Source organism: Eumetopias jubatus, unplaced genomic scaffold, assembly GCF_037043125.1.
Source record: "Eumetopias jubatus isolate StellerSeaLion01/CBP00866 unplaced genomic scaffold, mEumJub1_p1.0 scaffold_17, whole genome shotgun sequence".
NCBI classification, from domain to species: Eukaryota; Metazoa; Chordata; class Mammalia; order Carnivora; family Otariidae; genus Eumetopias; species Eumetopias jubatus.
In genome coordinates, this window is record NW_028274823.1 from 23,120,922 (window position 1) to 23,193,010 (window position 72,089).

Consider the following 72,089-nt stretch of genomic DNA (forward strand, 5'->3'; position numbering starts at 1 on the left):
TCTTTTTCAAGATTATTTTGTGTATTTTAAATCTTTTTGTACTTTCATAAAAAATTAGTATTAGATTGCATTTTTTTTCTCTTTTTAAATACTGCTCATATTTTGACAGGGCTTGTGTTGAATCTAGAGATAAATTTTGGCAGAACTGACATTTTAACAATACTAAATCTTCCAGTCTATGACTATGGCACGTATCTCCATTTATTTAGTTCTTTTCAAATTTACCAAAGCAATATTTTCTTTTTTGTGGTCTGTGGTTCAAGCACACATTTTGCTATATTTATATCTTAAGTATTTCATGTTTTGATATTATTATAAATGATATTGTTTTTCAATGTTATTGTTAAGTATTTATTACTAATATATATAAACAAAATTCATTAGTGATTATAAAACTTGCATCAGGTGACTCTGCTATTTTATGTCTTAATTTAGTAGGGTGTTTTGGGGTTTCTTTTGGTAAATTCCTTGGCAGATAATCATTGAATTAAGGCAAATGAGAGTTAGATAGATTCTTCCTCTCTAATCGTATGCTTTTAGTTTATTCTTCTGAATCATTGGTAACTAGGACTTCCAATACAATACTGAGTAGAAGTGATGAGAGTATAACCTTGTATTATTAATAATATTAAGCAAATAATATTCATTCTTTGATCTTTAAAGAATGATTTTTGCGGTGGACATTTATTAAATGTCTTTTATCAATTTTAGGAAGGTCTTTTCTATTTTTTTTTATTATGTTAAGTTCATCACCATACATTACAACTATAAAATACTCATGAAAGAAGTTGAAGAAGACACAAAGAAATGAAAAAACGTTCCATGCTCATGGATTGGAAGAACAAACATTGTGAAGATGTCAATGCTACCTAGAGCAATCTACACATTCAATGCAATCCCCATCAAAATACCATCCACTTTTTTCAAAGAAATGGAACAAATAATCCTAAAATATGTATGGAACCAGAAGAGACCCCGAATAGCCAGAGGAATGTTGAAAAAGAAAAACAAAGCTGACGGCATCACAATTCCGGACTTCCAGCTCTATTACAAAGCTGTCATCATCAAGACAGTATGGTACTGGCACAAAAACAGACACATCGATCAATGGAACAGAATAGAGAGTACATCATTAGTTTTTGATGTAGTGTTCCATGATATATTGTTTGCATATAACACCCAGTGCTCCATTCAATATGTGCCCCCTTTAATACCCATCACCAGGCTAACCCATCCCCCCACGCCCCTCCCCTCTAGAAACCTTAGTTTGTTTTTCAGAGTCCATAGTCTCTCATTGTTCATCTACCCCTCCGATTTTCCCCCACTTCATTTTACCCTTCCTACTATCTTCTTTTTTATAACATATAATGTATTATTTGTTTCAGAGGTACAGGTCTGTGATTCAACAGTCTTACACAATTCACAGCGCTCACCATAGCACACACGCTCCCCAATGTCCATCACCCAGCCACCCCATCCCTCCCACCCCTACCACTCCAGCAACCCTCAGTTTGTTTCCTGAGATTAAGAATTCCTCATAACAGTGAGGTCATATGATACATGTCTTTCTCTGATTGACTTATTTCACTCAGCATAATACCCTCCAATTCCATCAATGTCGTTGCAAAAGGCAAGATCTCATTCCTTTTGATGGCTGCATAATATTCCATTCTATATATTTACCACATCTTCTTTATCCATTCATCTGTTGATGGACATCTTGGCTCTTTCCATAGTTTAGCTATTGTGGACATTGCTGCTATAAACATTGAGGTGCACATACCCCTTCAGATCCCTACATTTGTATCTTTGGGGTAAATACCCAGTAGTGCAATTGCTGGATCATAGGGTAGCTCTATTTTCAACTTTTTGAGGAACCTCCATACTGTTTTCCAGAGTGACTGCACCAGCTTGCATTCCCACCAACAGTGTAGGAGTTTTCCCCATTCTCCGCATCCCCACCAACATCTGTCGTTTCCTGACTAGTTAATTTTAGCCATTCTGACTGGTGTGAGGTGGTATCTCACTGAGGCTTTGATTTGGATTTCCCTGATACTGAGGGATGTTGAGCACTTTTTCATGTGTCTGTGGCCATTTGGATGTCTTCTTTGGAAAAATGTCTGTTCATGTCTTCTGCCAATTTCTTTATTGGACCATTTGTTCTTCGGGTGTGGAGTTTAATAAGTTCTTTATAGATTTTTGGATACTAGCCCTTTATCTGATATGTCATTTGCAAATATCTTCTCCCATTCAGTCGGTTGTCTTTTGGTTTTGTGGACTGTTTCTTTTGCTGTGCAAAAACTTTTTATTTTGATGAAGTCCCAATAGTTCATTTCTGCACTTGTTTCCCTCGCCTTTGGCGTTGTTTCTAGGAAGAAGTTGCTGGGGCTAAGGTCGAAGAGGTTGTTGCCTGTGTTCTCCTTTCGCATTTTGATGGGATCCTGTCTCACATTTAGGTCTTTCAACCGTTTGGAGTCTATTTTTGTGTGTGGTGTAAGGAAATGGTCCAGTTTCATTCTTCTGCATGTGGCTGTCCAATTTTCCCAACACCATTTGTTGAAGAGACTCTTTTTTTCCATTGGACATTCTTTCCTGCTTTGTTGAAGATTAGCTGACCATAGAGTTGAGGGTCCATTTCTGGGCTCTCTATTCTGTTCCACTGATCTATGTGTCTGTTTTTGTGCCAGTACCCTACTGTCTTGATGATGACAGCTTTGTAATAGAGCCGGAAGTCCAGAATTGTGATGTCACCAGCTTTGCTCTTCTTTTTCAACATTCCTCTAGCTATTCGGGGTCTTTTCTTGTTCCATACAAATTTTCGAAGAATTTGTTCCATTTCTTTGAAAAAAGTTGATTGTATTTTGTTAGAGATTGCATTAAATGTGTAGATTGCTCTAGGTAGCATTGACATCTTCACACTATTTGTTCTTCCAATCTATGAGCATGGAACATTTTTCCATTTCTTTGTGTCTTCCTCAATTTCTTTCATGAGTATTTTTTGTTTTCTGAGTACAGATTCTTTGCCTCTTTGGTTAGATTTATTCCTAGGTATCTTATGGTTTGAGGTGCAATTGGAAATGGGATTGACTCCTTAATTTCCCTTTCTTCTGTCTTATTGTTGGTGTATAGAAATGCCACTGATTTCTGTGCATTGATTTTATATCCTGCCACTTTAGTGAATTCCCGTATGAGTTCTAGCAGTTTTGGGGTGGAGTCTTTTGGGTTTTCCACATAAAGTATCATATCATCTGCAAAGAGTGAGAGTTTGACTTCTTCTTTGCTGATTCCGATGCCTTTTTTATTGTTGTTGTTGTCTGATTGCTGTGGCTAGGACTACTAATACTATGTTGATTAGCACTGGTGATAGTGGATGTCCCTGCCATGTATCTGATCTTAGGGGGAAAGCTCTCAGTTTTTCCCCATTACAATGATATTCGCTGTAGGTTTTTCATAGATGGCTTTTATGACATTAAGGTATGTATCTCTATCCCTATACTCTGAAGAATTTGATCAAGAAAGGATGCTGTACTTTGTCAAATGCTTTTTCTGCATCTATTGAAAGGATCATATGGTTCTTGTTCTTTCTTTTATTAATGTATTATATAATATTGATTAATTTGTGGATGTTGAACCAACTTTGCAGCCCAGGAATAAATCCCACTTGGTCGTGGTGAATAATCCTTTTAATGTACTCTTGGATCCTATTGGCTAGTATTTTGGTGAGAATTTTTGCATCCATGTTCATCAGGGATATTGGTCTGTAATTCTCCTTTTTGATGGGGTCTTTGTCTGGTTTTGGGATCAAGGTAATGCTGGCCTCATAAAACGAGTTTGGAACTTTTCCATCCATTTCTATTTTTTGGAACAGTTTCAGAAGAATAGGTATTAATTCTTCTTTAAATGCTTGGTAGACTTCCCCTGGGAAGCCATCTAGCCCTTGACTCTTGTTTGTTGGGAGATTTTTGATTACTGATTCAATTTCCTTAGTGGTTATAGGTCTGTTCAGGTTTTCTATTTCTTCCTGATTCAGTTTTGGTAGTTTATACATCTCTAGGAATGCATCCATTTCTTCCAAATTATCTAATTTGCAGGCATAGAGTTGTTCATAATATGTTCTAATAATTGTTTGTATTTCTTTGGTGTTGGTTGTGATCTCTCCTCTTTCATTCATGATTTTATGTATTTGATTATATATATCATTTCTCTTTTCTTTTTGTTAAGTCTAGCCAGGGGTGTATCAGTCTTATTAATTCTTTCAAAGAATCAGCTCCTAGTTTCATTGATCTGTTCTATTTCATTGATTTCTGCTCTGATCTTTATTATTTATCTTCTCCTGCTGGGTTTAGGATTTATTTGCTGTTTTTTCTCTAGCTCCTTTAGGTGTAGGGTCAGGTTCTGTATTTGAGACCTTTCTTGTTTCTTGAGAAAGGCTTGTATTGCTATATACTTTCCTCTTAGAACAGCATTTGCTGCCTCCTAAAGATTTTGAACAGTTGTGTTTTCATTTTCATTGGTTTCCATGAAGTTTTTTAATTCTTCTTTAATTTCCTGGTTGACCCATTCATTCCTTAGTAGGATGCTCTTTAGCCTCCATGTATTTGAGTTCTTTTTGACTTTCCTCTTGTGATTGAGTTCTAGTTTCAAAGCATTGTGTTCTGAAAATATGCAGGGAATAATCCCAATTTTTGGTACCAGTTGAGACCTGATTTGTGACCTAGGTTGTATTCTGTTCTGGAGAATGTTCCCTGGGCACTAGAGAAGAATGTGTATTCTGTTGCTTTGGGATGGAATGTTCAGAATACATCTGTGAAGTCCATTTAGTTCAGTGTGTCATTTAAAGTCTTTATTTCCTTGATGATCTTTTGCTTAGATGACCTGTCCATTTCAGTGAGGGAGGTATTAAAGTCTCCTACTATTATTGTATAGCTGTCAATGTGTTTCTGTGCTTTTGTTATTAATTGCCTTATATAATTGGCTGCTCCCATGTTAGGGGCACAGGTATTTACAATTGTTAGATCTTCCTGTTGAATAGACCTTTTAAGTATGCTATAGTGTCCTTCCTCATCTCTTATTATAGTCTTTGATTTAAAATCTAATTTGTCTGATATAAGGATTGCCACCCCAGCTTTCTTTTGGTGTCCATTCGCATGGTAAATGTTTTTCCACCCCCTCACTTTCAATTTGGAGGTGTCTTTGGGTCTAAAATGAGTCTCTTGCAGACAGCATATTGATGGGTCTTGTTTTTTTATCCATTCTGATACACTGTGTCTTTTGATTGGGGCATTTAGCCCATTTACGTTCAGGGTAACTATTGAAAGATAGGAATTTAGTGCCATTGTATTGCCTGTAAGGTGACGGTTACTGTATATTGTCTGTTTTCTTTTCTGGTCTGTGTTACTTTTAGGCTCTCTCTTTGCTTAGAGGACCCCTTTCAATATTTCTTGTAGGGCTGATTTTGTGTTTGCAAATTCCTTTAGTTTTTGTTTGTCCTGGAAGATTTTTATCTCTCCTTCTATTTTCAATGACAGCCTAGCTGGATATAGTATTCTTGGCTGCATATTTTTCTCATTTAGTGATCTGAATATATCATGCCAGTCCTTTCTGGCCTGCCAGGTTTCTGTGGATAGGTTTGCTGCCAATCTAATGTTTCTACCATTGTAGGTTACAGATCTCTTGTCCCGAGCTGCTTTCAGGTTTTTCACTTTGTCTCTGAGACTCGTAAGTTTTACTATTAGATGTCAGGGTGTTGACCTCTTTTTATTGATTTTAAGTGGGGTTCTCTGTGCCTCCTGGATTTTCATGCCTGTTTCCCTCCCCATATTAGGGAAGTTCTCTGCTATAATTTGCTCCAATATACCTTCTGCCCCTCTCTCTCTTTCTTCTTCTTCTGGGATCCCAATTATTCTAATATTGTTTCTTCTTATGGTATCGTTTATCTCTCAAATTCTGCCCTCATGATCCTGTAGTTGTTTCTCTCTCTTTTTCTCAGCCTCTTTATTTTCCATCATTTGGTCTTCTATATCACTAATTCTCTCTTCTGCCTCATTTATCCTAGCAGTTCGAGCCTCCATTTTTGATTGCCCCTCATTAATAGCCTTTTTTGATTTCAACTTGGTTAGATTTAAGTTTTTATTTCTCCAGAAAGGGTTTCTCTAATATCTTCCATGCTTTTTTCAAGCCCAGCTAGTACCTTTATAATCGTCATTCTCAACTCTATTTCTCACATCTTACTAATGTCCATATTGATTAGGCACCTGGCACTCAGTACTGCCTCTTGTTCTTTTTTTTGAGGTGATTTTTTCCATCGTGTCATTTTGTCCAGAGGAGAATAGATGAATGAGAGAACAAAATGCTAACAGGGTAACAACAACCCCAGAAAAATATACACTAAACAAATCAGAAGAGACCTGAAACTGGGGGAAAAGAAAGGGAAAGAAAGAAAAAAGAAAAAGATAAAAAAAAAAGAATATGATCAAATATGTTCAGGCTGGTGAATAGATCAGTGCCACCCACTAGATTTTGGGCGTATTTTGGTCTGTTAGAAGAAAGTGCCTCCCAAATTTTTTAAAGAAAGAAAAGCTTACTTATATACAAAAATAAGGGTAAATACAATGAAGGGATGGAATATGACTGTAAAGATGAAAATTATAAAAGATTTTATAAAATGAAGTGATAAGGTAAGAAGCTTATTGAAAAAAGAAAGAAGAGAAATTAAAAAAAAAGGGAGAGAATGTGATCAGGCAGGAGACTAGAACAAAGCCATACACTATAGATTTGGGGTATATTTTGGTCTGTTAGAATAAACTGTAACCCAAAATTTTAAAGAGAGTACAACATATATACATATATATATGTATATATGCCAAAAATAAGGTTAACTACTATGAAGGGATAGAATATGACTCTAAAAATGAAAAGTAAAAAAGAAAAAAAGTGATTGATAAGATGTCGGTTGAAAAAGGGAAAAAGAAAAATTCAAGAAAAAAAAGAAAAAGAAAATTAAAAAAAGTAACTTTGAAAGACTCTAGAATCATGGGGAAAAAAGCCATGAATTCTATGTTCAGTATTCCCCTAGCGCTAGGGTCCTGCCGTTCTCATTGATCAGTAAACTTGGTCTTGGCTGGCTGTGCTTGCTGATCTTCTGGGGGCGGGACCTGTTGCCGTGGTTCCCAAAGGTCTTTGCCGGAGGGGGAATTGCCCCGCCCTTGCCAGTCCGGGCTAAGTAATCTGTTGGGGTTTGCTCTCGGGAGCTTTTGATCCCTGCAAGCTTTCCGTACAGCTCTGGAGAGTGCAAATGGCGGCCTCCCAATCTCCGTCCTGGAGGAGTCAAGAACTCGGGGCCCCACTCCTCAGTGCGCCCCCAGAGAAAAGCAGGCAGTCACTCCTGTCTCCCCGGTCTCCGGCCGCACTCTGTGCTCACCTGGCCTGTGACCGAGCGTTTCTGTCTCTGGCACCCAACCCCGTGTGGAGTCTCCAAACCCAGCAGATCCCTGCGGTGCACTCTCACGCCCTCCTCCCAGGGGAGGAAGGGGATTCTCCCTGGATCTGCTGCTTGTTGGGTCCCTGCTGGAAGAGCAGTGGCCGACTTTGTCCTGGATCACAGTTTACGGCAACCCCGAGCTGAGAGCACACTCCTCGGTTCCGTCTCTGCAGCCGGCTTCCCCGCTCCGATACCTGGGAGCTCTGCTGCACTCAGGCACCCCTGGTCTTTCTGTGACCCTGAGGGTCCTGAGACCACACTGTCCCAGCAAGGGTTCCACCCCCCGCTTAGCCACTGGAGCAATGTCCCTCAGCGGAGCAGACTTCTAAAAGTTCTGATTTTGTGCTCCGCGGCTCTATCACTTGCCAGAAGCAGCCTCAGAGGCCCCCTCCCCCACCATCTATCCTCCCGAATATCGCCTCGGATTCACTTCTCTGCGCGTCCTACCTTCCAGTAAGTGGTCGCTTTTCTGTTCAGAGAATTGTTGCTATTCTTTTCTTTGATCTCCTGTTGAGTTCGTAGGTGTTCAGAATGGTTTGATCCCTATCTAGCTGAATTCCTGGGACCAGATGAAATTCAGGTCTCCTCCTCCTCTGCCACCATCTTTCTCCTCCCCAGGTCTTTTCTATTCTTTATTTGTGTAATGAATGTGTTGACTTCTGTCAAATACTCTTTCAGGGTATATTGATATAATCCTATCATTTGTCCCCTTCATTTTATTTAATATGGCCAATAGAATTAAAAGTTCAGTTGTTAAAACAGCCTTGCTCCTTGGTATAATTCCTCTTCCGATGTTATATATTATTAATTATATAATTGGAGTTGTTCTTCTAATATTATCTTAAAGATTTTTTTTTGTCTCAATTCACAAAAAAAAAGTGGTTGGTAATATTTTTTGTGATGTCTTTATCTGGTTTTGCTTTCAGGTTTAACTTATTCTCACAAAATGTGTTGGGGTAGTTTTCCTTGTAATCCCTGTTCTGAAAGAGTTAATGGAGAATTCAGAATATTTCTCCCTTATATGTTTGATAGAATTTGCCTGTGAGGCCACCTTTACCAAAAGTTGGGTTTTTTGGAAAGTTAATGTGTTATTAATTCAATTCATTTACTATCTATTGTATTTACTATTTGGATTTTGTCTTCATCTCCTAGTTTCAGTCATTTGTGTCTTTTAGAAATTTTTATCTTTAAGTTATCAAATTTATCAGTATACCTTTCTTCATAATATTCATGTATTCTCCCATTTAAACAACTGCTTTAATGAGGTATACTTCATGTACTATACAATTCATCCCTATATAATGTACAATTCATTGTGGGTTTGGGGATGTTGTTTGTATTTTTTTTTTTTACTTTATTTGCAGAGCTCATCAACAAGGATAATAATTAGTTTTAGAACATTTTCTCAGCTTAGAAAGAAACCCACCACCCATTAGCAGTCACTCAGCATTTCTTCCCACCAACCCCAGCCCTAGGCAACCACTAACATAAGTTCTGTCTGTGTATTTGCCTATTCTGGATGTGTCATATAAATGGAATCATGCAATATGTGATATTTTGTGACTGACTTCTTTCACTTAACCATAATATTTATAAGGATTATCCATGTGGTAGCATGTATTAGAACTTCATTTTTTATTGCCTAACAAATATTCCATTGTATAAATATATCACTTCTTTTATCCATCATTCAGTTGATAGACATTTGGGTTGTTAAATAATATTTTTCCTATTATAAATAATGGCTCTATCAACATTAGTATACGAGTTTTTGTGTGAATGCATTGTTTTATCATGCAGCAACTTTACATTTAAACTTTGGAGTAACAGCCAAACCATTTTACAAAATGGCCATGACATTTTACATTCCTACCAGTAATATATGAGAGTTCAAGTTTCTCCACATCCTTACTGATGCTTGTTTTTATCTGTCTTTTTTATTGTAAGCATCCTAGTAGATGTGATGTATTATCTCATTGTGGCTAATGATATTGAACATCTTTTCATTTGCTTATTAGATAATTTTATAATTTTTAGACATGTGTATTCAAATATTTGGCCCATTTGTAATTGAGTTAATTGTCTTTTTATTGAATTGTAATAGCTCCGTATGTATCTTAGATACATGTCCCTTAGCATATATAAGATTTTCAAATAGTTTATCCCATCCTATGTGGTGTTTGCTCACTTTCTTGATGATAGGTTATGAAGTACAGAAGATTCCAATTTTGTTTAAGTCAAATATATATGTATTTGTCTTCTTTTGTTGCATGTGCTTTTGCTGTCATAACTAAGGAACCATTGCCTAATCCAAGTCATGAAGATTTATGCTTGTGTTCTCTTCCAAGAGTTTTATGGTATTAAATCTTACATTTGGGTATTTGATCCATTTTCAGTTAATGTTGGAGAAAGGGTCAAATTCAGTTTTCCTATGAGGATACCCAGCGGTCCCAGCACCATGTACTGTCCCAGCACCATGTACTGAAGTCTCCAACTACTAATGTAAAGACTATTCTTTCTCCCATTGAATGGTCTTGGCACACTTGTGATGCCTGAGTTTATTTCTAAACTATCCATTTTATTCCAAAAACCTATCTTCTCATTGTGTTTTTTGTCAGTCTAGATAAATGTCTACAAATTTATTCAAACATTTCAAAGAACCGACTTCTTAAAACTTTTTTCTTTTATTTTTCTTCATGAATTTCCAGTTGATAGTTTACTATTTCCTGAGTTTTGCCTGCTTTACTCTTCTTTCTTAAGTGTATAAATGTGGAAAGTCATTTATTTCGGTTATTTCTCCTTTTTTGATGAGGGTATTTATAGCTATGATTTCCTATCGAGGCATTGCTTTTGCTCCATTCCCTATGTTTTGGTACATTGTCTTTTTTTTAAGTTTGTCTCAGTATTTTCTAATTTCCCTGTAATTTTGCTTCTGATGATTTCATTATTTAGTATGGTGTTTAATATCCACATATTTACAAATTTTGCAAATTCCTATGTTGTTTCTAATTTCACTCCATTCCGTTTAAAGAACATATTCTACATGATTGTAATTCTTTTAAATATTTCGAGACATGTTTTATTGGTTAGCAAATGGTGTCAAGGAGAATGTTCCGTGTGCATTTGAAGACCAATTTATATTTTGCTGTACTTATTTAGAAAATTCTATGGATGTCTATTAGCCCTTGTTGGACTATACTATTGTCCAAAGCTCTCATTTCCTTGTTGCTCTTCTAATTAGTTTTTCTACCCATTTTTGAAAGGGGGTACTGCAGTCTCCAACGACGATTATCAAATTGTCTATTTCTCTCCTTCTTGTCGTTTTTACTCTTCCTCTTTGTTTAGACTTCTGCTTTTTACTTCCTCAAATTCCGTGCTCTGTCATTAGGTGTGTATATATTTATAGTGCTATATCTTCCTGATGGGTTTATTTATTTTTTAAATTGTGGTAAAAAACACTTAAACGAAATTTATCCTCTTGAAGATTTTAAGTGAACAATATTATTAGTTATAGACACAGTGTTATACAGCAGCTCTCTAGAACTGATTCATCTCGAACATTGAAATCTCATGCCCCTTAATTAGCTCCATCTCCTGTCCCCTGACACCCAGTCTCCCTGGCAACTACCATTCCCTTCTCTGTTTCTATGAGTTTGATTATTTTGGGTGCCTCATATAGGCTAGTCATGAAGTATTTGTCCTTCTATGACTGGATTATCACATTTTGCGTAATGTCATCAACATTTATCCAAGTTGTCATATGTTGCAGGATTTTTTCTTTTTTAAGACTGAATACTATGCCATTGTATGTATATACCATCCTTTTAAAATCAATTCTTCTTTCCATAAACAATTATGTTGTTTCAGCATCTTGATTTTACTGTGAATCGTGTGGTCAAGATAGGAATGCAGTTATCTCCTCAAGATTCTGATTTCAAATTTTTTGGATAAACACCTAGAAGTGGGATTGCTGGTTCATATGACAGTTCTATTTTTAATTTTTGGAGAAATGTCCGCACTGTTTTCCATAGTGGTTGCACCATTTTGCATTCCCATAAACAATATACAAGGGTTCCAATTTCTTTACATCATCACCAACACTTGATATCTTTTGTTTTGGTGATGACAGCCATCCAAAACGTGTGCGGAGATATCTCACTGGGCTTTAATTTGTATTTATTACCCTGATGATTCATGACATCAAGCACCTTTTCATACATGTTGGATATCAGTATGTCTTCTTTAGAGAAATGTCTACTAAAGTCCTTAGGCCACTTTTCATTATATTATTACTTTTTTATTCTGATTAGTGAATTGTAGGTGTTACTTACATACTTTAGGTATTAACCCTTCATCAGATATATGATTTGCAAATATCTTTGCCCACTCTATAGATGTTCTTTTCACTTTATTGATTGTCTCCTTTCCTGAGCAGAAGGCTTTTAGTTTGGTGCAATCCCATTTGTCTATTTCTGCTTTTGTTCCCTGTGATTTTGGTGAAATCAGGAAATATTCATGAAATCATTGGCAAGACCAAAGTCATGAGGCTTTTCCCCCGTATTTTCTTCCAGGAGTTTTATGGTCTTAAGTATTATGTTTGAGTCTTTAATGAATTTTGAATTGGTTTTTGTTTATGATGTAAGACAAGGGTCCAATTTCATTTTTTTGGCATGTGGATACTCAGTTTTCCCAACATCATTTGTTGAAGACACTCTCCTATCCCCATTATGTATTCTTGACATTTTTGTGAAAGATTTGCTGACCACATATGCATGGCGTTATTTCTGGGTTCTCTATTTTGTTTCATTGGTCTGTATGTCTATCTTTATGCCAGTACCATACTGTGTTTTAATTAGTGCAGCTTTGTAATATATTTTGAAATCAGGATGTGTTATACCTCCACCTTTGCTCTTTCTCAAGATTGTTTGACTTTTAGGGGTGTTATTTGGTTAAATTTGCATTTTAGAATTGTTTTTTCTACTTCTATAAAAATTCCATTGGATTTGGTGGGGATTGTATTGAATCAGTAGACTGTTTTGAGTGGTATAGACATTTTGACAATATGAAGTCTTCTAATATATGAACATGGGATTTCTTTCCTTTTTTTTAATCTTACTTAATTTCTTTCATCAGTGTTTGGAGCTTTCGGTATATAAGTATTTTACATCCTTAGTTAGGTTTATACCTAAGTATTTGATCCTTTTTGATGCTGTTATAAATTGAATTGTTTTCCTAATTCCCTTTTAAAATATTTAATTATCAGTGTATAGAAAAAACAGTTTTAGTATTTTGATTCTATATCCTGCAATTTTACTGTATTATCTATTAGTCCTAACAGTTTTTTGGTGGAATCTGTAGGGTTTTCTATATGAGATCAAGTCATCTGCAAGCAAAGACAATTTAATTCTTTCTTTCAGATTTTTTTTTTTTTTTTTTTTTTTTTTTTTTTTTTTTTTACTTCTCTTTCTTGGCTAAATTGCTCTAGCTAGGACTTACAGTATTATGTTGAAGAGAAGGGGCGAGAGTGGACATTTTTGTTTTGTTCCTGATCTTAGTGGAAAAACTTAGTTTTTCATTGTTGAAAATGATGTTAGCTGTGGTCTTTTCCTATTCAGCCTTTATCATGTTGAGGTAATTTCCCACTATTCCTAGTTTGTTGAGAGTGTTTATGATTAAAAGGTGTTGGATTTTGTCAAATGCTTTTTCTGCATTTACCAAGATAATCATGTGGTTTTTTTTATCCTTATTCTTTTAATGTGGTGTATCACATTGATTGATTTTTCATTTGCTGATCCTCCTTGCATCCCAGGGATAAACCCCAGTTGGTCGTGGTGTATGATCTTTTTAATGTGCTATTGAATTTGGTTTGCTAATATTTTGTTGAGTATTTTTACATCTATAGTCATCCAGGATGTTGGCCCATAATTTTCTTTTCTTGTACTGTCTGGCTTTGGTTTTGGGGTAATGCTTGCCTCATAAAATGAGTTTTGAAGTGCTCCCTCCTTTTAAATTTTTTGGAAGACTGTCAGAAGGATTGCCTTTAATCTTCTTTAATTGTGCAGTAGAATTTGCCAGTGAAGCCATCTGGTCCTGGGCTTTACTTTGCTGGGAGATTTTGATTACTGATTCAATCTCCTTACCAGTTATATGTCTGTATATTTATAAGATTTTATCCAACTCTTTTACTTATCCAGTTCATTGCTGTATAATTGTTCATAGTCTCTTATGATCATTTTATTTCTGTGGCATCATTGTAATATCACCTCTTTCAATTTTTTATTTTTTAAAATTTGGATTCTCACATTTTCTTAGTTGTTCTAATGATTTGTTCATCTTGTCTTTAAAAAAAACAGTTTCATTGAGTTTTTCTGTTTTTCTACTCTCTATTTCTGATATAATCCTTATTATTCCATTCATTCTGCTAACTGTAGGCTTAGTTCTTTTTCTCATCCCTTGCGGTGTAAAATTATATGTTGTGGGGTTTTTTTAGATCTTTCTATAAGCATTTATCATTTAAACTTCTCTCTTAGTATGGCTTTTGCTTCATCCCATATATTTTAGTCTGTGTGTTTTCATTTTCATCTGTTTCAAGATATTTTCTGATTTCTTTTTTTATTTTTCCTTTGACTTATTAGTTGTTCAAAAGTATGTTAATTTCCACATATTTGTGCATTTTCTAGTTTTCCTTCTGCTATTGATGTTTAGATTCCTTCCATTATGGTAAAAAAAATATACTCAGTATGATTTCAGTCTTTTAAATTTGTTAATACTTGTTTTCTGACCTAACATGTGGTCTGCCATTCAGAATGTTCCATGTGCACTTGAAAAGAATGGCTTATTTTACTGTGGTTGGGTTGTATATTCTGTATATGTCTGTAAAGTCTATTTGCTCTATACTGGTGCTGACGTCTTCTGTGTCTTTATTTATTTTCTGTCTTGTTATTTAATTCATTATTGAAAGTGGGGTATTATAGTCTTCTACTAGTGTACTGTTGTCTATTTCTCTCTTCAGTTCTGTTGACATTTGATTTATATATTTAGGAATCTTGATATCAGGTCTATATCCATTTATAATTGTTATATCTTCCTGGTAGATTGACACAACTATCATTATGTAATGCCCTTTTTTCTTGTAACATCATTGACTTAATATTTATTTTGTCTAGCACTGGGTAGGGTATGTGCTATGGTGAGTGCTGTGAATTGTGCAAGACTGTTGAATCACAGATCTGTACTTCTGAAACAAATAATGCAACATATGTTAAGAAAAAAGAAAAAGAAGAAGATAGCAGGAGGGGAAGAATGAAGGGGAGTAAGTCGGAGGGGGAGACGAACCATGAGAGACGATGGACTCAGAAAACAAACTGAGGGTTCTAGAGGGGAGGAGGGTGGGGGAATGGGTTAGCCTGGTGATGGGTATTAAAGAGGGCACATTCTGTGTGGAGTACTGGGTGTTATGCACAAACAATGAATCATGGAACACTACATCAAGAACTAATGATGTAATGTATGGTGATTAACATAACAATAAAAAATTTAAAAAAATATTTATTTTGTCTGGTATATATATAAATATTAAGTCTATATTATATAGAGAGAGCTATATAGCTATATATAGAGAGAGAGCCATCTTCATCTCTTTTGGTTACTATTTACAGGGAATATTTTCCCCCATCCCCTTATTCTCAGCACATGTGTGTCCTTAAATCTAAAGTGAGTCATTTGTTGGCAGCATATAGTTGGCTCTTGTTTTAATATATATTTATTAAATATATATTTAGCGGGCGTCTGGGTGGTTCAGTCGGTTAAGCGAATGCCTTCGGCTCAGGTCATGATCCTGGAGTCCCGGGATCGAGTCCCGCATCGGGCTCCCTGCTCAGCAGGGAGTCTGCTTCGCCCTCTGACCCTCCTCCCTCTCGTGCTCTCTGTCTCTCATTCTCTCTCTCTCAAATAAATAAATAAAATAAATAAAATCTTTAAAAATAAATAAATATATATATATATATTTAGATACCCTATGTCTTTGGGGGAGGTTAATCCATTTATACATAAAGTAATTACTGGTAGGGAAGTATTTACTGTATAGCCTTTTGTTAATTGTTTTATGATTGGCTTGTAGTTCTTTTGTCCCTCTTTTCCTCCCTTGCTATCTTCCTTTGTGTTTCGTGTGTTGTATTCATATGCTTTGATTTCTTCTTCTTTTCCTTTTGTGTAACTTCTATAGGTTATAGAATATAGAATATAAGTATATTCCTTGTGGTTACCATGGGCGTACATAGCACATCTTATAAGTCTATTTTAAGCTGATTACAACTTATTTCAAGCTCATACAAAAACTCTACACTTTTATTTCTCCTCAATTTGTTATTGATATCAGAATTTATACACTTGATATTATTGATACCACAATTTGCATCTATTTATACTGTGCATCTGTTAAATTTTATTAGTTATATTTATTTTACTAACTTTCTCTTTTAGGTTTTATGCTACAATTAAGTGAGTTACCTACCACCATTACACTAATACAGTATTCATTTGTCTATATATTTAACTTTACCAACAAGTTTTATATTTTCTATGCTAACCTATTACTGGGCTGTCGTGTGTTTTGCCTCCTTTCATTTCAACTTGAAGAAATCCCTTTAACCTTTCTTTCAAGTCAGGTCTAGTGATGAACTCCTCCTTTTATTTGTCTGGAAGGGTCTTTATCTCTCCTCCATCTTTGATGACAGTTTTGCTGGGTATAGTATTCGTGGCTTGTTTTTGTTTTTCTTTCAGCACTTTGAATATATCACTCCACTCCCTTCTAGACTGCAAGGGTTTTGGCTAAAAACGTCACTGATAATCTGAGGATTCCCTCAAATGTGACAATTCTCTTCTCAAGCTGCTTCAAAATTATCTCTTATTTTTGACAATTTGATAATAATAAGTCTCAGTGTTGATTTCTTTATGTTCATCTAATTTGAGATGTCAAATTTTTTCTCTCCCCAGAGATAAGTTGAGATCTAAGGTTTTTCACCTGTTTGCCTTTCACAAAGCTGGAAGAAACTATAACAACTACTTGCATGCTATATCACATTTTCATCTTTGTTCTCACTGGCCACCAGGAAGCAAGAGTATACTGGTCATGTTAATGCTCTGAGATAGGCAAGATGGAAGTCTTTAAACCACCCTGCAGAAATATTGGGGCATTGTAAGCAGGGTCAAACTCCTTCCTTCCTCATGGAGAAGCTGGGAGCTGGGGTATATCACGATTCATAGGTTACAGTTGTTGTGGAATGGATCTACAGGTTTCACACAACTATTCCAGAAGTGGAATAATTCCACTTATCCTACAAATGACTATAGGATCTGTAATATCTCACTTTTCTTTTTATTTCTACTTTTCATTTTGATATTCGTAATTTCTGTGTTCTTTCTTTTTGCTTCATTGGTCTAGCATATGGATTACTAATATTCTTTTCAAAAATCCAGATATTGATTTTATTGAATTTTCTCTATTTTGTAGATACTACTGGATTTCTGGGTAGGTAAACACTTAAGGTTTGATATAAAAAAGTCTCGAGTTCCAAACCTAATTTTCAGCTTATTAGCTGTGTAAAATTGAAACCAATTATTTACTTTCATTGTGTCTGTTTCTTTATCTTTGGAAGCAGATTAGAATGCTATATATATATATCTCATTTGGCTGTAGTAAAATCACTAACTATAAAACCCTGGTATAATGTCTGCCATTACATGGGGTTTAGTTTATTTTCTCTTTATATCATCAGTTGTTATATCTTTGAAGATCTGTGGAAAGGACATTGTGAAGGAGATGGACCCCACTTCAAAGAATTTTAGAGGACCTGGAGGTAAAGGTGCCTAGAAAGGCAGACCCAGGTATGACTTCAAGTACAAAACATTGAATTTTTCAGACTGTGAAGGGATTTATTTTGCATATGAGAAATCTGCTACAGCTTTGAAAGAATGACAAAATAGTTCCTCAGAATTGGGGGCATTTGGAATTTCTAAGATCCTTAAGCATGGGGCTCATTTAGAGTTCCTGTTTTCTGAAAGAAGCACTCAGGTGTCTGGCTGTTATTTCAAGGCTCATATTGCTGTGGTGTTTGTTGTTGTTGTTGTTGTTGTTTTTAGTTTTATATTGCTCTGCCAAGCTATACTGCCTGAGAGTATGTCCAGCCTGTGAAGCTGGGAATTAAAATCCTAACTTATATTTTCAGAAACTAGGGAAGCATTTTTCCTCAGGAGCACATGTCAGTTATATGTAAGAAGAAATAAACCTCATGAAAACATGGGAATGATGTGAATACTATGGATGAAAGTCACAGACAGATAAATTTATGGGACAGGGTAATGTTTTAAGGAGGCTTCTTAGAGAAAGCCCTTTGTGTCCACTAGTGGCCAATGTCAACAATATAACTTCTTTTTTTTTAACTTTTTTATTGTTATGTTAATCACCATACATTACATCATTAGTTTTTGATGCAGTGTTCCATGATTCATTGTTTGTTCATAACACCCAGTGCTCCATGCAGAACGTGCCCTCCTCAAAACCCATCACCAGGCTAACCCATCCCCCTACCCTCCTCCCCTCTAGAACCCTCAGTTTGTTTTTCAGAATCCATTGTCTCTCATGGTTCATCTCCCCCTCTGACTTACTCCCCTTCATTCTTCCCCTCCTGTTATCTTCTTCTTTTTATTTTTTCTTAAAATATGTTGCGTTATTTGTTTCAGAAGTACAGAACTGTGATTCAACAGTCTTCCACAATTCACAGCGCTCACCATAGCACATACCCTCCCCAAAGTCTATCACCCAGCCACCCCATCCCTCCCACCCCCAACCACTCCAGTAACACTCAGTTTGTTTCCTGAGATTAAGAATTCCTCATATCAGTGAGGTCATATGATACATGTCTTTCTCTGATTGACTTATTTCACTCAGCATAACACCCTCCAGTTCCATCCACGTCGTTGCAAATGGCAAGATCTCATTCCTTTTGATGGCTGCATAATATTCCATTGTGTATATATATCACCTCTTCTTTATCCATTCATCTGTCCATGGACATCTTGGCTCTTTCCACAGTTTGGCTATAGTGGACATTGCTGCTATAAACATTGGGGTACCCGTACCCCTTCGGGTCCCTACATTTGTATCTTTGTGGTAAATACCCAGTAGTGCAATTGCTGGATCGAATGGTAGCTCTAATTTCAACTGTTTGAGGAACCTCCATACTGTTTTCCAGAGGGGTTGCACCAGCTTGCATTCCCACCAACAATGTAGGAGGGTTCCCCTTTCTCCACATCCCCGCCAACATCTGTCGTTCCCTGAGTTGTTAATTTTAGGCACTCTGACGGGTGTGAGGTGGTATCTCATTGAGGTTTTGATGTGGATTTCCCTGATGCCAAGGGATGTTGAGCACTTTTTCATGTGTCTGTTGGCCATTTGGATGTCTTCTTTGGAAAAATGTCTGTTCATGTCTTCTGCCCATTTCTTGATTGGATTATTTGTTCTTTGGGTGTTGAGTTTGGTAAGTTCTTTATAGATTTTGGATAGTAGCTCTTTATCTGATATGTCATTTGCAAATATTTTCTCCCATTCTGTCGGTTGTCTTTTGGTTTTGTGGACTATTTCTTTTGCTGTGCAAAAGCTTTTTATCTTGATGAAATCCCAATAGTTCATTTTTGCCCTGGCTTCCCATGCCTTTGGCGAGGTTTCTAGGAAGAAGTTGCTGCGGCTAAGGTCGAAAAGGTTGCTACCTGTGTTCTCCTTTAGGATTTTGATGGACTCCTGTCTCACGTTTAGGTCTTTCAACTATTTGGAGTCTATTTTTGTGTGTGGTGTAAGGAAATGGTCCAGTTTCATTCTTCTGCATGTGGCTGTCCAATTTTCCCAACACCATTTGTTGAAGAGACTCTCTTTTTTCCATTGGACATTCTTTCCTGCTTTGTCAAAGATAAGTTGACCATAGAGTTGAGGGTCCATTTCTGGGCTCTCTATTCTGTTCCATTGATATATCTGTCTGTTTTTGTGCCAGTACCCTACTGTCTTGATGATGACAGCTTTGTAATAGAGCTGGAAGTCGGGAATTGTGATGCCGCCAGCTTTGCTTTTCTTTTTCAATATTCCTCTGGCTATTCGGGGTCTCTTCTGGTTCCATACAAATTTTAGGATTATTTGTTCCATTTCTTTGAAAAAAGTGGATGGTATTTTGATGGGGATTGCATTGAATGTGTAGATTGCTCTAGGTAGCATTGACATCTTCACACTGTTGGTTCTCCCAATCCATGAGCATGGAACGTTTTTCCATTTCTTTGTGTCTTCTTCAATTTCTTTCATGAGTATTTTATAGTTTTCTGAGTACAGATCCTTTGCCTCTTTGGCTAAATTTATTCCTAGATATCTAATGGTTTTGGGTGCAAATGTAAATGGGATCGACTCCTTGATTTGTCTCTCTTCTGTCTTGTTGTTGGTGTATAGGAATGCCACTGATTTCTGTGTATTGATTTTATATCCTGCTACTTTACTGAATTCCTGTATGAGTTCTAGCAGTTTTGGGGTGGAGTCTTTTGGGTTTCCACATACAGTATCATATCATCTGCAAAGAGTGAGAGTTTGACTTCCTCTTTGCCGATTTGGATGCCTTTGATTTCTTTTTGTTGTCTGATTGCTATGGCTAGGACTTCTAATACTATGTTGAATAGCAGTGGTGAGAGTGGACATCCCTGCCGCGTTCCTGGCCTTAGGGGAAAAGCTCTCAGCCTTTCCCCATTGAGAATGATATTCGCTGTAGGTTTTTCATAGATGGCTTTTATGATATTGAGGGTGTACCCTCTAACCCTATACTCTGCAGAGTTTTGATCAAGAAAGGATGCTGTACTTTGTCAAATGCTTTTTCTGCATCTATTGAGAAGATCATATGATTCTTGTTCTTTCTTTTGTTAATGTATTGTATCACGTTGATTGATTTGCGAATGTTGAACCAGCCTTGCAGCCCCGGGATAAATCCCACTTGGTCGTGGTGAATAATCCTTTTAATGTACTGTTGGATCCTATTGGCTAGTATTTTGGTGAGAATTTTTGCATCCATGTTCATCAAGGATATTGGTCTGTAATTCTCCTTTTTGATGGGGTCTTTGTCTGGTTTTGGGATCAAGGTAATGCTGGCCTCATAAAATGAGTTCGGAAATCTTCCTTCCATTTCTATTTTTTGGAACAGTTTCAGGAGAATAGGTATTAATTCTTCTTTAAATGTCTGATAGAATTCCCCTGGGAAGCCATCTGGCCGTGGGCTTTTGTTTCTTGGGAGATTTTTGATGACTGTTTCAATTTCCTTAGTGGTTATAGGTCTGTTCAGGTTTTCTATTTCTTCCTGGTTCATATATGGTAGTTGATATATCTCTAGGAATGCACCCGTTTCTTCCAGGTTATCTAATTTGCTGGAATAGAGTTGCTCATAATATGTTCTTATAATTGTTTGTATTTCATTGGTGTTGGTTGTGATCTCTCCTCTTTCATTCATGATTTTGTTGATTTGGGTAATTTCTCTTTTCTTTTTGATCAGTCTGGCCAGGGGTTTATCAATCTTGTTAATTCTTTCAAAGAACCAGCTCCTAGTTTCGTTGATCTGTTCTACTGTTCTTTTGGTTTCTAGTTCATTGATATCTGCTCTGATCTTTGTTATTTCTCTTCTCCTGCTGGGTTTAGGCTTTATTTGCTGTTCTTTCTCCAGCTCCTTTAGGTGTAGGGTTAGGTTGTGTATTTGAGACCTTTCTTGTTTCTTGAGAAAGGCTTGTATTGCTATATACTTTCCTCTCAGGACTGCCTTTGTTGTATCCCAAAGATTTTGAACAGTTGTGTTTTCATTTTCATTGGTTTCCATGAAGTTTTTTAATTCTTCTTTAATTTCCTGGTTGACCCATTCATTCTTTAGTAGGATGCTCTTTAGCCTGCATGTATTTGAGTTCTTTCCGACTTTCCTCTTGTGATTGAGTTCTAGTTTCAAAGCATTGTGGTCTGAAAATATGCAGGGAATGATCCCAATCTTTCGGTACCGGTTGAGACCTGATTTGTGACCTAGGATGTGATCAATTCTGGAGAATGTTCCATGGGCACTAGAGAAGAATGTGTATTCCGTTGCTTTGGGATGGAATGTTCTGTATATGTCTGTGAAGTCCATTTGGTCCAGTGTGTCATTTAAAGTCTTTATTTCCTTGTTGATCTTTTGCTTAGATGATCTGTCCATTTCAGTCAGGGGGGTGTTAAAGTCCCCCACTATCATTGTATTGTTGTCAATGTGTTTCTTTGCTTTTGTTATTAATTGCCTTATATAATTGGCTGCTCCCATGTTAGGGGCATAGATATCTACAATTGTTAGATCTTCTTGTTGGATAGACCCTTTAAGTAGGATATAGTGTCCTTCCTGATCTCTTATTACATTCTTTGTTTTGAAATCTAGTTTGTCTGAAAGAAGGATTGCCACCCCAGCTTTCTTTTGGTGTCCATTAGCATGGTAAATGGTTTTCCACCCCCTCACTTTCAATCTTGGGGTGTCTTTGGGTCTAAAATGAGTCTCTTGCAGATAGCATATTGATGGGTCTTGTTTTTTAATCCAATCTGATAGCCTGTGTCTTTTGATTGGGGCATTGAGCCCATTTACATTCAGGGTAACTATCGAAAGGTATGAATTTAGTGCCATTGTTTTGCCTGTAAGGTGACTGTTAACTGTATGTTGTCTGTGTTCCTTTCTGATCTTTGCTGTTTTTAGGCTCTCTCTTTGCTTAGAGGACCCTTTTCAATATTTCTTGGAGGGCTGGTTTCGTGTTTGCAATTTCCTTTAGTTTTTGTTTGTTCTGGAAGCTTTTGATCTCTCCTTCTATTTTCAATGACAGCCTAGCTGGATATAGTATTCTTGGCTGCATATTTTTCTCGTTTAGTGCTCTGAAGATATCTTGCCAGTCCTTTCTTGCCTGCCAGGTCTCTGTGGATAGGTCAGTTACCAATCTAATGTTTCTACCATTGTAGGTTACAGATCTCTTCTCCCGAGCTGCTTTCAGGATTTTCTCTTTGTCTCTGAGACTCGTAAGTTTTACTATTAGATGTCGGGGTGTTGACCAATTATTATTGATTTTGAGAGGGGTTCTCTGTGCCTCCTGGATTTTGATACCTGTTTCCTTCCTCACATTAGGGAAGTTCTCTGCTATTATTTGCTCCAATATACCTTCTGCCCCTCTCTCTCTCTCTTCTTCTTCTGGGATCCCAATTATTCTAATGTTGTTTCGTCTTATCGTATCACTTATCTCTAGAATTCTGCCCTTGTGATCCTGTAGTTGTTTCTCTCTCTTTTTCTCAGCCTCTTTATTTTCCATCATTTGGTCTTCTATATCACTGATTCTCTCTTCTGCCTCATTTATCCTAGCATTTAGTGCCCCCATTTTTGATTGTACCTCATCAATAGCCTTTTTGATTTCGACTTGGTTAGATTTTAGTTCTTTTATTTCTCCAGAAAGGGTTTCTCTAATAACTTCCATGCTTTTTTCAAGCCCAGCTAGTATCTTTAAAGTCATGATTCTGAACTCTAGGTCCGACATCGTACTAATGTCCGTATTGAGTAGGTCCCTGGCTGAGGGTAGTACCTCTTGTTCTTTTTGCTGAGGTGATTTTTTTCGTCTTGTCATTTTGTCCAGAGGAAAATAGATGAATGAGAGAACAAAATGCTAACAGGTTTACAACGTCCCCAGCAAATATACTGTATACAAATCAGAAAAGACCTGATACCAGGGGAAAAGAAAGGGAAAGAAAGAAAAAAGAAAGAGAAAAGAAAAAAAAAGAAAAAAAGATAAAAACAAAAACAGAACAATACAAAAAAAACAGAATATGATCAAATATGATCAGGCTGGTGCATAGATCAGTGCCACACACTAGGTTTTGGGCGTATTTTGGTCTGTTAGAAAAAAGTGCCTCCTAAAATTTTAAAGGAGGAAAGACATATATGTACAAAATAAGGGTTGATACAATGAAGGGATGGAAGATGACTGTAAAGATGAAAATTATAAAAGATTTTATAAAAGGACTTGATAAGATAAGAAGTTGTTTGAAGAAAGAAAGAAGATTTAAGAAAAAAAAAAAGGAAAAAGGGAGAGAATGTGATCAGGCAGGAGACTAGAACAAAGCCATACACTAGTGATTTAGGGTATATTTTGATTTTAGAAGAAACTGTATCTCAAAATTTTAAAGAGAGAACAACTTATATATATATGCCAAAAATAAGGGTAACTACTATGAAGGGATAAAATATGACTCTAAAAATGAAAAATAAAAAATGTTTTTTTTTTTAAAAAAAGGGATTGATAAGATGTTGGTTGAAAAAGGGAAAAAGAAAAATAAAATAAAAAAGAAAACAGTCAACAAAAATTAACTTTGATGAACTAATGAATCATGGTAAAAAAAAGCCATGAATTCTATGTGCAGTATTCCCCTAGCGCTGGAGTTCTCCCGTTCTCCTTGATCGGTAAATTTGGTCTTGGCTTGCTGGCTGTTCGTGCTGATCTTCTGGGGGAGGGGCCTGTTGCTGTGGTTCCCAAATGTCTTTACCGGAGGCTGAATTGCCCCGCCCTTTTCGGTCCGGGCTAAGGAAGCTGCTCCGGTTTGCTCTCAGGAGCTTTTATTCCCTGCAAGCTCTCGGTACAGCTTCGGAGGACCAGGACAAAAATGGTGGCCTCCCAATCTCCACCTGGAGGAGCTGAGAACTCGGGGCCCCGCTCCTCAGTGCGCCCCAGAGAAAAGCTGACACTCCCGTCTCCCTGGTCTCCTGCCGCACTCCGTGCTCACCGAGCCTGTGACCGACCGTTGCTATCTCTGGCACCCGACGCCGTGTGGAGTCTCCAAACCCAGCAGATCCCTGCGGTGCGCTCCCGCGCCGCTCCTCCCGGGGGAGGAAGGGGAGTCTCCCCGGCTCTGCCGCTTGTGGGGTCCTTGCTGGAGGAGCAGTGGCCCGACTGGGCCGCGGATCACAGTTTATGGCCACCCCGCACCTCGGCTCTGTCTCTGCAGCCGGCTTCCCCGCTCTGATACCTAGGAGCTCTGCCGCACTCAGGCACCCCCGGTCTTTCTATCACCCCGAGGGTCCTGAGACCACACTGTCCCGGGAGGATTCCACCCCCTGCTTAGCCACTGCAGCGACATCCCTCAGCAGAGCCAACTTCTAACAGTTCCGATTTTGTGCTCCGCGGCTCTAGCACTTGCCAGAAGCGGCCGACGGAGGCCCCCTCCCCCGCCATCTATCCTCCCGAATATCGCCTCAGATTCACTTCTCCGCACGTCCTACCTTCCAGTAAGTGGTCTCTTCTCTGTTCAGAGAGTTGTTGCTACTCTCCTCTTCGATCTCCTGTTGAGTTCGTAGTGTTCAGAATGGTTTGATTCCTATTCAGCTGAATTCCTGAGACCAGACGAAATCCAGGTCTCCTATTCCTCCGCCATCTTGCTCCGCCCCTTAACAATATATCTTCTTGAAAGAGAGATCTGACTATCTAGATGTTCTCGATTTTGACTCTTAAACTTCAAGTTATTAAATATGCCAGACGATATAGCTGCGGGAGCAGATAAGAGTCTTATCTCTTATTTCATGCCCACATAGGAAAGAATAAGGAGGTCTGATGGAAAAATAAAGGAGTCCAAATTTTTTGGTTCAAAACAGTGGAACCCAACTTTTTTTAAGTCCAGCACCCAACAAATAGATTCTGATAAAGAGTTGCTTCAAGTTTGTTTGGGGAATCACCTTTACCAATGCTCAGCTCATGTGTTTTGAAATGAATTGGCCTTAGTCAGATGTCCAGGGTTGGGTCCTAAATCATGTGAACTGGGCTTTGCCAAACCAGGATATAAACTGGAATTACTAGGGTGCTTCCAAAAACTAGTGCCTGGATCTCACTCCCAGATATGCTGACCTAATTTCTCTAGAGTAGTAAACCTACTTAAGTATTTCAATCTCCTAAGAGATTCTACTGTAAGTCCATCCAGATCTTAGAGGTTCTGCTACAAGATTATCAATGGATATAATCTCACTGGCCAGAGTGATTTGTTCACAGATAGGAATTCAACCTAACAAAAACCAAGATGAGATCCTGGTCCTACACAACTGTCAGGGCCTAGGGAGGAGAAAGTTCTCTCTTTTCACCCGGACCTCATGATAAAATAATGTAACCCATGGAGCTTCTGTGGCTATCTTGTAACTACGAAGATGGTGTCATTTGAGAATAAAGCCAAAACAAAGGAGAGTGGCACTGTACTGAGAGAGAGAGAGAGAGAGAGAGAGAGGGAAGGATCCCGGTGACACTGTTCAAGTCATACCTGAAATCAGCCCTGTCTCTGGACTTTACAATTCTGGGAGTTAACCACATTCTTTTTTTGGCTTAAGAGACCTTGAGCTGGATTTCCTAATACTTGGATCAGAAAGTGTCCTAAGTAATACAGTGGCGTGGAAATTGGGCCAAAGTTAATTTTCAAGCTTAATTTACAAATAATAATAAAAAAAATAGAGTCATTTAAACTAAGAGGTTTTAATTCAATGTTTTTAATTTAGAAATGAAAAAACTAAGGTACATAGTGGCTGGTTATTATAGTTCAAGCTATATTTCAAATGTAAGGTTACTAGAACACTAGTGCATTGTCCACCACCCTATACTACTTTCATATTTGATTTCTTGAGATCCAACAATATACTTATCTCTATGTGTTCTTTAATGAAGTAGAGGAAGAATAAATAAATGAACCTATGCCTCAGCACCAAGTCTTTGAATCAACATTTGCTAAAAATCTTCTATATGAAAGAAAATTGCAAGATTTGGGGAAAAATATATGACGCATGGTTCCTGTCTTCAACAAGTGACATTCAACCTCAGAAACAAAAGAGACATTAATTGGACATAAGTAAAATACTGTCCAGCTTACAGAAAAGAAGATTTATGCAATATATAGCATTAGCAATCAGGCATCTGGACTTAATGTCAAACACATTAAGTAAGCCTCAATCATGCCACTTCCACCTACTAATTTTTGGCCTTATACAAGCTACATACCCTATTTTAAAGCCTCCATTTTGTGGTCTTAAAACTGGAACCATGTATACCTTCCCAAAGTAAAGATTAAGGGAAATATTATAGCATGAGTGCTCAGCACAATACTTGATAAGTAATGCTCAATAAAATAATACTGTTTTCCTTATGCACATAAAAATACATATGAAAATGTATGTCTCAAATATCATTATAACACTGTGGTATGCAAAATAGATCTCAAAATAGCAGATGCATGTTATTCAGAAGGTACAATAGGCAGATGGTTGAATGTGGTCAGCACATTTTTTTGTTTGGCCCATACAGTATTTTTTTTAATATTTTATTTATTTATTTGACAGAGAGACAGCGAGAGAGGAAACACAAGCAGGGGGAGTGAGAGAGAGAGAAGCAGGCTCCCTACTGAGCAGGGAGCCTGATGCGGGGCTCGATCCCAGGACCCCGGGATCACGACCCAAGCTGAAGGCAGACTCCTAACTGACTGAGCCACCCAGGTGCCCCTGGCCTATACAGTATTTTTAAAACTTTCTAATTATTTGCCAATATTTAAAAATAAGATTATTTCACATAAATATCTGGATTATTGTCTTCTCTTGGAAAATCAAACGATCTGAATATACTATGCCTAAACTTTTCCCTAGCAGCAATCAGCTGGAGCAGGTCAGTAAGTGCCCATTTTTATGAACATAAACTTTCTTATTTGCCAAATTCCGTACCTTGTCTCCTTACTCATTTACAGTATCTGCCTGGTCTTTGCAGGCATTTAAATTAGGGAATGCTAATGAATGTGTACCAAAATATCATCAGTTCCATGATCTGTTAAATAGGGTTTACACACACACACACACACATAGAATTATATACACACACAAAGAATTACTCAGCTAAAATGGTTGGAATTAGAAATGCTTTAAACTGTAACTTCCCCTTCCTGCAGTATCTCAATTGACTAAGTCTCCAAGAAATGCTTAAAGAAACCTATCTTTTAAATTAATTTAAGCCAGTTTTTCCAAGTGTATTTCCCCAAAGAAGGTTTGTTAAGAGTGCTAAGAAAAGGTGTTAGTGTAACACAGTTGCTGTCCACTGGTACAGATGTAAACATACCTGTGGGTTCATGTCCTATATTTCTAATATTCAAATACACTCTCCAGAGCAGGGACTCAGAATGGAATTAATAAATAATCTAAAATTGAAAAAATACAACAAAAATTTAAAAATAAATTTTAATTTTAAAAATAGTAATCTAAGAATAAGAAAATATTGGCTATCAAGTGGGTGTATATAATTATGTGAGTTGTATGTTGGACTTTCAGGAAAAGTGAGAGTGTGCAAAATTAACATGCCTAAATTATTGACCCCATTCCTTGAACTGAAGGTCTCCATGGTAATAACACAGCATTATATCATCTTAATTTTGAGCAAGTGTCAGCTTTGTATGTTTCCCCTTTTCCCCCATATTTTACATTATGTTGATCACAGTCTTCGAGAAGAGCATTAAGTTCTGTTTTATAATCAAAAGGATTGGAGGATGTGAGGACTAATTATTTGCTTTTCTTCTCTGACCTGAACTCAGGATGATCAGTAAGCTTCCACTTTACATCTTTTGTCTATTTGATCTTATTGTTCTCTCTTCCCTTTGAGGGATGTTACTCAGAGAAGCATGGTTTTGCTCTGCACCACTGGCTTTCCTTGGGAAGATTTGAAATATTAATAAATGTCAATAATAAATTAAGATATTCATTACATATAGTAGGCAATTTGTAACATGCAGATTAGAATAAAGACAATGAAAATGAAATCAACCAGCAATGGTGCTAGGTTATATTTTAACTTTCTATGACCAACATGATCTTAATGTTCATTTCCCTAATGTTCATTCAGACAGCTTTCTTCCTGACTATAAGGCCCTACCCTCCCTTTGTTTAGTGCATGTACTTTAGAAAACTTGCAATTGTAAATTCTTTCTATCCCCCTCTGAGATGTAAATCTTCTCCCAGTCCCTTGCTAGTTTCATCACCCAGGAATGTCTTTCTCCAAGACCAGGGAACCATTCTTCTAAATGGAAAAAATAGGGTAGAAGCCTACCTCCCAGTTACACTGGGAGTAATAAGAGCCATAGACCAATATCTTCCATAATATCCTCCAGTACTTTCTTCTCCCCAGGGGTTAAAAAACCCTCCTGCCTTCTGTTTCATCTTCCTTATGTTTTAACCAAGTTGAGTTCAGTCTCTCTCACCTGTGGTGACAGTTTTAATTGAAGTCTTCCTTTGCCTGTTTAATTCTGTACAATTCTTTGACAGCTCTTTATTTGCTGCCCTCCCCCCAAAGTACAGTTTAATAAAGTCTTTACATTGTCCTGTATCCCATATAATATGTATTTTAACCACAGGGTCATAAGAAGTTCATTCAAACACTATTTAATATTAATCAAAGAAAACTACTCAAATATCTATCAACAATAGAAAATTGCATTGTCATGTATTTATAACATAGTATAATATACGCAAAAAGAGTAAACTTCAACTGCATGCAGAAGTATGGATGAATCCCACAAACATAATGTTGAACAAAATAAAGAAGATATGAAAGAGTAGATATTCTAAGATATTATTGATACAAATTCAAAAAAAGACAAAACTAGTTTATGTTAACATAACTAATGTTTGACACTCCCTTGGGATTGGTAAAGACTGGGAGAGATCATGTGGTGGGATTCTGGAGTGGGGGTAATGATCTGAGTTTTGATCTATAGTGTTTAACTGTACCCTTCTGGTAATATGCAAGTTTTCCTAAATAATTGTTCAAAAAACTACATATGTCAGGGCACCTGGGTGGCTCAGTCATGAAGCATCTGGCTTCGGCTCAAGTCATGATCCCAGGGTCCTGGGATGGAGCCCCTCATCAGGCTCCCCACTCAGTGGGAGGTCTGCTTCTCCCTCTCCCACTCCCCCTGCTTGTGTTCCCTCTCTCGCTGTGTCTCTCTCTCTGTCAAATAAATAAATAAAATCTTTAAGAAATAAAAAAATAAAAAACTACATATGTCACACATCATAAAATCTACAATACCATGATACTGTATCATACCAACTCCATCATTCATTTATATCAGAGCCTTTTGAGGACAACCACCTGCAGATGATGGAGACACTGCTTTCTTTTTTTTTTTTTAGTTTCAGGGTGTCTATTATTCTACTTCATAACATGTTAGTAAGTTATTTTATAAGATAAGGTATCACATAATTTAAAACTTTTTAAAGGTCACCAAAAAGATTTCCTAGGTAAACGGCAACCTGGGGGTAAAAAGTCCCATGGATAATAAGTTGTAGACAAAGAGTAATCTTAGTAAATGTAAAAACATTCTATGGACCAATAAGGAAAACAAATCATCAAAATGTCAAAATAAGAAAGTTATAAAAGAAGAAATACAAGTGGACAAAAATATAAAAAAAAAAGTCACCTAACCAGTAAACAAGCAACAGATTAAAATGATACCATTTTCACCTACCAAATTGATAAAGATTTAAAAATTTATTAATACTTGCTGTTGACAAGGTACAGAAAAAGAAGTGCTCTCAACCACTGTTGGTTGGAGTATAAACTAGTTCAACATTTTTACATATTTGAATGATTATGATCTTCTATGATCTTGATAATTTTTATTTTTCAATTATACCTCAATAAAACTGAAAAAAGTGAGGGAACGTTTGGGAGCAAAAAAAAAACATGCACTACACTGACAGGCTGTTTTCTTCAAAAACAAGTTAATTGTTCATTAATTTCTTCTCTTGCTCCTCTCTTCCTACCCTCTCTGCTCAGTCTCCACTATCGCATTTATCAAGTAATACTGAACAGTACTTCCTTCTGTAGGTTATTTGTTCACTGGTAACATTTAATTGAGAAGTCCTTAAGTATATCTGTATATATACATACATTTACATACACTACATATGTGTGTGAATATATATATATATATATATATATGGCTATGCTTATTTTAAATAGGATCCCAGCCTGCACTTGGAAGCAAATAACTCCCATTTGGATGATCATCTTCACATTTCTTTGTCATAAGAGAATGAATTTCTAATTCAAATCCATTAATAAAATTAAAATTTCTATTTTCAAATATAACCAAGCAGTTATCACCCTCCCTCAGTCTAATTTTAAACCTAGTGTTCTAGATTTATTGAAGTCCAAGGATAATTGATGCCCATCTTATGTTTTTATTTACTTTTAGTCAGCTCAAGGAAAAATATATTATGTTTATTCCAAGAAGTCATTCCATTTAGTAAGGGAGATTCTATCCATGTAATTAGAAGTATTGAGTTAACAATGATTTATAAATATGGGTTGCTATTTGCTATAGACCAAATGTTTGTGTTTCCCCAATATTTGTATGTTGAGATCTAACCTCAATGTGATGGCATGTGGAAATGGGGCATCTGGAAGTGATTAGGTCATGCGTGGGGAGCCCTCCTGAATGGGATTAGTCGCCTCATAAAGGGTCTCCAGAAAACTCTCTTGCCTATTCAGCAATGTGAGGACACAGCAAGAAGACAGGTATCTGTGAATCAGAAATCAAGTCCTGGGGCACCTGGGTGGCTCAATCATTAAGTGTCTGCCTTTGACTCAGGTCGTGATCCTGGGGTCCTGGGATGGAGCCCCACATTGGGCTCCAGGCTCTGCGGGAAGCCTGCTTCTCCCTCTCCCACTCCCCCTGCTTGTGTTCCCTCTCTGGCTGTGTCCCTCTCTGTCAAATAAATAAATAAAATCTTAAAAGAAGAAGAAGAAGAAGAAATAATCAAGTCCTCACTAGACACCGAATCCCCTGGCACTTTGATCTTGAATTTCCCAACCTTGAGAATTGTGAGAAATAAATTTCTGTTATTTGTTAAGCCCCACCCAGTCTATGCTATTTTGTTATGGCAGCCTGAATGGACTAAGACACTATTACATGAGAAACAAGTGGGCTTTGGGGATCTGTTTCAATATGAGTTATTATGGCATGCACTGTCAAATGTAAATGCAAGAATCACAATAATTTTTCCCCTTGAGATTAATTCCTATTTCTCATGTGAAATTGTTTCTCTCAAAAGACAACATACTGATGGGGCGCCTGGGTGGCTCAGTGTGTTAAGCATCCGACTTGATTTTGGCTCAAGTCATGATCCCAGGGTTGTGAGGTACAGCTGGGTGTTGGGCTCCATGCTCAGCAGGGAGTCTGCTTCAGATTCTCTCTCCCTCTTTCTTTTCCCCTCCCCCACCCAGGTAAACACACGTGCATGCACTTTTTTTCTCTCTCTCTACTAAAAAATAAATCTTAAAAAAAAGACAACATACTGATGATTTGTTGCTCTGGATCTGAAAAATTATTTTCTGCAACATGCAGTTGTCACCTCTGATGACTAAGAGATATGTCCTTGAGGTGGTCCTTCAAACTGAGGATTGTGTTCTTACTTTTAATAATTTTCAAGTAAATTCACCCACCTGGAAGGGGGAGTGCCTCCCTCCCTGTCCCAAGGGATTGAGACAGAATTCTGATTTAAGATAGCATTTAAGACAGCATTTTGATTTAAGGCCTGTGTAATTTCTTTGTTCTCATTATGGAAGTATTTTTCCAAGGGCTGCAACTTAGGGAGAATTTTGTTTGGCCCTTGGTAGGCTTACTGGTTGTGAGAGGGCAGAAGGAGGAAAATTGGCAAAGCATTTTCAGCAACTGTACAGGTAGAATCTATTAATTTTCTCCATAATTTTGGTACTTTTCATTTCTCAATCCTCAGAAACCCAGGCATTCTTAAATAGCACTGTTGAAGCAAATTTTGCTATTATACATCTAATTAATAAGAGAAATGAAAAATGAAAATAATGAATAAAAAGTCTAAATGAAGCTTTTCAACAGCTTATTGTCAGAAAGCAAGTGACCTATCATAAATGCCAAGAAATGACCATGGCATAATTTTTTTAAAACTGGAGAAACTTTTCAATGACTAATGTCAACCTAACTTGATCACACATTTTTAAGATGCTAGATGACCAGAAAGCCATGAATTTCATCCATCAATAAAGAAACTTGAAAATGTTAAGATCTATTGAAGGAATACATATAAGTTTGCTATCCCGTAAGTTACTAATAAAAGAACAATTTTCAGACTATAATATATCATGGGATAGAAGAGAACTAATTGCCAGTCTGTTTGTGAGGGTGAGGAAGGGAGGGGGAGTAGCAGGAAGAATTGTCTGCTTCAATTTAAGGCCTTTGAGATCACCTAGATCTGAGCTCACCAACTTTCAGGCTATGTGATGCTAATGCAGAAGACAATGGAATTTAGAGGTTATTGTGGCTGTGATTTCCAGGGTGATTTCTGTGCTCTTAAATACCTTTTGTAAACAAACATTATTTCATATTAAAACAGAGATGTGCAATAAATTCAAATAAGCAATTTGCATAAATTTGACAAATAAAAGTTAATATTGTAATGAATTTTACTGATTTTTTAAGTTTTGTAAGTTTGGTAAGGATAAGTTAGATTTTTTTATATTCTTGATGAATAGGTGAAGTAATAGCCTGAGTTCTCACCACACCCAGATGCCAGTGGTACTAATGAGCATCTTTGTGATTTCCCATACAGATTATATTCACCTAGTTGGGAGATCATCATAACTTCTGGTATGGGTAGAGTACATTTTGTTTGACACAGAATTTTCATACACATCATTTTATTTGATTCTTGTAACAACTCTATAAGATGTAAAGCACAAAATACCATTATCCTCATTTTACAGAGGTAAAAACATAAACAATTAATGTTTAGTAAATGTCTACTCTATGTCATCAATGCCATGAATGCTGCAAATATAAATTTGAGCAAAGCACCTTCCCCCCTCCCTCGAGAAATGAATAGTCTATTGCAGAAGATGAATAGAAAAACAGAAAATTAAAATACAAAATGGTATAGGCACCCTAATAACATCATACCATTGTACAAGCATGAAAATAATGAAGGTTATGCCATTGTTATTATTATTCAAGGATTGTTGTTAATCAACTCTACAGGGGAAAATCAGAGGGAATGTCTATTAGAGGTGAAACTTGAAGAAAGAGGAGGAATACTCCAAGACATTGGGGAAAGAAGGGAGGTGTTTTCAAGAGGTAACACCTTTTGCAGAGGCCAAGGGCATTAATTATGTAGTTTGTACCATCAGCCTAAGGTTGTGCAAATATTTAAAGCCAGAGCTTAGGTTCAAGTTCCTGTTTTTTCTATGTGATCTTTCCTCCCCAATTACAAGTATTCAAAGTCTGACCAACATACTACTTTGAGCTTCCTAAATAAAATACTGCCTGACCAATTACCTCTAAAATGGCTGCTCAGAGAAAACTGTCATTGACATTCTTGATTTCAAGCCCTATTACTTTGGGGAAAAAATCGCTCTGTACTGACAAATCACAACAGTTATGAACATAGTAATAACATAACAAGAACAATCAAATGCAATTGAAATGAAAATCCATCAATTCAAGCTGAGTTTCAGTTCTTGTAACATTCATTGAAGTTTAACGTCCTTTATGACTTTTCTGGAAGTTCAGATAAACTGGTTTCTGCAGTTTGGGCTTGTTTGGCTATTTATGTTCACATCCACATTCTCAAATTTTTAAGAGCAGAAAACCAACCCATGTACTATCATCTGGTCATATACCCACTAATAGGGCTACGGTAAGAGGACTGGGTAATTTATATTCATGTTCAAACTATTATCACAAGGCTCGGACTGAACTAGTATACGTTTATGTGTAAGGAACCTTTGAAAAGCAACTTGCTAAAAATTCGGTTCTTTTATTCTCAGAGACTGGTCAGAGATTATGGAATCTTGCCCAGTGTTGACGATCTCATTCTGATTGCTCTAGTCATGTTCATATTCTTGGCTGGTGACAGTTTTTGCCATCGATTTTCTATTTTAAAAAAGAAGGGGGTAGAATCTGGTTGGAAGTGGGAGCTCTCAGATTTGTTTTGAAGCTTTTTTTTTTCTTTAACTGGGATTGAAAAGCAGGAGGAAAAGATGAGGGGGTTTGGTGGCATAGCTGGAGGTCTCCCAGGTCACTCCCCAGAGCCACCAATGATTGGAGTTCAGGTTTCCTGTTTCCCTCTCTTCCATTGTAATGGGGTGAGTTTTTCCCAATGGCTGATTGCATGTTGTCCTTAAGTCGGCTGTGCGCATGTTCTTAAATAACCCAATGAAAGAAGACACTCTGGCTGTGGGACAACTCACATCAAGAAAGACTTAGCCTCTCCCTCACTGGCTTCTCTCTCATTACTTGCCCGTATAACAAAAACAAGCGAAACACTTCTACTCTCTAAAATTGGACTAAAATTGGAAGCTTGCCACAGTAACTGATTTCCTGACCAGCTATTTTCCCAACAAAGAAATACAAACTGAAAACACTAGATTGACAAGTTGCTGAAGTTAGTTATTGAATTGATTTACCTTGGCTACATGTCCTATGATGGTCTTGCAATATATGTCTTATTAGCCTCTGTGCAAAGAGGTTTTCCCTGGTATAACTAGGTTATCTCTGTGTGGGGAGAGAGTGGCCTTCTTTAGAGCTCCACCTGTCGGTTCTTGATGAAAATAATAGTGAATTCATTCATTCACCTACTCTGTTGTAACCTTAGATGTTCTCTACAAACTATAGCCTGGGGACAAAAATCCAGCCAAGTGCCTCTTCTGCTTATGTGTGTGTGTGTGTGTGTGTGTGTGTGTGTGTGTGTGGTGTGTATTATTTTTCTGATTGTTTTTTAAGCACATGTATAGAGTTTATTATAAGGATACAGTGGTGTCTCATGAATGCTGGATGGAAAATACTTAAATGAGGCATCACTCAATGGTGAATTTCACTACCTGCGTGTTTTCCTCTGGTTTTACTTTCTTCGGGTCTTCGCCTGTTTCTGTAAATAAAGTTTTATTGGAACACAGTCAAGCCCATTCACTTATGGGTCCATGGCAGAATTGGATAGTTATAACAGAGGCCATATGCTTCCTGCAAAACCTAAAATACTTACTGTCTAGTCCTATCCGGGAGAAGTTTGCCAATTCCTGCTCTGTTCTAAACAGCTTCAAACATAAGCATCTCACTCCCTTTTATTTTCACAGAAATAAAAAATAATGGGAATTTACATATTAAAAATTTTACTTTTCTTGCAGTTCAAATAGATCAAAGAAATAGTTTAGAATTAGCACACTAAATTAACCCTAAGTCTACAGTCATGAGAAATAGAATCCACTTATTCGCATTAGCATTACTATTACTGTTATTATTATCAACATGCATTACCCATGTGAATGTCACGATGAAGAGCATCTTACAAATTTCTGTAATCCCTACACCAACCCTGCAAGACAGGTAATGTTCTTATGTCCATTTTATAGATGAAGAAATCGAAACTCATCAGTGCCTCATAACTTGCCCACAAAACATTTCCCCAAGTACATGATAGCCAAAAACTAGTCTATGACTTTCTGACACAAAAGCTTATGATTTGGGGGCACCTGGGTGGCTCAGTCGGTTAAGGGTCTGCCTTTGACTCAGGTCATGATCCCAGGGTCATGGGACCTAGCCCCGAGTTGGGCTCCCTGCTCAGGGCTCACTGCTCAGTGGGGAGTCTGCTTCTCCTTCTCCTCCTCTCCCCCAGCTTCTGTTCTCTCGCTCACTCTCTCAAATAAATAAAATCTTAAAAAAAACAAAAGCTTATGATTTTAAATACAAAAGGAGTATTTAATTCATTTGATCGCAGTGAACTCAACATTTATTTGAATTCTTCACTTACTCAAGGCATTGTGGCAAATACTGAGGGATACAGAAACATGAATGAGATTCAGATATGTCTTTAAGGAACTCAGTTTTGGTTAGCATGTGTTGTCCTTTAAAAAATAAATACTCCATAAATGATAAAACTTTGTTTTTACTTTGCACTGAATCTCTTTTATTCATTTCCTTTCTTCTAAGCCTTAGCTAAATAAACTGGTTTCAGTGGAAGTGTAACTGATTTATATAGCTGTAGCACTTTCTGATATACTAACAGAATATAAAATTGGATATTAAGAGAGTGAAGAAATGTGGTTTTGAGTCAGGGAATATGATGATGTTTCACAAGAACTAAGTATGGGTCAGGCTGGGCTTGCAGAAAGCAGCACGAGCATCCTGGGTGTCTGTGTAAATGAAAAGATGAGAGGTGAGAAAAAAAAAAACAAGAAGTCGAAAACGAAGGCCTTCAATAACAAACTCGCCTATTGGGCAAATTAACCAAAGTCATGCTGAACAGGAGATTTGGTGAGAAGGTGACTGAGTACAGTGTCAGTTTTAAGTACATCTAGTCTGTGTTGCTATATTTGGAGGGTCCAGTTGATCAGAGCACAGGGTCAGGTCCCAAATCCAGGAGGCACATTCTGTGATGTAACTCAGGCCGCTAAAACAGTAAGAAGGATGAGTAGTGCTGCCTCCAGGGATGCCCGTGGTAGAGTAGTTGGGGGAGGTGACCACCTCGGTGAGTGATCCCATTCTGCCCCTCCTCTGCCTCTTTGGTGGGCAGGGCCCTCCTCATCTCCAGTCTATCTGATACTATCTCAGAGCACAGTGACAGGCCTATCCCACATCCCATCCCAGCAACAACGAGGCCATTTCTAAGTCTGGATCTCTCCCAAGCTTGCAAATTAGAGAAGGTCAAGTCAACAAAAGAGAAAATGTTTTCTTTTGCTTTTATGCTGCCAACCTTCATTTTTCCTGATGTCTTTGTCTCCAGTATCCTGGATCTCATCTGAAGATGTCAGTATGAAAAGAAGGGCTTTGAATCCACCAAGACTCTCTTTAAAATTAATGTTAAAAAAATCCTCTTAGTCAGAAATGGGTACAGTCCTGAAGTCATCAGGAAAAATGAAGACTGACAGTTTAATTTTACTAAATACTAGTAGAGAAAGGATGTCAGCCACAGTGGCTGGTGGGCCTGCCCTGGGTGACAGCAATAGACTATGTCGAAGAGAATTAATAGGTATTTTTTAATCTTTTCATGATTTTACATGGAAAACCCAAGGGGTAACTACTCTGGGTGGGGACTTCAGATGATATTTTGCCTCACTTCTTGATTTCAGTCTACCACATTGAGTGAATTGGGCTTATTTATGTATGGATGCATAAAACAAAATTCCCAAATGCCTCTTCATGTTCATCTTGCTCAGGCAGTGTGCCCTCTGTGCATCCCCAGCTTATGCAGTCTTTGAGGATGACATCTCAACGGTGACAAGTACATTTACAAGGCTTAGGTCTTCTCCATTCAGATGCTTCTCAATTTAGAATCCGTCAAACACATCATGTGCAAGAGGTTTGACATTGTTGAAATAGGTAAATACATACCATGTTCTCACTTTCCCTTGGAGACAGGGATGGTAACCTTGGAATTAATTGCAGAGGGCAAGTTTACTCAACTGAAAAAGCAGAACCAGTACCCCAGACAGAAAACAGGACTCCACACAGTGGGGAGGCAATGATGAAAATAGGAATTTCAGACAATTTAACCTGTATGTCAGTAAATGAAAGGATAACTAGGAGAGTGAGTTTTAAGGTAGGTATGGTGTGCGGACAGGACCTGCCAAAGATCAGGGCATCTAGGAAGTGGAGTCTACACGAAATGTTTCAAGAAGCACTCAAGTCGACACCTGTGGAAGAAGTGAAGGAAGAGAATTTTCAGGAGAAACTGGATTATGATGAAACCATAATAAAGGACTCAGTTGACCTTATGGGGGAACCCAGACACTGAGATGACCCTGCAGAGTTGTTACAATTTGGGGTAAGGGAGTGCTGGCCCTTTATTCCTCCATTTTACCTGGAGAGAAGAAGATGTGAAGTTGGGAAACGTGTTTCTATTGAGCCTATGGCAGGATCTTGTGGATAGTAAGCTGCAAAATTTTAGTCTCCAAAACCAATGGTAGCTGGAAGAATTAGGGTTTTGGTCTGAAGCAGGAGGAATTGGAGATGCAATGTTGCAACATGACAGCTTTCCTCATGAGTCACTCCAATTCATTTCCTTCATTTGAGTTCTGGAAGCCATTTCTTCATGATTCTGGTGGCCTCTTTCCTTAGAGTAAATTTGCAAGAAGAAGGATGAGTCCAGGGACTCCCACTGCTGCAGCTGGTCTTGAAGCACAACTACATTCATCACCTCTCTCTTCTATTGTCCATTCTGTATTCCCTTTTGCTTGTCTAGGTGACTTACACTTGTCAGGCTGTAGCTACTATACTTGTCTAATAATTGCTAGCATTGGTATCAAGAAACCCTTCTGTGGATCAGTAGGGTGAAAATAATATTTCTCCCCACCTCCAAGAATATTCTCTCTACTTCCTCTCAATGAATAAGATCATGACCACTGTCATAGTAGTGACTCTTTTCCTTCTGGTTTCTCAGTTCAGGAGGCCCATGGGGACTAGCTATGAGCCAAGGGCTATTTTTAAAAAGATTAATACATTACTGTGAATTACATAGTCTTGCTCAGAACCCTAGGGCAATACATTATGGAATCTCCTACTCAGTGCTTGCCAGAATTTACTGAGCATCTTTTCTACCACAGTCACCTTAATACACAGGGGATGATGACAGATCCTATATACCAAGCAGCAGGGCTCTTTCACCAGAGCATGGTCCTGCTACAGGATACTTTCCTAATACCTTTTATGTGACCTGATATGTGAGTCAGTACAGTACTCCCAAAGGTGGAATGTGCTGCCTCCAAAATGTCAGAGGTCTACCAGGCATTGTGCTTCCTTCTTCATGATAAGTATTATGAGATGCAATAGTTTGTCCTTTGGAGGTAATGTCTTGGCATGCCTCATTGGATCCTAAATAATTAACTGATGTAGCTAGTTCCTGATATTCATGGGCTTTATCACCCATTCTTTGAAGTGCATGCCTTATACCAAGTCCTCCAGTGAACTTGTCACTTCTTTCTAATCTGGCCTGATTAGCATGATGTCACAAATTAGTTCATCACTGTGATGCTCTGTGGGGTGTCCAGATGGCCTAGGTCTCTTCAGACTATATAATAGCACAGAATAAGAGAACATAACGGTCTCTGAGCTTCTTGGAGGGGGGTGCTGGTTCCCTGCTCACCAGCACATTCTTTATTTGTTTTGGCAAGTGGATGGCCTTTCAAGTCTTCCCAAGGAAAAATACTCATCTAGTGGATTTTCAAGACTTATATGGTATATAACTCTAACAAATCCACTTTTCTGAGCCTTTTGAATCCTTCATTGACCTTCTCCCACAAAAATGCTGGCATTTCTTTTCTATCAAGCAGGGACCACTGCTTTCTCTGACTCCTGAGAGAGTATACCCATATCAATAAAGTCTCCAAACTCCGGCTCCACATTCTGCAACCCTTGATCCAGCACCTTAAGAATTTTGTTCCATATGTACTGTCCCAACTCCTGCCTGTATATGATTAGTATGTCTTGCAGCTCTTTAAAAATATAATTCATCTCTTCCTTTAATAATCACAGCATTCACTGGCTCAGCTATGTTGTGCATTAACTCTATCTCGTAGGCAAGAGTGGAGGTTCTGTCCAGCAAAGGCAAAGGCTTCTACATAATCTTCAAGTAAGGGGGTAGGTCTTGGGATACCACTTCTGTAGAAAGTGGGTGAAATGGTACACTTCTGTCAGCACAGATAATTTGAGGGAATCTAAGGAATCAACATTTTTTTAGTTCAGCAACCCAATCCCATTTTCCAGGATTCTATTCCTTCCCAAATTGGATCCTGATCATGGCTCACAAACCAATCGGGTCTGGGAAACCTGGCCCTCTTTAAAGCTCTGGAGGTCTTATGAGTAAGTCCTGAGAATTGTGCTCATCTTTTTAATCAGTCCAGCTGTAAGAGATAGGAATCTCTTTATATGCTACCAACAAGGTCCTCTGGCTTACATTGTTTGCTTTTAATTGCTAGCTAATTGGTCTTCAGCCTTTTATTATCTTTCTTCAAAGCTTTTATCACATCCAGGAATAGCATTCCTTTGTTCCTGTTTCCCGGTGTTACTCAAATCCTGGATATCTTGCTCCTGCTAGTAAATTTCCTTCCCCGGTATTATCTCAGTTCTTCACTGGTCAAAGTTTTTAAAATTGTATTGCAGTTTTGCACCAGGGTCTATCCATGCTCCACATAACACCAGTAATGAGTTCTCATTGTCATCCTCCAGTTGGTGCTTCACCTCCAAAATCTGATTGTAAGACCCGCTTTCTCAGACCACTCCTGGACACAACTATCACAGGTTTTTTCCTGGAAGTCAGATTCTGAGATGGAGATTGTAGTAGAGGGAATGTGTTAGGGAATGATCTTGGAATCAATTCCTAGGGAGAAGTTGGGCTGTGAGACAGTCACGTAAAAGGCCGGAGCCAGTCCACCAGGAAACTTTGATGGTCCTTTAGAGTTTTCTCCAATCAGGACAAGGATCTTTATATCCCACATCTACCCGTCATTATTTCTGTATGTCCCCCAGGAGGGTCCTGTGATCCAGACAAGACAGCTGCCATTCATGAAGGGTGATTTCCGGAAGGGACTGAGCAATAATCTGCCATTAGCGCTCAGCCTCTGAGGGAATGATTGCACCAGTGCTTAATCAGGAGAATATAGACACAGCACAACATCCAATATAAGAACAGAAACATCAATACATCAATAAAATGAGAATATGTTCAGCACTGGGACTAGGCCAGTGAGGCCTCCCAAGCAAAATTTAAGGGGGCACCAAAAAGTCAGTAATAAAAATAAATATTTTAACTCAATATTTTATAACAAAAAGCAGTGCAAAAACAGTGATGAACAAGATATCAACATTTTAAATGAGGACAAGATCAGTATTACTGGTTTTGTTTTTTTTTCTTTTGCCTTGGGCTCTAATATGGCTTGGCACAGCATGGATGTACTTGATTGGTTTGTTTTATTTGTTGAAAATAATTTCTTAAAATATAACTAACTCTTCAGTACCCCTGAGAATGGTGCACATAATAATAAAATCACAGCAAAAAATTACTGAGGGTCTTTTATACAAGGGATTGAACTAGAGACTTCAGTAAAGCACAGGCTCCAAGATCTGCAAGACAGGTCTTATGTTTCCTGTTTTACAGAGGAGGTAGAGATAAGTTAAAAGATTAACAATTTTTATGCACAGAAATATTTGCATGAATCATGGTCTGTGTTTTATGTATTTTTAAAATTTTTACTCATTTTTTTAAACAAAACAAACAAAAAAACCCAGTTTACCCATTTATCCCACTCCCTACCTCTTGCATCCACCAACCTCTTTGCTATAGCTATGAATTTGGTTTTGTTTTCTGTTTCTGTTTCTTTTTTTGATTCCACATATGAGTGAAATCATATGGTACTTGTCTTTCTCTCACTTATTTCACTTAGCATAATGCCCTAGGGGTCCATCCCTATTGTTGCAATTGACAAGATATAATTTTTTTATTGATGGAATAATATCCCATTGTATTATATGTATATACCACCATTTATCCATTTTTTTTCATCAGTGGACATTTAGATTGCTTCCATATTTTGGCTATTATAAATAATGCTGCAATAAACTTGGAGATGCATATATCTATTTGAATTAGTGTTTTCATTTTCTTTGGATAAATATCCACAAGTGGAATTGCTGGATAGTATGGTATTTCTATTTTTAATTTTTTGGGAACCTCCATAGTGTTTTCCATAGTGCCTGTACCAATTTGCATTCCCACCAGTCGTGCACAATGGTTCCCTTTTCTCCTCATCCTCAACAACATTTGGTATTTTTTTTGTGTGTGGGGGTTTTTTTTTGGTACTAGCCATTCTGACAGGTATGCAGTGGTATCTCACTGTGGTTTTGATTTGCATTTCCCTGATGATTGGTCAGGTTGAGTATATTTTCATGTGTCTGTTTGCTCTTCATCCATTTCTCACACTTTTTCAATTAATGCTGTCAGTGAGATATGTTCAATTATCTTTCAAAATTTCAAAAGAAGGTTTAGCAAGATAAGCTACAGGACTTGTTGCTGCAATTAATCTCCAAGATATAACTGATATTCATACTCTCTGGCCCCCCAAGTTAGCTGATCCATTTCACATTCCACTTACCCTTTGCTTGTACTTCTGTTGGTCTAGATAATATATCACATGGCATCATGCCTACCTAATTACTGAGGTATCTACCCCAGTTACTGTTTGCTGAGCTTGGAGCCTGCTTGAGAATGTCCCTCTCCTTCTTCCCCTCCCCCTGCTCATGTTTTCTTTCTCTCTCTCTCTCTCAAGAAAAAAAAAAGAGAGAGAGAGACAGCAAATGGATCACCTGATTAACATATTCCCACTACCATTTTCTTGTACAAGAATGCTGTTTCCTCAAGAAGATGAAAGCCAACTATTTTCATCAAATGGTACTTCCCTTCTTTGTCTTCTGTTACACTGTCATGAGGAAACCAAACTGATCAGACAGCAGTGACAGTTTTAAGTTTAATGACACTCATGTTGGGTCTACTAGTGTAAGTATCCCCCCTCATAGAATCAGGACCTCTCCTACACTATCCAATACGGTAGCCTCTAGCCACACATGTCTTCTGAGCACTGGAAATGTGGTTAGTGCAACTGAGAAACAGCATTTTAAAGTTCCTTCGTTTTAATGAATTTAAATTGGAAGTTAAATTTAAGAACTGGCATAGTGTGTAAGTTTTGTGTGTGTGTGAAACACAACCTTATCATTCTGGGACAATAACATTTTGCTTTAAGAGTGAAATTTTATAGCAATAAACACATTAAGAAACAAAGATCTCAAACAATCTAACTGTACATCTCAAAGAACTAGAAAAAGTACAAAGTCCAAAATTAGTAGAAGATTGTCTTACGTTACTGCTTTCCAGATAATTTATGATGTCCTATTTGATTTTCCCCTTTAACCCAAGGCATACATTCCTTAATCTCCAAAATTTAGGATTTTTGGTTCCTTTTAGTAAATATATTTTTTAAACATTTCATTTATTTATTTGACAGAGAGAGAGAGAGAGAGAGCACACAAGTTGGGGGGAGGGGCAGAGAGAGAGGGAGAAGCAGGCTCCCTGTGGAACAGGGAGCCCAATGCATGGCTTGATTCCAGGGCCCCGGCATCATGACCTGAGCCAAAAGCAGACACTTAACCGACTGAGCCACCCAAGTGCCCCAATATTTTAATTTTATTGTATATGACCAAAGAACCTGGTTAAAAAAACATTGTTTTTTTATTTTAATTTATAACCAAACCATGATCTATTTTTGAAACATTCTATGAACAAAATAAACCTAACATTTTTATTCAAAAAAAAGAGTGAAATACATAGATATTATTGTTTTGTTATAGTGCTCATTTAATGTTTGTGTGTAATTTCCAGGATACCATAAACACAATACCAATCTAAGCATCTTAACAGTATCAGCAGTTTGATTTAATTAGAAGGATTTTTTCTATCCATTGATATAACATTATAATATGCTTATTTGAATATATTATACAGACGGCAAAATTAAGATATACTGTGTGAATTATAATAGATAATTCAAGCATATATTTATAATGATATAATTAAATTATTTTTCATGTTTAAAAATAAGTATGAACAAAATTTAATATTTAAAGTATAGACATGGCACTAATGTAGAATACAGTGGGGCAGAACCACAACCAGCAATTTTCTTAAAAAGAAAACAGAAACTGGAAGAAAGTATGTCATAAATTTCATATTGAATGACAATTGTAATTTTCGGAAATGGAGCAAAATAAAAAGTCCATCTGTTCCTTGTATTAAAAAAATTAAGGTAATAAAGTGAAGTGTTAAGAGACATTCTCGGAAAATGCATGGTGAATTTGGTAAGAAGTTTATTCTCAAATCATAAGAAAGTCGATCAAAATTAGTCAACTGCTATCAGAATTAAACATCCAACAATAAATTTTTTAATGATTTTTAAAAGGACCTGAAATTGTAACTTCTACCTATTATAAAATGGTACGAATGCTTGTGAGTGTGCACAGACATGCACACACACACACACACACACACACACACACACACATTAGATGGAAAGGTTATTGCTTCAGTTTCAAAATTTTGCTGCAAATCTGTGAGAAACAGACTAGAAAAGATATTTCACAAAAACAAAATTCCTCAATTGAACCACCAAGTAATTACGGTTACCAGATCTTTCTAGCAATATGAAAGATCAATTGATTCAAATTTGAAAAATTGCAAATACTTTTCTTTAGCTTTAGATGTTTAGTTTGATATAAGAATCATGGCCCAATTAATATGTTAGATACATTTTACCTCAAAGGGCTTCCAAATTTACCAAGAAATGTCAATTTAAGGCCAAAGAAAATAAACTCAGAGCACAGATATTTTTTAATCTTTCACATCTGCCCAAGGAGAATTTCAGGTTGATATTAAAAATTTTGTTTCTATCACAATAAGTGGTGCTCCAGCTTTGTTAGGTCAAAAGTCTGGATGTATTAGATTTTAAAATAAGATACTATTCTCCCTAAAATAAGAGACTGTTATTCCACTGAATGAGAGATTTAAACAATTTGTACACAGTTAAGCAGACTATATGAAAATTATCAAAGATGTAGTTGTTAAATTTTCTCACTATATTAGTGCAAATCATCACCAGTTTATACAACCTTTCTAAGAATTAAAGGATAATGAATCTATTAATTTTATGTTGTATGCCAATACTAACTGGTTGAGTCATGAAGTAATATTTCCAAGATGCACAATTTAACTCCAGTCCAAGATTTTCTTGAAATAAAAGTAATTGTCTTAGTTTGGGCTGCCATAACTCAGAGTACAGACCAGGTTATTTAAACAACAAATGTCTATTTCCTAAAATTCTGGAGGCGAGGAAGTGCAAGGTCAAGGTGCCATCAGGGTGGTGCCTGGAGGGAGCCTATCTCCTGGCTTGTAGACAGCTGACTCCTTGTATTTCTATCCTCATATGGCAGAAAGAGAGGAGTGAGGAAGGGAGTGAGAGCTGCCTCTTTCTATATGGACATTAATTCCATCACGAGAGGCACACACTCTTATGATCTAATCTTACCCTAATTATTTCACAAAGGTCCCACCTCCAAATACCATCACATTGAGGATTAGTGTTTCAACATCTGAATTTGGATGTATGAACATTCAGCCTATAGCAATAATATTTGATAGATATTCTGTAATCAAAGACAAAACTGGCAATGTGATTTATGTTTTTCTCACTGATATTACACTGCATATGAAGAAGTTAAATTTGAAGATTCAAGGAAAAGAAAAGCTTATTTGTGAACTACTTAGACAAGTGTGATCATTTTTGTCGAAATTAAAACTTTCATATTAACCACAAAGCATTTTACACATTTTTCTAACTTGAATCCAATGTGCAGACTTTAACTATATAAATTGACTTCAGGGGCACCTGGGTGGCTCAGATGGTTAGACGTCTGCCTTTGGCTCAGGTCATGATCCCAGGGTCCTGGGATCGAGCCCCGCATTGGGCTCCCTGCTCAGTGGGAAGCCTGCTTCTCCCTCTCCCACTCCCCCTGCTTGTGTTCCCTCTCTTGCTCTGTCTCTCTCTGTCAAATAAATAAATAAAATCTTAAAAAAAATAAATAAATTGACTTCAAAAATTCCAAAAAAAATTGAAAACTCTTTGTTGATAAGTTTGGAGTTCCTTTTCATAATGATAGCCTGACACAAAAAATAGTAAATTTATTTAACACAGACAGATATAGTTTCAAAATGGATAAACTTTCACTTCAAAGCCAAATGAAAAGATGAATCAGTGTTGTGTGGATGCAAACACTGAAGAAATTTTTTTGCTTCATTCAGTTATTGGAAACTTTTTAAAATATGTTTGAAATAACTCAGGTATGTTAATCTACTTTTTCAACTATAAATTGGATTGGGCAAGAATCATCCAGGATGTTAAACCTAAGGGGAAATTTTGATGAGAACCAGGATATTTGCATTATATTAAAGTGATTCTTCACCAAATGTTTATTACTTGCAGTGGATAAAAACAATAACGATACAGTACAGTACAGGGCTGCCTGGGCATTTTCCTTCAGCTCAGGTAATGATCTCAGGGCCCTGGGATGGAGCCCAGTGTTGGGCTCCCTGCTCAGCGAGGAGTCTACTTTGTCCTCTCCCTCTGCCCCTCACCTCCATTTGCTCTCTCTCTCTTTCTCAAATATATAAATAAAAATATTTTTAAAAATAACTATACAGTGCAAATATCAGACAATACTATGACTGAGTGATCAGAATTTACACTCTCAACAAGGGAAATATAGCAATCATGTGCTTCAGGCTGTGATACCTGGAGGAAAATACAGGTTCACCTATCTAGCATTCTGGCACAGAAGTCATATCCTAATCAAATCTTGAGTGAACATAAGGCAAACACAAAATGAACAATAGTTTATTAATCAAGGGAGAGGATGACTATATTATTTCAAAATGTTAAGGTTATTTTTAAAAATGGGCTGTGGAAATATTACAGATTAAAAGAAACTAAAAAACATGACAACTGGGGCCCCTGGGTGGTGCAGTCCATTGAGCATCCGACTCTTGGTTTTGGCTCAGGTCGTGATCTCAGTGTCATGAGATCGAGCTCCATTTCAGCCTCCATGCTCAGTGCAAAGTCTGCTTAAGACTCTCTCTCCCACTGCCCCTCCCCCTGCCCCTAAAATAAACAAATAAATCTTTAAAAAATGGTGACGACTAAATGTGACACCTGACTATAGACTGGATTCTGGTTTGGGGGTTATATAATGTTCTAAAGGATCTATTGGGTCACCTGGTGAGACAGGAACACAATGTTAGATGAAAATATGATACTGAAGTGAAATTTACTGAGGCTGATAACTGTATTGTGGTCATGTTAAAAATTGTAATCATCATTAGTAGTAGTATGATTACTGTTATCATCATGACCATTTGTTGAACACACGCTCTGCTAAAAGCGTTATGTGTGTTGTTTCCTTCAATCCACACAAAACCCAGAGAGAGAGACAATCCTCCAGTGGAGCTTTGTCCTTTTAAAAGTTTTCCAATGTGGACATCTCTGGGATTACAGCCAGCTGATTATTGAATCCAGACAAGTGAAAGCATCTCTGTTGTGAAATGTAGTTTAATTCTGCTTGAAAACAAATTCTGTCCCTCAAAGCAGAGCACATCTGGATGGAATTAGTGCAACCAAGGTGAGAGGCTCAGAAAGGTGTACTTGCTCTCCTGTGAAGTGGGGAGTTGGGAGAGGGTTCAGAAAGCATTATCTGAGGATGCCTTTACTTGATAACATGAGAAAAAAAGACAATAGAAGGTGGTCATGATCAAAAGTACAATATTAACCATTAGATGTGTGAGGCTTTAATCAGATTTGTTGTATGTCCCCTTGGGTAAGTCACCTGACTCTCAGAGCTGACTTTCTCTTATAATTGGAATCACAAGAAAGTTTCATCAGATCTGTGGTTCTTAACACTGGCTGCAGATTAGAATCACCAGGGAAGCTTGCTAAAGTAAAATAGCAAGGCAGACAAATTACGTCAGTCTCTGGAGGGTGGAGTCTGGAGATACATATATATCCCCAGGTGATTTTTGTTGTTGTTGAGGTATGACTTACATGTAAGTGAACTAATCTTATGTTTACAGTTCAATGTATTTTTACCATTTATACACCTATGTAACTACCTCCTGCATCAAAAATATAGTAGAACAATTCCACCACTAAAGATGACTCCTTCAGGTTTTCTCCCCATCAATACCCCCCAATGCATACCCCAAAAGTAACTACCATGCTGATTTCCAACACCATAGATCAGTTTTGCTAGTTTTTAAACTTAATATAACTGGAATCAGGCAGTATTTCTTATTCTGAGTCTGGTTTCTTTCACTTAGTATTAAGCATATACAATTTAACCATCATTTTTTTTTGTGCAGCTCATTCATTTATTATTGTTTCACAGTATTCCATTAACTGAATACATCACAAGTTTTAGTCCATGTTATGGTTGATGGATATTTGAGTTGTTTCCAAAATCTTGCATATTATAAATGGTACTATTATGAAAATATTCATACAAGTCATTTGGAAAATAAACACACTGTTCTCGGGTATATACCTAGCAGAGGAATTGTTGGAGCATAGGGTGGTAGCTCTGTATTTCCTTTTAGTAGAAAGGACAGAAATATGTTTCAAAGTAGTTGAGCCAATCTAACTCCCACCAGTAATATATGAGTTATCCAGCTGTTCCCCATCCTTATCAATATTTGCTATTGTCAGTCATTGTGATCTGGGCCTTCTAGTGAGTGTATAGTGTATGGCATTGCTCCACAGTTTTTTTCTGTTTTGTAGTCTGTTTCAGTTTCACTCATGATGAGAAGAGAACACCTTTATCTATGTTTACAGGCCATATGTATATTCTGTTTGGGAAATACCTTCTTGAGTTTTCTCAATTTGTAATACAATTGTCATCTTCTTATGGATTTGTAGAAATTCTTCATCTATTCTACATGTGTGACAGGTCTTAGATATATGTGTTGCAAATATCTTAATGGGGTCTTTTGACGAATAGAAGTTCTTAGTTTGAATGACTTCTAACAGTTTGAGTTCTCCAGACAGCAAGCTCTGAGTTAGTGTTCAAGATGTTTATAGACTGTCCTTCGGACAAACACTGATGGGAAAGAGGAGAGAAAAGGACATGTCTGTTCATGGTGTATGTCCAACAGTCTTGGCTGACCACAGGAGCTCTGGAGCACATATAATTTCTTAGAGTTGTCCTACATTGGCCGAAATGGCAGAACTTTTGTACCTTTGTCTGGATCGGGTCACTGATCTGACCCTGAAAGAGTATGACTTTGGGCAAGATAGTTCTCTGCCCCTGAGGCAATCCCTAAAGTGGATTGCTAGCTGAACAGTGTCCACTGACAACCTTCCCTGCAGCTGGGACAAGTCATTCTTTGGAGGGGGCTCTAAGTATCACATCTCTATGCCTCCCCAATAACCAAATCATACATTTTTCAATTCACAGTTAATGCTTTTTTGTGTTACATTTAAGAAATTTTTGCTTCCTTCAATATTACGAAGGTTTTCTCCTGTGTTTTCTTCTTGAAGCTTTTAATTTTTTTTCATATTTGGCCTCATCTATAATTTTTGTGTATGTTATGAAGAAAGAGTCAAAGTTACTTTTTTTCTAATATGGATATATAACTGAAATCAGCTCTGTTTATATAAAAGACCATTGTTTGTCCACTGCATTTCAATGGTACCTGTTGTATTTTAATGTGCAATTGGAGTTGTGAATTATGCTAGAGATGAATTATAAGCTCTCTCTCAGGTCTGAGATTCCAGGTACAAGATAATAGGTAGTAGTGTGTAAATAAAGGGATGTTACACCATTGGTTAGCATGAAAAGTGGTCAATGATAATGGTGTGCAACAAGTAGCAGTTATGGCAACCTAATAAGTTTGGTAAAATATTTGTGAGACTGAACCAAACCTGATGAAGTGATGTTTGAGTTCAGATATGGAAAACTGAAGTGGCAGTGGAAGATTTGTTGGCCATGTGCAAGTTATGAAACATAGCGGAACACTTATAAAATGTATGAAAGTATGAATACTGGCAAAGTCTTTTCAGTCTATTCAGAGACAATTAGACACACCATAGAAACACTAATACCTTTTTCCTATCGGCATCAGAAAAGTTTCTTTGAATATGTGGTATTTTAATTAATTATTTTAATAAAGAGTGGAGAGTAAAGAATATGTTCATGGGGAATGCAAGATTGAAAGTGGAAGAAATTTGAGGCAGGAGAAATTTCATAAACAAAGATTTGCTTCCACCCAGCAACATTGAACTCTCTATGCCATTACATTTATTTTCAAGTCTTCTCATTCTTTAAGAGCTTTCTCAGGGTTACCTACTCTAGGAAATCCATCTCTTGCTCATCTGACTTCTTGCCACCATCATATTTACCATGTCAAATCCTCAACTAGGCTGTGAGCCCATCAAAGGCAAGGACCATGAACTGTAAATTCCTTCATTGTTTTGTTCCCAGGATTTGTCCCATGGCCTGGATCACAATATGTTATCAACAAATTTTTGTTTGTTAACTTTAGTTAACAAAGGTAAATCAAATGGTGTCATTTCCCAGCTCAAAATCCTGAAATGGGGCTTGACACATAGTAGGCTCTCCATATTTCTCTACTTAAGAAAAGTGAATCCTCCTCACAGTGTTCTCATTTTTTTTTTTTTTAAAGATTTTATTTATTTATTTGAGAGAGAGAGAATGAGAGATAGAGAGCACGAGAGGGAAGAGGGTCAGAGGGAGAAGCAGACTCCCTGCTGAGCAGGGAGCCCGATGTGGGACTCGATCCTGGGACTCCAGGATCATGACCTGAGCCGAAGGCAGTCGCTTAACCAACTGAGCCACCCAGGCGCCCCAGTGTTCTCATTTTAATGTTATGATGGTAATCACTTTACAATATATATCAAATCAACACATTCTATACCTTAAACTTACACAACAATATGTCAGTTATATCTCAATAAAGCTGAAAAAATGAATTAATTTAATTTTTTAATTTTAAAACAACCACCTCCAAAGAAAAGTGAAAGTAAGTGTATAGGAAATGATGACTTTTTTCCACTTGATTTATCATGCTTGTTAATTAGAGAAGTGAGAGAAAAAGCCAAGTTTTACTGGTACTGAATCATAGGAGTAAAGGAGCTTATCTTAAACTGCCAAATCCTTACATTTGCTATTTGTCTTTATGAGCAAAAATAATAACCCGACAGATGAAGTGGGATAGACTCCTAGAAAGTTGTGTAACTGACTTAATTTCTGGAAATTTACTTTTTACAAAAAATGATGTCTTTCTCACAAAATCATTCCTGGTTTGAAGAATGGGTTAGCTGTGGCTATTCATCTTGGCATCCCACATTTCCAATGCATAAGTAAGGTAGATGTTTTTTAAACAACACATTGACGTTCAAGCCATCTCCTCAGAAGCCTTCAGTTTCTTTAAAAAAAGAGAAAATATACTTGTAACCTAGAGAAAGTAGTAAGTATACCCTTCCTTGTCACCAAATCAATAAAGAAAGAACATTAACAAAAATGGTAGCTTTGGGAAGACATTTCCAATTGTTGTTTTCATTTCCCCCCTTATTATTTCTAATTATAACATTTTTTCATAGTCCCAAGCATAAAGTCCCTAGAATAAAGGCATAACAAGATGTAGGAAAGATATTGCATTTTCCTGAATTTTATGAAGCTGGTATCAATCTTTTGTTTCACAAACTTCAGACGGGCTATTACCCTAAACAGAGGCTTGGTGCATTAGAAGTGGTATTGACAGAATAAGAGAATTCCCAAGGATACAAACAAGGGGTGGGGGATAGGCTTCTTTCCTACTCCCAGAGAATGGAATTCGGGAAAGGTCACACAGTGGTCAGACTGGAGATAAATTTGAGCTTAACTAGCTCAATAAATGACTCAGAGATACAGTTTTCACTCTTGTTTGTTTCCCAGTAAGAGGAGAAAGGACAAAGGATTGATTGAACCTCAGGACCAAAGCTGAGGGTGGTGCATTTGGAAGTGCCCAGACCTAAAGTCAGGAACCTGGAGGGGTTTTTTGACCCAGCTTCTAAGGGTCATGTGACCTTGGACAACTCATTCAACCCGCTTGGCCTCAGAGGTTTTTTTGGTTGGATTTTGGTGAGTTCCTTTTTTTTTTTTCCCCCTAATATGTGTAATTACAGTATCGAATTTCCAAAGGCTTTTCTGGCTTAACATGTTTGTGGACCTACAGCTGCAATCCATAATACTTGTGAAATTCTTGACCATACCAGTTGACCATTCACAACTGAGAAGAATTAAAAGTAGATATTGTTATTCCCAGTTTTCAAACTGAGTAAACTGAACCTATCCTAGGCAAATGACTCACACCTGGCTACAAGCTGATGAATCTGGTTCTAGACTTCATGGCTTCTAATCATGTGGCTTTTTTTACTCCCCCACACCACACTTCAACAAAGAAAATACAAGTTCTGTATTATTTGAGCATTCAGATAAAACTGGGAAATAGTTCATTTAGTCTCCTAGTGATATCCAAGTACAAGGAAGGCAGAGAAATAAAGTCTTTAGTGAAATGGCTTCATGCTGAACTAAAATTCTAAATTTATCTAAGAAGGGGAGATTGAATAATTAGGATATGACCCCAAAATCAGTGGAGAACGGCTAATTAGGGTCAACAAAAAAATCAGCCACAGAGACCATCAAAGGCTTCTAAGCAAATAGTGATGTAATTAAATTGTAAGAGAAAGGAACGTATATTATGCATTTTTATAGAATCACCAAAGATATTTCAAAATACATTATATAACTACTTAAACTTTATTTTTTCGAGAGAAGCCAAAGCTAGATATAGTATATATAAAAAGTAAATGTGGCTCAGTAAAATATATAACTCAAGTGATAAATGCTGTGAGTAATCAATCAGGAAGCAGTGAGGTTTATATGAAGAAAGGCTATCATTGAAGGCTTCATGGAGGAGGTGAGACTAGACCATGATAGGTAGGATTGGGCTGGTAGATCAGAATGGTGAGAGCTCTTTAAGTAAAAAAAGAGGCTTGATTTTTCCTTAATAAACGGGCAACCTTAGAAGTAGCCAGGTAGCAGATTTCAAGTATAATGTAATCTGGGTTATTCATAAAAAAGAGTAATTAGTTATAAGATGCAGATGACAAATAGATGCATGACCGTCAGGAGTTCTTCAGCCCAAGGGATTCTTTCTGGGCATTGTAGTAAATACCTACTCTGTATAAGACACCATGCTACACACTTCATATTGAATTTAGTTTTCACAGTTTTGTTCTGTTGAGCATAATATGAGCCCTACTGTGTAAATGAGGATATACTAGTAGATAAATGTGAAAGTAATTTTATTAGAGCACTCACTGTCAGTGATTTAATCCCTGGCATCTGAGACCTCAACCCCTTGTTGAGCAGAAGGTACGGGGAAGTTCTGGTGAGAAATGGCAACTGTTACCTTATTCCCCCTGTCACAGACTGCCAAGTGATTACCAAATGCAAGTTCACAGCTCCTTCTGATAATGCAGACTACATGGAGGTTCTGCCATATTCAGCATGTTGCCTTCCAGGTCATTGTGATGGTTTTGTGGATCCCACCCCACCAGAGGGGGAACAACAGAGTAGGCATGAGAGTTCATTTTTTTTTTTTTTTAAGATTTTATTTATTTATTTGAGAGAGAGAGAGAGAATGAGAGAGAAAGCACATGAGATGGGGGGAGGGTCAGAGGGAGAAGCAGACCCCCTGCCGAGCAGGGAGCCCGATGCGGGACTCGATACAGGGACTCCAGGATCATGACCTGAGCCGAAGGCAGTCGCCCAACCAACTGAGCCACCCAGGCGCCCGGCATGAGAGTTCATTTAAGGGCAATTTCTGGAAATGGTTTGATCACTTTGTTTATACCCCATGACTAAAACTTAGTCCTAGGCTACACCTAATGGCAAAGTGTGTGTCGCACTCACACTCTTCTTCTTCACTATGGTCTCCTACCTCCTGTCAAGATGGAGGGAGACACAAATCACTGAAGAATTTCATGAGAAATATATTTTTTCACAGCCCTAAGCATGCATGTAAATTCCCACTCTCACAGAACTGATAATTCTGCTCTGCTTTAGGAGGTTCATCCAGAAGTGAGATGTTGGGAAGAGCACTTGGAAACTGGTAGGTTTTCTCTCCTTTACAGCTCCCTCAAGGAAATCAAAAGTGCTTGTTTTGACAGTGGTACAAGGAGATAAAGAAAAGATTTTATGTTACATGACTTGGAGTAATTTCTCCATTGCCCATGAATAAAAAAACAAAATCCTGAATTTGGCTTTCAGGGTCTTCAATTGGCTTTTATTGCTTGCTATCCAATCTTATCCTTGAAAATACAAGTTTTCCTCTGTTCCTGCCCCATAATTTCCTAAAATCACATTTTTACTCACCTTACTTCCTTTTTCTATAATGGTCTTCACCCTTACCTTATGACTGCCATATTTCTAAAAACCAGTCCTGGTTCTTCCAAATGGGCATTCATATTCTCTCTCTCTCTCTCTCTCTCTCTTTCTCTCTCTCTCTTTCTCTCTCTCTCTTTCTCTCTCATTCTCTCACTCTTTTCTTCCCTTCTTCTCTCCTTCCCTCCCTACCCCTTCCCCTAAACCTTTGTAGCCACTTTACTTTTCTCCTGTACTATAATCTTTTCTGAACTTACTTTATCACCCCTATTGAATGCTATATTCCTTTAGAGAGATCTGAAATTTTACAAGACATGGAATTAGGTGTGTAATGCAAACATCTATATCTCCAAGGCCCTGGGAAACCAAGCTACATGCTAAGTAGGTATGATTGACTAATAGGGGTGTCTGGGTGGTGCAGTTGGTTAAGCCCAACTCTTGGTTTCAGCTCAGGTCTAATCTGAGTCCTGAGAGTTTCTCTCTCCCTCTCTCCTTCTGCCCCTGCCCACCAAAATAAATAAATAAATCTTTTAAAAAATAGATATGCTTCACTAATAAAAAGAGCCCTTGAGATAATAAGTATTCAAAAACATTTGTTGAGTTTTGTTTTCTTGTTTGCTTGATTTTTGAGGCCACTGTAACATTAAATTTTTTTCATTATTAATACATTAATTAAAACTGATACCAAATATATATCATTTGTTACCATTTTAGTGTCCTATTTAGTGTACTGTTTTAGTTATCTCTATCATGGACTTAATGGTTAAACAAAAAATTAATATCTTATAATTCTGGTGGTCAGAAGTCTGTAAAGTGTCTCAGTGAACAGAAATCAAGGTGCTGGCAAGACTGCATTCCTTCTAGAGGCTCTGAAGAATCCTTTTCCTTGCCTGTTCTAGCTTCTAGAGATTGCCTACCTTCATTAGCTTCTTCCTCCATTTTCAAGTGAGCAGCAGAGCATCTTCTAACTTCTCTAATTATAAGGCCTGCGTCCACCTCCCACCATCTCAAGATTCTTAATCACATCTGCAAAATCTCCTTTACCATGTAAGGTGACATAAACACAACTCTAGGGATTCAGATGTGGACATCTTTTCCATTATTCTGTTGACCAAAATAAATGTGTGACCTAGCTGAGGATTTGTAATTAGATTTTTTATAGCATTTCCTCTTAGAATAAGAAAGAACTGCAAATCACAACTCAGGACTCTCACTCTTGGTATCACCAGGAGAATGTTGGGTTTGGTCCTAATATGTAAGAAGTAAAAATAATATTGAGATGTATTTTCAAAGCTCTCAGATAAATATAAAAAAAGAAACTTTTTCATTTTGATGCCATAAAACATTATTCAGTTGACTACTAAAACACACTTAATCATGGTACATTTATAAAGCCATGAAATATTTACAATCCAATGCCTAAGGCGGATGTCATATACTATATTCCTTCCACATTTGAGCAAATCATGGATACAAACACTCAAATTGGTGCTTTCAAGCATGTTAGTGAAAACAAACCTTTCTTTAAAAGTTGTTTTTTTGTTTGGCAATTTTTTTCATTCTGAAATAAACCATTTTCTAGATACTTCTGAAATGACATAAATGAGCCTTGCTTGTAAAATTCTTTTTCAGCTATCATTCAGTCTTTTGGCTCTATTATTTCCATAGAGATATGATGATCTAACTGTTCTTTACCAGACATAGTATGGTTATGCCATGCCATGCCATATAATTTAAGTAGATACCTTTAGGTGTACTTTTGAGCATGTATGTTTATAGATTTATCTATCTATGAATACAGAGATATAGTTATTTTCCCTAAGCTGATTTTTCTAGAGCTCTAAAAAGCTCTTCACTACTGTTTTGGTGCTTCTAGCTCTAGCTACATAAGTGCATTTGTAATCCCTGTGAAGCCCTAAGTTGATGACAATTGGCACAGACACACACACACACACACACACACACACACACAGTCATATGGGAAACTTTACTTTGTAGAATATTTATATTGTTTTACTAACTTTTATCTTGTATGTATTTACCCTTTTGTATTTACCTTTCTGTATTATAATGATTCTACTTTATGGTCTATAACCATTATTCTTTCTTTACTCTTCTCATTTTAAGCAGTTGTCACAAATGTAGTTACATGGTATTTGATCAATATTTATAAAGTAAATAGAACATTATTTATGAAAGCAAGTATTATGTACTGAGTGTTGTACCAGGTTCTGGGATACAATATGAAGAAAAATGACATTGCCCCTTCCCTCATGGAGCTTATAGGAGTCTAGTAGGGAATACAGATATTAGGTCAAATTATCACAGAAATGGAGACTCACAGCTGTGATGAGTGATAAGAAGGAGAGGCATGTGATGATATGATGGTTTATGAAAGCTCATCAGGAAGGTCAGGGAGAGCTCCCCTGAGAAATGTATTTAAATTGAGACCTGAACAATAAATGATGTGTGACCAGGTGAAGAAGGGAGAAGCTAAGCATTCCACGCATGGAGAACAGCATGGGCAAATGCCCATGTGGGAAGCCACAAGCTGCTGGAAGTAGGGTGGTGAAATTGGAACAAAGGTATATGTGGGCTCAACATGACGAGGGGTAAGTCCATGGCAGAAGGGTGACATCAGATGATGCAGCCCCTAACTGTACTACAGGGCCTTTATTCGAAGAGCTATCAGAAGCTATGGAAAGATTCTAAGCAGAAGGGCAACATGGTCAGTTTGGATTTCAAAACCGGTATTTGAGAATTTAAAACTAATGTGCAAATTTTTGAAGACCATGGTGCAAAGGAAGGAAGGCAGTAGAACTTCACGATCAGAAGAGGGAAATATTAAGTAAAAGATCATAATAACATTCATACAGCCTCATTTATTTCCCTCTTAACTGTTTGCCAGTCATTTTATTAAATCGTCATGTCTGATCCTCAAAGAAAAGTCCATTTCCAATCAATCCAAGTATATTCTTGGCAGCCTAACCTCTTACTGGCCTTTTGCCCTGCATAGGTATTATCATTATCATTATATACATTATATAATGTAGAGAAGGTCAGCATTATGTGACCAGTTGTTTGAAAGTATGGTGTTTATGTCACTGGTCATTAATTATTTCATTCAGCATGAGCTGGAGTCTAGAGCTCAGAGGCAATCTGGTGGGCAGAGTCCCATGGCTTTGTATCCTAACCAGTTTCACATTGTTATTAAGTTCCAGACTCCTTACTATGATGACCATTTTGTGAATGTGGGTCTTTGTTACAGAGGACCAGTTGGCAGAGTGCCACCACCCTTGCAGAATCTCAGAGCATATGACTTATTGAACACGGTCAATGGCATTGTTTTTATAAAGAATGAACAGTGCAGGGCGCCTGGGTGGCTCAGATGGTTGAGCGTCTGCCTTCGGCTCAGGTCATGATCCCAGGGTCCTGGGATTGAGTCCCGCATCGGGCTCCCTGCTCCTTGGGAGCCTGCTTCTCCCTCTGCTTCTCTCTCTCTCTCTGTCTCTCATGAATAAATAAAAAAAATCTTTAAAAGAAAAAAAGAATAAACAGTGCATTTGCTTATCATCTAGGATATGATACCTAATACAGCTCTGAATTTCTAGTTCATGCTACAGACCTATCTATTATGTTATATAGCTTAATAAATAAGGATTTTACCCAATCGTGATTTTAATCATCTTTTCGTGGTCCATGAAATTGATATTTGGATTATAATTTGACTATGAGTACTCTTTATGTGCCAAGGGCATTCTAATTAAATATTTGAGTCTATTCCTAATTTCTCTCCTCCCAACTAACATACCATCTCTTGACACAGAGTCTAATTATTCACTGGCTCTACCATGTCTGTGTATCCAAACACAACTCATTGGCTTTTTCTTGTCCTTTTCTTCAGCTGAAATCCCTCCCAAACTTCAAGGTCATACTACTAACATCCAATGAGTTTTTGCCGAATACTGCTCTTTAGGTGGTTCTAATAGTTTTCTCCTCCAAATCCTCAAATCTTCCTTCCTCTCAAATGAATCATGTGGCACAATGCCTGCGATAAGACACTTTAGATATTAAGTTAGGCAGAGATTTCCACCCTCCCCCCACAGATGTACCTTAAGCAGTAGATGCTTAATATATTGAGTTTAACTTTAACAGAGTTAAGAAGAGTCTCTGAGACCCCTCACTTGAGGCAGTATCTTTCCACATTGCCTTGACTCTACAGGAAAACATGCTTCTTATGTTAAAGCTGGGCCAGGTCTCCTTGCTGCCAAGCTAATAATAAACATAAATCCAGGATTCTTAACTGAGAGAAGCTTTTCCGCTGAAATGATTTCAATCCCAAGTGTTAAAATGTGTGAAAATAGCTAAAAATAACAATGAACGTCAATTACTGTATATAAGGGGCTTCTTTTCCACTTCTTTTTTTTTTTTTTTTAGCAGTTAGTTTTGTGTTCTCATAGAAACACACTCTGAGAGGAGCAAGGCTGGCTGTGTTGGTTAGTTGGTTATTAGTTTGTTTGTTTTATTACCTGCATAAGAAAATCTTCAACTCTCTAGTATAATAGTTGTTCTAAAGAGCATAAATAGAGGTTGTGATATGGACTTTAAAAGTTCATAGTGTAGAGGAAAATAAACTACCTAAATCAATCAACCTATTAAGAAAGGAAGTAATGAACACCTATTTCCTATACTAGGTCCTGTGCCTCATTCAAAAAATGTGAATATTTCCATAGCATTTACTATATGAAGAACAATGTCCTAAGTACTTTACATACATCACCCTCTTTGATTTTCCAACATTACAAGTATGGTTCTTTAATTACTGCCATAACTCCCATTTTATAGACTGAACTGAGGTACAGAGAGGTTGGTCATCTACTTTGCGGTAGATCTACCCCAAGTCACACGGCTAATAAATTGTGGAGCTGAGCTATGAGATCAAATAGGTCTAAGGATTCTGCTACAGTTATGTGGTAAAGCATAAGAACTTCCAAAATAAAGGTGATAAAAGCACTTCAGATACATTAGAACTCTTGTTCCATGGTATAAAATAGAGAATGTAATAAAATTGGATAGAAGACAGATTAGTGTGATTTAAGCTGGGGAGTTGGGAAAACCCTTTAAGTGATGACAATAATATGGACTTGAATTTGGCTTTGAAGATAAAAATTTAGGCCCTCCTCAGCCTAACGCTGTCTTCCTAGAAACCTCTGTGCCATGAGAGCCAAGTGGAGGAAGAAGTGAATGTGCAAGCTGAAGCGAAAAAGAAGGAAGACGAGGCAGAGGTCCAAGTGAAGTGCTAGCTTGTGCATCCATGGAAGCCACAGGAGCAGAAATAAGGAAAGCCAGAGGCCAGGGATGCTGGTTTAAATTATTGGACTGCATGCCCACTTTCTACAACTTGAATCAATGGATCAAAAACATCCATTGCTATCTGATCACAGTGACCACCTATAAGAGACCTACCTTGCTCTCATATTAAAACAGTCTGTTTTGGTCCTTTGCCCTGGACCTGTGACTTTTGGGACTAAACTCTGTCATTACTACCATAACTTCCAATTTATAAAGTCCCAAAAGTGGAACTTCATACATTTGTGGCTAAATGTAACGTGTGTACAATAAATCATGTCTTCCGCTGTCTTAGCTGAAGGAAAAAGTCATTCAAAAAATAGAAAAGAGAAGAAAAGAGCACAAAACAAAACAGAATGAAAGATTTAGCTCCCCTCAGAGGGAAGGAAGAAGCCACTGCAGGTAGAAAAGAAAAGAAAAAGAGAATTAGGAAAGGCAGGAGCATGACCAAGCCTAGTGTCTAGGGAGAGGCAGTGGAAGAAGGTTGGTTCAGGACTTACATCAAGCCACACCCCGAGCTTACCTGTTTTTTAATGTTTTCATTTTTTCAATATTTTCATTTCCATATAATTTCAAACTTAGAAGAGGTAAAAGAATAGTGCAGGAAAAATACACCTTTAACCCAAATTTTCCATCTTGTAGACATATTGTCACATTTACTCTGTGTAGGTATGTGCATATGTGCACACACACCTTTCTCCGGATCCACTTGAGAGCAAATTGGAAGCACTGTGTTCCTTTATCTCAAATTCTGTGATGTATAATTACTAAGAAGTTTATTTTCTTATATTAATTACCATGGTACAATTTTTAAAATCATGAAACCTACATTAATACAAGATTATTAACTAATTTGCAGGCCATAATCAAATTATGTCAAATGGCCAAATAATGCCCTTCATAGGTATTTTTTCATCAGGTCCGGGATCTAATGAAAGATCGAGCACTATATACATGTCATAACTCTTTGGTTCTTTTTCATCTGAAAAAATTTTCAATCTTTTTTTTTTTCATGACCTTGACATTTTTGAAGAGCAATTATTTGTTAGGTTGCCCCATAATTTGGGATTGTCTGGTGTTTTCTTATGATTAGGTTCAGGTTATATAATTTTGGCAGAAAATGGCAGAAAAGATTCTGTGTCTCTATCAGTACCTCACAATAAGGGTTACAAAATGTCAGTTAGCTCCAAAATTGATGGTGTTAGTTTTGATCATATGGAAGTGTGAATTCAATCAGGAAACATAAAATACTAGAAGGTTAAACAGGAGAGGTTTAACATAAAGAATTATTAGCTGTGATAAAAGAGTAAATATTAGACAAAATATAACTACAAAGAAAATCTATATGGTATTTTAGGTGGAGGGAGAGTACCCATGAAAGTACAAACTTAGAAGTTCAGACCTCTTTGGAGAAGGTGTGGTTCATTCCACAAGATAGCAGAGACATTTCCTGGTTTAGCCAGCTTGGAGCTGGTTTGGATGTGCTGGGTAAACAACAAATGATCCTCCAGAGAGCTGGCAGAGATAGGAGGCCATCAAAGCATGCAGGACATATGGGGGCTTACAAATCTGTGGGATCACTCACGACACAGGTAGGCAGCCTGCAGAAAGTTCCATTGGTAGTTTGGCTTCCACTTCTAGAGAGCTATAGAGCAATTGTCACAAGCTGAAGCTGCAATATTGTGGAAGTATTACATTCCGGCATTCTGGGCTCATGCGGGGGCACACTCTACTAGATATCTATGTGTGTGTGTGTGTGTGTGTATATATATATATATATATAGGTATAGGTATAGGTATAGGTATATATGTTTTTTCATACTGATATTTAAAAATTCCAATCTAACACAATATGGTATATTAAAGTATTCTCCTCTTTCATATTTGTAACTACCTTCTCCAACAATGAAAATTCTTGCTCCCATTACATTCTATATAGTTACTCAATTGCTCAATCCTAGAATATATGGCAGTAGCCTCATAACAGCAAACACACCATCAACGAAAGTAAACCTATTAGAGTTATCTATTTGTGATTCTTTTTTCCCTTCTTTTTGGTAGAATGTTTATGCTTATACAATGAAATTCACCAACATTAAGTGTGAAATTCAAGGATTTTTAAACTGCATAAATGTTTATCACCCCAGAAAATTCATTTGTGCCCCTTATGACTCACTCAGTCATGCCTCCACCCAAATAAAATATTTCTTTGAATATTAAGTTTGCCTGTTTTAGGATGTCATACAAATAAAATAATACCGCATGTGCTTTCTTGTGTCTGGATTCTTTCACTTAATATAATGCTATAAGGTTTATCATGTTGTTGTGTATATCAGTAATATACACTTTTTTATTGCTAAGTATCATTCCATTATTTAAACACATGACAATTTGTTTAGATAGTCTTCTGTTTATGTGTTTCTGGGTGGTTCCCATGTTTCCAGTTGTTAAGTTTTATGAACAAGACCACTATAAATATTCTTGCACGGACCTTTGTGTGGACATATATTTTCATTTATCTTAGCCAAGTACCTAGGAGTATATTCATGTTTACCTTTATAACAAACCTTCCAAATACGTCTCCATTTTCAGTACTCCCATCAACGACTGAGCGCGCCAGTTGCACCATGTCAGTGCCAGCATCTGCTGTTGTAAGACTTCTTTTGTTTTTGCCATCCTAGTAGATGTGACATACTGTATCTGTGAGGATTTAGTTTGCACTTACTGGCAAAAACCATGTCCAGTATCATTTCATGAGATTATTTGTCTATTAGAACATTGTTATAAACTACATGTTTGTATACCCATGAAATTTTTCTGTTGAAGACCTACCCCCCATGTGACTATATATTTGGAGATGAAGCCTTTAAAGAAGTAATTAGGGTAAAATGAGGCCATAGTGTCCTTATAAGAAGAAACACCAAAGTCCTTTTTTTCCCCTGCTGCATCACTCTCTCCCCATCCATGTACTGAGAAAAGGTCATGTGAGCACAAAGTGAGAAGATGGGTAACTCTAACCCAAGGGAGAGTCCTCACCAGACACTAATCCTGCTAGCACCTTGGTCTTGAACCTCCAGTCTCCAGAATTGTGTGAGAATAAATTCTTGTTGTTTTAGTCACCCAACCTGTGCTTTTTGTTGTTGTTGTTGTTATGGCAGCCCAAGGTGACAAATACAGATCTCTTTTTTTGTGAAGTATCTGTTCAGTTTGTTTGTCCATGTGTTTTATTTGAGTTGCTTGCCTTCTTATTGTTGACTTATAAGAATTTCATCATAATTCTATCTCAGTCAAGTGGTATGGGATCATAATGGCTGCTGTACTGGATTATTTAACACATGCTGAGTACTGAACTGTGTGCTTTCTGTACTTTATCTTATTTAAACCTCAAAACAATGCTATGAGGGAAATTGCTGTTTTATTTCCTTAAGATCTGGCACAAGGCTCTATGTTACCCAGGTGGACTAATTCCATTCCTGACTTTTACTAACCAAAGTTATGTTGATTAATAAAGAGATAGTTTTGTCTTTTTATATATTTTTCATTTTTAGAATTCTTCATAATTTTTCTCATATTGCCTATTAACTGATATGTAGAAATATGTGTATGTGTGTTGGTATGAATGTGTGTAGAAGGCACTTAATAATGCATACAATTTCATCACAAGTTGCTTTTGTGCTTCACTTCTCTATTGCTGTGTAACAAACCACCCCATAATTTAATTCATTAAAAAAAATGATTTACTGTTATTCCCTATTCCTGTGGGTTTACTGGGCAATTTGTGTTGATCTCACTTGTAGATCACCAGACTCACTTGTGTGGTTGAAATCAGATATGGCTTGAAAGGCAGATGGTCTCAAAGGACCTTACTCACCTATCTGTCACTGTGTTGCCTATGGGCTGGGATGCCTCAGTTCTTCTCTGTGACGCCTTTCTTTTTCCAGTAGGAGAGATCAGCTTTCATGTGGCATGAAGATCTCAGGGCAACCTAACAACAGGGACAGTGCTAATGTGTACTTGTCAAGTCTTACTTTGTTGATGGCCCCTTGCCCAAAGGAAACCACATGGTCAAATTTGAGTAAATGTCTGAGGGGACTTGAATGCACCTCTTGGTGAAAAACGTGGGTGTCTCAAAGTGTACCTGTGTGATTTTAATTTAAAGAAGTGACCAATTAGGGGTGCCTGGGTAGCCCAGTTGGTTAAGAGTCTGACTCTTGATTTTGGTTCGTGGAATGATCTCAGGGTCATGAGATGGAGCCGTGTGTCTGGCTCTGTGCTGGGTGTGGAGCCTGCTTGAGATTCTCTTTCTCCCTCTCCCTTTGCCCCTTCCACTTCCTCCCCACCCTCCCCACCCCCTGGCTCATGCTCTCTCTCTCTCAAAAATATTAAAAATAAAAATGAATAAAGAAGTGACCAAGTGATGACATGGAGAGTCCAGTGTTGTTGAAAGACAAATTTAATGTAACTTGTTGTTTCCCTAGAAATGAGAGGCAAGGCACATCACACAGGTCACAAAGGAAAAACCAGTGTCAATCAGAGGCAGAAAGAAAAAAAGGGAAATACATAGGTCATAGCCTTTATTGGGGTTTCTGCAAGAACGATAAGGCAGAACAGGGTAAACATCTTAGTATTGGCTAGTTTGAATAATTTTCCTGTGGGCTCTGGTGTTTAGAAGCTGTCCCTAATTGTCTGGCACCTGTCCCTGAGTTGATTTAAGGCTGGAGAAATATTGGCTTAGTGTGTGGAAGTTAGATAAAAGAGATGGTTGAGGATACAGATTCCAGGTTGATTGGTTTGTAAATGAAAGGCAGGTCACCAGCAAGCTGTTTACCGTATAGAAGGAAGTAGTTAGCCCTGGGAGGGACAATCTCTCTTCAGCCAGCAAGGGTCCCCCAAAATGTCAAAATGTCATAAGATATAGAAAATTAAGAGTATGATTAATACACTGGAGAAAATTTTGTGCCCACTATTAATCCACTTTTAGTTGAAGAACCCCAAGCATCAGTGTTCTGTGTAGCCCCTGTCAGAAAAGTGCTAGGTAAATCTCCTTCTCTACAAATAACAATAGTGACAAATAATGTTTATTGAGAGAGTACTGTGTGCCAAACATGACACACATAGTACATCATGACTTGAATGATCACTATTAATTCTCACATAAATCTTATAATATAGGCACTATTATAATCTCTACTTTCCAGATAAGTAAACCAGAGTTTTAACAATAGAATTTTTTTCTTTTGGATCTCAGAAGCAGAAAGTTAAATTAACCAGTCTCTTTAGTGCAGAACACATTATAATGGTTGACCTGTACAATAAAAACAAGTTTCAATGAGGGGACTTGCCTGTCATTGGGCCGGGGTAGGGGTTCCTCTAACATCTTTTCATCAGCGTCTTAACAGTTATCCTAACAAAATAAAACCTTTAAAAAATATTGAATAGGGATCGTTTTTTTTGGAGAATTTGTACTGAATTTCTGACCTTTGTGTGACTCTATAGCTTACACATTTAATCACCAAGGTCAACTGTCCTGAATAATTAGCTGTAGAGAACATTTCTTATCATTGCTCACTCTGTGTATTCTCTCCTGTATCAGAGAAGGTACACATTTCCATAGTTTAAGTAATTCCAGTTTAACTTCAAACTTAACTCCCTTTGCTCATCTTTATTGTGCTAAATCAGTCAGAGCTTCTCGGTCATAGATACATTTCCAACCAACTGAATGAAAAAATAAATGTGTGTGAAAAGTACATAAAAATGTTTCTTCTAGACTGCTTAGTTATCTGTCTCCATCTGGATTCCTCGGTAATTCTCTCCTTGTTTTGCGTTTTTTTGTTTAATTTTTTCTGGAAAGTAACATTTGTACACTTTACAAAACCATTTATTTTCTTTACTTCTCTAAGTGCCAATCTAGGGGCCATTTCTGAGTATCTGAGATTTTTTTCCTTTGCTCATTTCCCACTTTTCTTTTTATGGTAACTTCATGAAGCAGGTGGTTCCTCCTGTCGTAATTACATTCCCTGAATTTTCTGGGTGCAGTTCTAAGAATTACTGCAGAACCTTTAGTAGTGAAGACAAGAGAAGTGAACACCATTGCCTCCTCATCATGAAGGCTCAGGTCTACAAGAAAGATCTCGGGAAATGCTCCACCTCTGCTGCTTTCATGGCGTTCAGTAGACAGCATCATCTCCTTCGCATAAGAACCAGGAGAGAGAGTCTTGGGGGGCGGGGGGAAGAAAAGTTGAAAGCTAAGAAACCAGGTATATCCTCATATTTTATGGATTATAGTACCGAGAGCACTAAACAAACAATAACACTAGCAATATTATACCACACAGATATGCCAGAATCCAATCTGGAATTAATTTAAAAAAATTTTTTTAATAGCAACGACCATCGTCAACCCACAAAAACTGAAACATATTGAGATTGGATAAAAATTAAGACCCTCTGAGAGGTGTCTAAGACATAAAACAAATGCATTCATGATTACATTTTATTTTTCTAGCCTAAAAGCTACAAGGGGACAATTCAGATTATGAAAATATTATTGTTTATTGGCTGACAGAATTTTAAAGTCACAGATACAAGAGAAAAGGGAGACCCAGTTGTGTCAAAATTCTGGAGAACAAATGTTGAGATTTTTAAATTTAGGAATGGTTTAAGGGGACTTTATAGCAAAATATAGGATCAAATAAAAATGTAAATGAGCTAGCTGATCCATTGTGGGATTATGAAATTTTATATATGTGTATATATGTATGTGTGTGTGTGTACATATATACATATAGATATACAAAATTGGAAGATGTTAGATGAATTTTGTGCATGCAATATCATTATTAGTTTTTATATTTTAACACTATAAATAGTGAATCATCCCCTCTTCTTCTTTAGAAATATTTCCCTACTATGGTTTCTGAATTACAAAGTTCAGTTCACAAATATATTTTCATTTAAATATCAGGCAAGTTCCGGTAAGGAGGCAGAAGCAAGACCTTCCATTTTAACAGGAAGAATTTATATTATTAACTAGGTATTAGAGACCTGAATAAAACAAAAAGAGGAATCTGAGGTATGGCAGAAGCAGTGATTGAGGAAAGAGCTACTGCCTGGGGGATGGAGTGGGGGGTGGGGAGAAAGGAACGAAGTTGGGATTTTTTAAACGTACAGGTTTGGGGAAGTGCCTAGAAGGAGCTGGAATTCAGGACTTTAAGGAGGACCTACTACTGCTTGATTACCACACGTACTTTAAAAGCTCAGAGCAAGTTCCTGCAGAAGTAGGGCCAAGACTACTGATGCATGGTTGCTTCTAGACTAGTGGTCATAGCTAAGAAGCTTGGAAGTCAACCCCAGTAGCGCCACAAATCACACTACTAAGAAGAAGGTCCTGGAGAGGTGACATGTCTCTAGCTTCATGGGTTTCTCAGTGAAAGTCTCAGAGTGGCATCTGAAAATACGTATAAATTGCCCATAAGATACAAAAAGTCCTGCTAAGCATGGTGCCTTCTATGTAATAGTATCAATGCAAGTTGTCTTTCACCTCAGAGGGCATAGCTCAGCATACTTCACAGGACCTTCAGATATTTCGCAAAGATTGTGTGAGCCTTCATAAAGTTCAGTGCACCACCTGGATTGCATGCATTTTTCCAACGAAATGGATGTAATTGCTATTATCTGTGCTTCTGGTCTGACTGGCACAATGTCATCAGTGTAGTGGACATTGTAAAGACCTTCAAGATTTCTGCACACCATAATATGATAGTATGAGATTTGATGTTGCCATGAGGTAACTTTGTGAAGATCAATTGTGGGATAAAATAGAATTGTTTCAAATGGATGGATCTTACAAACTGGCATGGAGGGGGAAAAAACTTTTGCTAGCAGCAGTCTGGGTACCAGGAAATGTATTCATTTGTTCTGAAAGCTACTTTACCTTATCTGACACAGCAGCTCTATTTGGAGTTGCCACTTAATTAAGTTTAAGATAATTCGCAGTCGTTCTTGGAGATCTTTCTCCCTTTATCATGGGTTGAATAGGACAACTAAATGAGGTATGATAGGTATCAGGACTCATGAATATTTCAAGATTTTGATGGAAGCACTAAATTTTGCAGTCTTTATAGGGGGATGGTATGATTTTTTCTTTCTTATTCTAGTAAGGGAAGAGAAATTCTCAGGGCTCCCACTTAGTTTTCATTTTCACAATGACCTTCAGTCAATGGTCAAAGAGATATGTGAATTCCAACGTTTGCTATGTCTGTCTATTACAATTATTCATTCAAGCAGTGGGAAAATAGAGTGTATCGACAAAACTGCTGGGCCAATTTTAATTCACATTTGGCTAAAAACTCCATTTATGGCCTAAACTCCATTGTCCCCTAATTAACTTGTAGATCACAGTCACATTTTGGGATTCCCAGAAATTACTGTCAGATCAAATACAGTGTCTACTGATCTTGATAAGTGCTAAGTGTTCCCATTTCCCTTTGTTAAAGGGCCTCAAGCCCCTTTGAAGAAGGTTTGGAGGAATATTTCCATACATATTTGTGGCAGTGTGGCAGGCCCTGTTCCTAGGTATAGCTCCAGGTTTGCGAGCTGGCTATGATCTCAAAACTGGGTGAGTGGCCATGATTCTCCATGATGGTAATTGTTTGTTTGTTTTTTAAGATTTTATTTATTCACGAGAGAGAGAGAGCACAAGCAGGAGGAGGAGCAGAGAGAGAAGGAGAAGCAGGCTCCCTGCCAAGCAGGGAGCCCAACTTGGGGATCAATCCCAGGACCCTGGGATCACGACCCAGGCAGAAGGCAGATGCTTAACCGACTGAGCCACCCAGGCACCCCTCCATGACGGTAATTAAAAATCACCAGAACTAGAGTGTTTTTTCTTTTATTTTTTTAATGTGGATCAAGTAATATTTATTAGACCAATCATCTATTTTTTCATAAAGGCATCATAATTAGTGACCTCAAAAGTTCACTACAGGTACAAATAGTCTGATTTCTACCGCATCCTTACTGTTGGTTAGGTAAATATCCCCAGCTTGTCCATGGTGGTTATGCACTGTCAATTGTCTTTTGTTCCTCTGATCTTATCATCCCATTTGAAATCAGGGAGTTATTTCCTATTCTTATACCCATACCAATGCTCTCATCATTCAGGTATTTCTGAATGCCTTAGTGAAACTATAACCTTCTGGGCACTCCTGGAGGAGGTAGGGGGGATGTGATGAAATGCATGCCTCTTCCACATTTCTATGTCTCTGAACCTTTGGATTTCTTCCTTTACATTGTTCCATGGAAGTTCTGGCATCTCAATCACATTAAGTGAGGTTTGAAACCATTAAGTTCAAGCTTTAGTCTATCATCAAAATTCTTAAAAACTTTTCTAAATTGGTGAACATCAAATCCAGAATTTCTGGTAAATACACCTATATAAATATATTTAACTGAATCAAGAGTTACACTAAAACTTCCTTTATCCTTAAGGGGCTACCATAGAAGCTGTTAGAATCCATTCTCATAGATAGTCCCTGGTTTCTGCTGGTATAAATTAGCAAGATCTTGATTTTTTTTTAAATTTTATTGTGTTATGTTAGTCATTAGTTTTTGATGTGGTGATCCATGATTCATTGTTTTCATATAACACCCAGTGCTCCATGCAGTATGTGCCCTCCTTAATACCCATCACTGGGCTAACCCATCCCCCCACCCCCTCCCCTCTAGAACCCTGTTTGTTTCTCAGAGTCCATAGTCTCTCATGGTTCGTCTCTCCTCTGAATTCCCCCCCTTCATTTTTCCCTTCCTTCTCCTAATGTCCTCCCTGTTATTCCTCATGTTCCACAAATAAGTGAAACCATATGATAGTTGACTTTCTCTGCTTGACTTATTTCACTGAGCATAATCTCCTCCAGTCCCATCCATGTTGATGTAAAAGTTGAGTATTCATCCTTTCTGATGGCTGAGTCACATTCCATTGTATATATGGACCACATCTTCTTTATCCGTTCATCTGTTGAAGGGCATCTCGGCTCTTTCCACAGTTTGGCTATTGCGGACATTGCTGCTATGAACATTGGGATGCATATGGCCTTTCTTTTCACTCCATCTGTGTCTTTGGGATAAATACCCAGGAGTGCAATTTCTGGGTCATAGGGTAGCTCTATTTTTAAATTTTTGAGGAACCTCCACACTGTTTTCCCAAGTGGCTGTACCAACTTGCATTCCCACCAACAGTGTAAGAGGGTTCCCCTTTCTCCACAACCTCTCCAACATTTGTTGTTTCTTTCCCTGTCCATTTTGCCATTCTAACTGGTATAAGGTGGTATCTCAATGTGCTTTTGATTTAAAAATCCCTGATGGCTAATGATGATGAACATTTTTTCATGTGTCTGTTAGCCATTTGTATGTCTACTTCAGAGAAGTGCCTTTTCATATCTTCTGCCCACTTTTTGACTTGATTATTTGTTTTTTGGGTGTTGAGTTTGAGAAGTTCTTTATAGATCTTGGGTACCAGCCCTTTATCTGTAGTGTCATTTGCAAATATCTTCTCCCATTCTGTGGGTTGCCTCTTTGTTTTGTTGACTGTTTCCTTTGCTGTGCAGAAGCTTTTTATCTTGATGAAGTCCCAAAAGTTCATTTTTGCTTTTGTTTCACTAGCTTTTGGAGATGTATCTTGAAAGAAATTGCTGTGGGCGATGTCAAAGAGGTTACTGCCTATGTTCTCCTCTAGGATTTTGATGGATTCCTGTCTCACATTGAGGTCTTTCACCCACTTTGAGTTTATCTTTGTGAATGGTGTTAGAGAATGGTCGAGTTTCATTCTTCTGCATGTGACTGTCCAATTTTCTCAGCACCATTTATTGAAGAGGCTGTCTTTTTTCCATTGCATGTTTTTTCCTGCTTTGTCAAAGATTATTTGACCATAGAGCTGAGGGTCCATATCTGGGTTCTCTATTCTGTTCCATTGGTCTATATGTCTGTTTTTGTGCCAGTACCATGCTGTCTTGGTGATCACTGCTTTGTAATATAGCTTGAAATCAGGCAACGTGATGCCCCCAGCTTTGTTTTTCTTTTTCAACATTTCCTTGGTGATTCACGGTCTTTTCTGATTCCATACAAATTTTAGGATTGTTTGTTCCAGCACTTTGAAAAATGTCATTGGAATTTTGATCGGGATGGCATTGAAGGTATAGATTGTTCTGGGTAGCATAGACATTTTAACAATGTTTATTCTTCTGATCCATGAGCATGGAATATTTTTCCATCTTTCTGTGTCTTCTTCAATTTCTTTCATGAGTATTCTGTAGTTCCTAGAGTATAGATCCTTTACCTCTTTGGTTAGGTTTATTCCAAGGTATCTTATGGTTTTTGGTGTTATTGTAAATGGAATCGTTTCTCTAATTTTCTACAGTTGCATTGTTAGTGTATAAGAAAGCAACTGATTTTTGTGCATTGATTTTGTATCCTGCCACATTACTGAATTGCTGTATGAGTTCTAGTAATTTGGGGGTGGAGTCTTTTGGGTTTGCCACATAAAGTATCATGTCATCTGCGAAAAGAGAGAGTTTGAATTCTTCTTTGCCAATTTGAATACCTTTTATTTCTTTTTGTTGTCTGATTGCTGTTGCTAGGACTTCTTGTACTATGTTGAACAATAGTGGTGAGAGTGGTCATCCTTGATGTGTTCCTGATCTTAAGGGAAAGGCTCTCAGCTTTTCCCCATTGAGGATGATATTCGCTGTGCGTTTTTCATAGATGGATTTTATGAACTTGAGGAATGTTCCCTCTATCCCTCTACTCTGAAGAGTTTTAATCAGGAAAGGATGTTGTATTTTGTCAAATGCTTTTTCTGCATCAGTTGAGAGGACCATATCGTTCTTCTCCCTCCTCTTATTAATGTGTTCTATCGCATTAATTTATTTGTGGATGTTGAATCACCCTTGCATCCCGGGGATAAATCCCATTTGGTTGTGGTGAATGATCCTTTTAATGGATTGTTGGATCCTATTAGCTAAGATTTTGTTGAGGATTTTGGAAGATGTTGATAATTTTTAAGAGTACAGCTCTTTTCTACTGGGTCAA